Source organism: Nicotiana tabacum, chromosome 7 (genome assembly GCF_000715075.1).
Source record: "Nicotiana tabacum cultivar K326 chromosome 7, ASM71507v2, whole genome shotgun sequence".
Taxonomy (NCBI): Eukaryota; Viridiplantae; Streptophyta; class Magnoliopsida; order Solanales; family Solanaceae; genus Nicotiana; species Nicotiana tabacum.
The window spans coordinates 178498284-178570372 of record NC_134086.1 but is presented as its reverse complement, the minus strand read 5'-3'; the positions used below and the strand labels follow the sequence as shown (position 1 = coordinate 178570372).

At 36.9% G+C, this 72089-nt stretch overlaps 3 protein-coding genes, 1 long non-coding RNA gene and 1 pseudogene across 6 annotated transcripts in view; 3 read left to right on the top strand and 2 right to left on the bottom strand.

The window, feature by feature from the left end:
- LOC107767368 (uncharacterized) overlaps positions 1-14963 on the top strand; it is a 19034-nt gene extending 4071 nt beyond the window's left edge. The window contains exons 5-10 of one of the 2 annotated variants that reach the window (XR_012693714.1): positions 456-512; positions 11731-11799; positions 13274-13342; positions 13448-14475; positions 14571-14634; positions 14799-14963. Coding sequence is in view for 1 of the 2 variants with exons in the window: in XM_075218216.1 (XP_075074317.1) it covers positions 456-512; positions 11731-11799; positions 13274-13342; positions 13448-14425 (1173 nt within the window). In the remaining variant the exon portion in view is untranslated. Of the gene's footprint in view, positions 1-455; positions 513-11730; positions 11800-13273; positions 13343-13447 lie in introns of both variants that reach the window. The other variant, XM_075218216.1, reaches the window with a different exon arrangement.
- A 6111-nt stretch (positions 14964-21074) lies between these two features.
- Positions 21075-25829, top strand: LOC142161586 (putative 26S proteasome non-ATPase regulatory subunit 3; annotated as a pseudogene).
- An 8516-nt stretch (positions 25830-34345) lies between these two features.
- LOC107767362 (putative 26S proteasome non-ATPase regulatory subunit 3) lies at positions 34346-38083 on the top strand. 2 transcript variants are annotated; one of them, XM_075218208.1, is made up of 8 exons: positions 34346-34542; positions 34861-35051; positions 35667-35801; positions 35905-36041; positions 36115-36169; positions 36253-36363; positions 36566-36805; positions 36908-38083. In XM_075218208.1, the coding sequence occupies exons 1-8, from the start codon at positions 34389-34391 to the stop codon at positions 37346-37348; spliced, it is 1464 nt and encodes a 487-aa protein (XP_075074309.1). In that variant the 5' UTR covers positions 34346-34388; the 3' UTR covers positions 37349-38083. The 2 variants fall into 2 exon arrangements, with proteins under 2 accessions (XP_075074309.1, XP_016441824.1); XM_016586338.2 differs by having other exon boundaries at positions 35664-35801.
- LOC107767365 (uncharacterized) lies at positions 37611-41006 on the bottom strand. Its single transcript, XM_075218209.1, has 5 exons — positions 40847-41006; positions 40630-40726; positions 39716-39794; positions 39374-39455; positions 37611-38083 (listed from the first exon to the last, which is right to left on the bottom strand). Exons 1-5 carry the CDS (start codon positions 40877-40879, stop codon positions 37943-37945), a joined length of 432 nt encoding a protein of 143 aa, XP_075074310.1. The 5' UTR covers positions 40880-41006; the 3' UTR covers positions 37611-37942.
- Positions 41007-57735: 16729 nt separating this feature from the next.
- Positions 57736-60507, bottom strand: LOC142182607 (uncharacterized). Its single transcript, XR_012711424.1, has 3 exons — positions 60409-60507; positions 57934-57999; positions 57736-57814 (listed from the first exon to the last, which is right to left on the bottom strand). It is a non-coding gene; the product is annotated as an uncharacterized LOC142182607 (long non-coding RNA).
- Between the last annotated feature and the right edge of the window lie 11582 nt (positions 60508-72089).

Below are 72089 nucleotides of genomic sequence, written 5' to 3'. Positions count from 1 at the left end.
GCTTCCATGATGTTGAAAATTGGATATGCATGATTAAAACTGTAATAAATGATCACAACAGATAATAGTAGTTCTCCTTGTAAAAAACGCAGGTAATAGTAGTTCTTATCCTCTGGATGTAAAAGACCCATGTCCAACTGTCACGCAAAATCTTGCTTTTTTTTTGGGGGGGGGGGGGCAACCGTGACCTTTTATAGAGTAACCTCGTCGCATGCATGCATAAATGATGGTGGACCCCTATTTTTCCTTTTCAATATTGTGGTAGTTTTTTTGTTTGCCTTTGAGAGAATAAGCAAGAATCAGATAAAATTGGCATGCCCTTCTTAGAAAAGATATAATTGGCATGCAAAAAGTTCAGATGTAAAGGGGCAGTGTACAATTATTAGTCAATTTTTTTTGGCTCTGCTTTAGTTAATTGCCTTCAGTACTTGATTTTTACTTGTAATATTTTGCAGTCTGAGTTAACTTTGAAGAAGGGAGATTGTAAAGAAGTCCGATTTGTTGGAAAAATCGTAAGTCTATTGCTTGTTTTTCTCCGTTATAGCATTCCCATGACATATCAAATCCGGTGCCTTACTTATGATCACAGTACAATAGAACTAAGCCTTTCCTGAAGCTCTGCACAAAATTTGGTATTTTGATGTCAGTGGAGTTCTTATTTTTTTTTTTTTTTGAGAAGGTAACATATTTATATATTAATAAAAAGACTTCACTAAAAAAGTGAAGTCACCCATATTTACAAAGAAAGTGCCCATAAAACCTTGGTCATCTCACAAGGAATCTAGAACATCAAAATGCATTCATGATCCTCCATAAACTTTCCTTTACACCAAAAATAGAAAAGAGCCAAACATTTCATTTTTATCTTCTGGATGTTACTGGACTTGTCTTCAAAACATCTTTGGTTTCTCTCTTCCCAGATTGTCCCCCATATGCATGCTGAAACTATTCTCCATCTCTCTTTATAGCTAGAAATGTTGCCATCTTTATTTCAGCAAGTTACAACAACAACAACAACCTAGTATAATCCCACAAGTGGGGTCTGGGGAGGGTAATATGTACGCAGACCTTACCTCTACCCTGAGGGGCAGAGAGGTTGTTTCCAGGAGACCCTCGGCTCAAGAAAGCAACAAGAGACGCTATATTAGTACTATCAATAGACTCATAATAAAATAACATAAAATTCATAACATAACATAAAATACCATAAAATAACAAAATAACAGCAATATAAGAAATATAGGAAATACGAGAAAGATGTAAAGTATACTAATAACCAACAGATAAAGCCCATCATCAGTAGCTGGTCAGTAGCATCCTAAGACTAACTCCTACTGGCTAGTCTCACTCTAGTGCGCTGCAGAAATATTCACAATTTCTCCCTAACCTACAACCTTAATACTCGACCTCCACAATTCCCTGTTAAGGGCCATGTCCTCAGTAACCCTAAGTCGCGCCATGCCCTGCCTGAGCACCTCTCCCCAATACTTCTTAGGCCTCCCTCTACCTCTCCTCGTATCCACCACAGCCAGTCGCTCACACCTCCTCACCGGTGCATCAGTGTTCCTCCTCTGAATGTGCCCGAACCATCTGAGGCTTGCTTCCCCCATCTTGTCCTCCATGGGGGCCACACCCACCTTCTCTCGAATATCTTCATTCCTAATCTTATCCCTCCTTGTATGCCCGCACATCCACCTCAACATCCTCATCTCTGCAACTTTTATCTTCTGGATGTGTGAGTTCTTAACCGGCCAACACTCGGTCTCATACAACATGACAGGCCTAACCACTGCTCTATAAAATTTACCTTTCAGTAACGGTGACACTTTCTTGTCACATAGGACTCCCGTCGCTAACCTCCACTTCATCCACCCCACCCCTATACGGTGTGTGACATCCTCGTCGATCTCCCCGGTCCCCTGAATAACTGACCCAAGGTACTTGAAACTACCCCTCTTAGGGATGACTTGAGAATCAAGCCTCACTTCCACTCCCGCTTCCGTCGGCTCGGCCCCAAATTTGCACTCGAGGTATTCCATCTTCGTCCTGCTCAACCTGAAACCTTTTGACTCAAGGATATGCCTCCAAACCTCTAGCCTCTCGCTGACGCCGCGTCTTGTCTCGTCAATTAGGACTATGTCATCAACAAATAGCATGCACCATGGCACCTCCCCTTGAATATTATGCATTATGGCATCCATCACCAGGGCAAATAGGAAAGGGCTGAACGCAGACCCTTGGTGCAACCCCGTAAACAACCGGAAAATAATCGGAATCGCCTCCTGCTGTCCTAACCCGAGTCTTAGCTCCATCATACATGTCCTTAATCGCCCTAATGTAGGCAACCGGGACCCCTTTAGCCTCTAAGCATCTCCATAAGACCTCCCTAGGAACCCTGTCGTACGCTTTCTCTAGATCGATAAACACCATGTGGAGATCCTTCTTCTTATCCCTGTATTGTTCCACCATCCTCCTAATAAGGTGGATAGCTTCTGTGGTAGATCGCCCCGGCATGAACCCGAACTGGTTGTCTGAAATAGACACCGTCCTTCGCACTCTCATTTCTACCACTCTCTCCCAGACTTTCATGGTATGACTTAGTAATTTAATACCCCTATAGTTGTTACAGCTCTGGATATCGCCTTTGTTCTTATACAACGGAACCATTGTACTCCACCTCCACTTTTCAGGCATCCTATTAGTCTTGAATATAACATTAAACAACCTAGTAAGCCATTCTAAGCCTGCTCTACCCACACACCTCCAAAGTTCAACCAGAATTTCATCTGGCCCGGTAGCTCTGCCCCTTTTCATCTTACGCATTGCCTCCATGACCTCATCGACCTCAATGTCCCTACAATCACTTAATTCATGGGGGTTGTCGGTATTCCTCAATTCACTTAGTACAATATCCTGATCCCCTTCCTCATTTAGAAGTTTATGAAAGTAGGTCTGTCATCTCCTCTTAATCTGGTCATCCCCCATCAAAACTTTGCCGTCATCATCTTTTATGCACCTCACTGGGTCCAGATCCCGAGCCGTCCTCTCTCTCACCTTAGCGAGTCGGAGTAACTTCTTCTCCCCGCCTTTGTTCCCTAATTCCTCATACAAACGACCAAAAGCTGTCGTCTTAGCCTCCGTCACTGCCATCTTCGCCTCCTTCCTAGCTACCTTATATCTCGCAATGTTCGCTCTCTTCTCCTCCTCGCCAGTGCTCCCTACTAACCGCAGGTAAGCCACCTTCTTCGCTTCCACTTTACCTTGGACAACTGCATTCCACCACCAGTCTCCTTTGTGGCCACCGGCGTGGCCCGAAGATATCCCTAACACCTCTCTTGCCGCCTTATATAGTCCGCCGTCGTCGACCACATAGTGTTTGTGTCCCCACTACTTCTCCAAGCTCCCATTGCCGACAACCTTCCTTCCAACTCCTGAGCTTTATCCTTAGTCAAGGCGCCCCACCTAATCCTCGGGCGGCCTCGTACTGACCTCTGCTTCCTCCTTATCATAATACTAATGTCCATCACCAAAAGCCTATGTTGCGTTGCAAGGGTCTCACCTGGGATAACTTTGCAATCCTCGTACAACCTTCTGTCGCATCTCCTGAGGAGGAGATAGTCAATCTGAGTCTTCGCCACCGAACTTTGGTAAGTAACCAAATGCTCCTCCCGCTTCGGAAAACCTGAGTTCGCAATCACTAGATCAAATACCTTGGCAAAATCCAGCAGCGAAGTGCCCCCTCCGTTCCGTGCCCCGAAACCAAAGCTCGCCATGCACCTCAGTATAACCACCTGCAGACGACCCAATATGACCATTGAAATCCCCCCCTATGAATAACCTCTCGGAAGGCAGAATACTACGAATGATGTCATCCAACCCCTCCCAAAAGTGCCTTTTAATCTCCTCATCCAAGCCTACTTGCGGCGCGTACACGCTAACGACATTTAAAGTACACTCACACACCACCAATTTAATAGTCATTAGTCTATCATTCACACGCCTGACCTCTACCACCGACTCTCTAAAATGGCTATCTACAAGGATACCCACTCCATTCTTACCCCTCACGACTCCAGAGTACCACAACTTATACCCATCCGTGTTTTTCGCCCTCGATCCGACCCACCTAGTCTCCTGGACACACGCTATATTAATCTTCCTTTTCTGAAGGATCTTCGCCTATAGGCTCCCTTGCCCCCTATAGACTTACTCGTTAGCGAACCTATGTTCCATGATCCGATTCTCAACCTATAGGCTCCCTTGCCCCCTCTACCTCCCCTGCCTCCCGACCCACACCCTGACCCCGGCCACATTCTTTGCCCCACACTCTGACCCACCCGAGGACATGCCTTTAATCTATCATCCCAGACTGCAGCCACTACACCTACGACAAATCTAAAGAAGACTCGCTAGAGTACAACGAACAACGAATCAAACTAGAAGGAAACAAGTGACTACCAGTACACTAGTTGAATGATTTAACTATTGTGAACTAAAGTAACATCAATTTAGCTAACACCAAAAGGGAAACAGTAGAACGGGAGGTACCAATTCCCGAGAACCAAACCTGTGTTGATTTGCAGTACTCGATGTACTTGCAAGCTCATACACCGCTTCCCACCGCCCTTTGCTGACGCTCGTCCAGATTGCTCTCCTTTGCTAGTGCTCGTGCGCCTAACTTGTCTCCAACAACTTCGAGAATTTCCCTGAAAACACAGAAAAATACCGTGACCCAAAAACCAAAAAGGGCCGTCACCGCTACCACTGGTGTAGCCCCGAAAGTAACTAATAGATAATGGGTTAGTATTCTTCGGACCAATAATGGTCAGATCTGGCTTTTATCGTGGAGACCAAGCATGAGAAGGAAACGATGGACCTAGATCAGCGAGCTCCACAGGTCACTTGAAAACGAGATCTAATTGAGCAAAGCTTTTCAGCAAATTTAAACCCAGAAGATGAAAAACCAAGGGCGTAGCTCAATTGAGTGGTGTCTGGAAAATAGATCAACAGTAGCAAGAGCCAAGAATAATAGTTTTATGTGGAAAATGCCAAAATAGATTAGCTAAGTGGAAGTACAACAAGTTACTGAGACTTAAGCTTAAATATTTTGAAACCCAACAAAAGCATAGGATAAACGACAAAGAATTTACGAAACTGTTGTAGCCAAAAGCACGGAGATTTTGCTTATTATTCTCCGGCGAGGTTTTCGGCAATATCTGGTAACGACGACTAAACTCTTGAAAACGCCAAATCAAAGAATGAGTCATTACACATTTCTTAAAACAATTAGAGTAAGTGTTAGGTTGATTCACGAAGCAGTATGAAGGAGAAAATAAGAAATGGATGAAAAGGAAAAAGACTAAAAATAAATAGGAAAGATTAGGAGAAGAAGCAAACCGATTTCTGACGGAAGCTCGTCGGCGGCGAGATTTGAGAAGTCGGCGAATCCTCAAGTTAGAACATCATTAATTCTTCCCGGCATTGCCCATGAAATTCCCCTTAAGGTGATGAAGATTCTCCATAGTTGTACAGTGAGTTTGCAATGCAAAAAAAGATGGCTAATTGTCTCTGCCTCATCTCCACATAAGTAACATCTAGAACACAAGTGGAATCCTCTTTTGATTAAGTTGTCATGTGTTAGTACTGCCTCTTTTGCCAGTATCCATGTAAAGCAAGCAACCTTTTATGGAATTTTTACTTTCTATATCATCTTCCATGGCCAACAACCAACCTGGTTGTTAGACAAGTTGAATTTCTTGTAAGCAGACCCAACAGAAAGCCTACCCTGCCTATTTCTTTGCCATACGATAAGATCTTGATTAGAGTTGGTACCACTGAATCGCTCCAAAGTATTGTAAAAGTCAGTTACTCTTTCAATCTCCCAATCATTTAGCAATCTTCTGAATGTAAGATTCCATCCCTGATTAGTCTATGCCTCGTGTAATGTTACTTGTTGCTGATTCAAGGAATATATGTCAGGAAAGAGATCCTTCAATGGTCCTTGTCCTAGCCAATTGTCATCCCACAGTGAAATCTTCCTACCATTTCCTACCTTGAACTTGGATTTGTTAATCAGTTTTGGCCACAGATTCCTAATTGACTTTCACACACTGACACCATACGGAGTTCTCACTGATTTGGTTGTCCATTTTCCTTCCGTTCCGTATTTCTCCGTAACAACCTCCGTCCACAGTGATTGTTCATCTGCTGCAAACTTCCATAGCCACTTCATCATCAAATTCTGATTCTGAATTCTTATGTTTTTTATTCCCAGTCCCCCTGCCTTTTTGCTAGTAGTCACAAAGCTCCAATTAACCAGGTGGAACTTCTTCTTCTCACTGTTGCCTTCCCATAGAAAATTCCTTCTTAAGGCATCAATTATCTTCACTACATTGACTGGGATTGGAAAAAGTGACATAATATAAGTAGGCAAAACATCTAGTACAGAGTTAATCAGAGTTAGTCTGCCCCCCATAGATAGATAATGATTCTTCCAATTTGCTAGCTTCTTTTCACACTTCTGCAACACTCTATTCCAAATTCCTTTTGACTTACTCTTGGCTCCCAATGGCATCCCCAGATATACAGTAGGCAGTTCACCTACATTCCCACCTAGAATATCACCAAGACTTTGTAATTCCATTACCTCATTTACTGGATAAATGAAGCTTTTGTATCAATTTATGCGTAGTCCAGAAGTGGCTTCAAAAAGAATGAATATCACCCTTAGTACTTTCAGTTGTTCTCTATCAGCTTCATAGAACACCAAAGTATCATCAGCATACTGCAAATGTGAAATCCTCATGTTGCTAGCAGCCCTGCAATTCACCTTGAAGCCTCTGATCCAATTGTTTGTCTGTGCTCTTTTTAGCATATCGTTCAAACCTTCCATAGCAATAATGAATAAGAAAGGGGAAAGGGGATCCCCTTGTCTCAGACCCCTTTGGGAAGGGAAGAAACTAGCTGGGGCTCCATTGATGAGTACAGAGAAGCTTATAGTTGAGATGCAGTATTTATCCAGTTAATCCATCTTCCACCAAAGCCCATTTTCCTTGGTGTATCAAGCAGAAACTTCCAATTCAAATGATCATATGCTTTCTCTATATCCAGCTTGCATAGTATCTCCGGTTCCCTGCTTGTTTTCCTTGTGTCAATGCATTCATTAGCTATAAGGACAACGTCCCTGATCTGTCTTCCTCTTATGAAAGCTATTTGTTGAGAATCCACCAGTTTATTGACCACCTTTTTTAGTCTCTAAGTCAGTAACTTGGAGATAATTTTGTATATACTACCTATCAGACTAATAGGCCTGAAATCTCTCAGTTCTTTGGCCCCCAGCTTCTTAGGAATCAGAGCGACAAAAGTGGCATTAAGGCTCTTTTCAAAGATTCCTTGTTCATAAAAAAACTGAACAGCAGCTACCACGTCCTTTTTAACCACTTCCCAGCAGGTAGTGAAAAAGGCCATTGTGAAACCATCTGGACCTGGTGCTTTGTCACCTGCACATGCCTTAACACTGTTCCATATTTCCTGCTCTCCAAATGGACTCTCCAGCATTGAGTTATCCTCTGTTGTGATCATCTGGTTGTTTCTGATGCAACCTATTGGCCTCCACTCCTCTTCTTCTGTGTATAGGTTTTGATAGAATCTAATCACCTCCCTCCTAATGTCTTCCGGGTTTTGGAGAGATTCTCTTTCTACTATCAACTGAGCTATATTATTAAATCTCCTGTGAGCATTGGCTCTTCTGTGGAAGAACTTGGTGTTCTTGTCTCCCTCTTTTAACCAAAGGGCCCTGGATCTCTGTCTCCATGCTACTTCTTCATGATTTGCAATCTCCTCAAACTCCATGGTCAATGTGGTTTTTGTGAATATTTCCTCCTCTGTCAAGCTTCTCCGGTCATGTAACTCCTCCAGCACTGCAAGTTGGTTGAGGATACTTGCTTTCTGTAATGCTAAGTTGCCTTGTAGAGTTTTGCTCCATTCCTTAACTTTGTCTTCAAATATTTAAGCTTCAAAGTTAGAATGAAATCTGGCCTTCCTTCACAGGTGAAAGAATTTCACCATTCTTCAATTCTGTCTTTGAATCCTTCAGTGTGCAACCACCAGTTCTCAAATTTAAAGTATGATTTAACTGGATCCCAACTACCACATTGCAGCATCAATGAGAAATGATCTGAGGTAACTCTCTGAAGCATTGATTGCTTTATGTTTCTAAAATCTTCATTCTAGTCAGCAGAAATCAAGAATCTATCCAATCTGGCTGCTATTATATGTCTGTCCCCTTTTCTCCATGTGTACTCTCCTCTTGATAATTGGATGTCTACCAGTTCCATGTCTTCAATGAAGTTTGAAAAGTCAGTCATAGCTCTTGTGAATCTGGAACAATTTTTCTCTGATGGGTACCTTACAGTATTGAAGTCCCCACATACCACCCAAGGTCCATTAAAGAGACCTCTTGCACCTGCTAGCTCCCACCATACTTCCTCCCTCTTTTATCTATCATTAGGAGCATACATAGCTGAAAGATGCCATGTATATTCCTGAGTCTTGCCGGAAAATTTACATGTAATTGTATGTGATCCAACACAACATACCTCCCCCTTCCATATTCTACCATCCCACATTACTACAATACCCCCTCTAGTCCCACTTGCTTCCAACTGAGCAAATTTCACCCATCTATGACCCCATAATTCTTTTACAATCTCCCTAATATCCCCTTCTATTTTAGATTCTTGGAAGCAAAAGATTTCTGCCTTCCAGCTGAGTATCAAGCTTTTAATCAATCTCCTTTTTCTGACTCTATTAAGTCCTCTAACATTCCATGATATGATATTCACTGACATTGGCTATGGCTGATGATGCTTCCTCCCTGCTTCTAGTTCCATTGCTCTTGAAATTACTTCCAATATCTAGACCTTTCAGCTCTTTGAATCCCTTCTTCTTTGTAGTCTGGACAACCTGAGTAACTTCTTTCCCTTTGTTCGCTTGTCTTCTGCTGTCAATTTTCATGTAAAGTTCCAATGCTTCTCTCTCACATCCACTAAAATCCACCCCAAATTCTTTGCTCAATCTGATGATATTCTGATGCACCCAAATTGATGCTTCAAATTCCAGGTCTTTTTCTGCCTCTAAGTTTTGATGGTTTAGAGGCACAACTTCTTCAATTGCCCAGTCCACAAACATATCCGATTTTTTTGACTGCATGTGCATGTTGTTGTATTCCTCTGAATTTTGTCCCTTCCATTCGTGCTCAGCAAGAATCAACATTGCATTATCTTCAGGAATAGCTTCTTGTTGATTTTCTTTATCTCCATCATCCTCCCTCTCGTTTTCCTCTTTTTCTGAGCTGGCGATGTTGTTGCTTTCCTTTGGTTCCTCCAAAACAATGGTTATTTGATTTACCACAGAAGGTTCAAACTGAATAGCTGTTATCTCTTCATTAAAGGGATCTAGCATGTGTTTTGTGAATGGTGTTTTAAAAGGTTTCTCTTCAGATATAATTTGAGCCAATGAATCTGGGCCCAAATCCTTTTTGTTGTAGTGTTGCGAAGCCCTATTAGTATTCATCAAAGAGTCACATGACTGGTCAGTTGCTCTTTTAGGGATAGGCTGAACCTGCTTTGAGCTACCCACATGTCCCATCAAAACACATGTAGCTACTCCCCCTACTGGCCGCTTGACTGCAGCACCGCCGTACGTACTCACCGAAGCTTCACACCAAATCTGAATCTCAAAGACTACCCCTTCACATTCTATTTTCATTATTTTTGGTACTGCAGATCCATCTCCTCTCACCTTTATTCTTGCCCATTTCAAATGATTTTTTAGTTCTGTTTCCTCCTTAGTTTCAATCCAGCCACCACAAAATTCCCCAACTTCTGTGAAAACTTTTTGAGACCATAGATGTAGTGGAAGTCCTACTAGTCTAATCCATACATGGTTCATCATTTTATTTCTTGGAACAGACCCCACCATCGGATTCCACCATTGGAGCTTAACTTTGTGTTTCTTCCAATACCATTTGCTTATCAGTACATGGTTAGCGATTAGCTTCGAAGGAAATTCGAAGAGAAACCTATTTTGGTGCATCTCGTAAATGTTGATACCATGTGCTTGCTTCCAAGAATTTGCTGCCCATTTACGAACTTCTGATAAGGTTGCAATTTCGGAGCTTTCTTCTGTAATGAATCCCACCAGGCACCTACCTAGCAGATCGTTGTGTGTTAAATCTCCAGAAATGTGCATAATGTCTCCTTCTTGTTGGACCTCCGCTTCCTTCATTTCTCTGCTTGCCCACTTATGATTTCTGACTATGTTTGAATACAGAAGTCCTTCAATGACTTTTGGAGCGATAATTGTATTCCGCCGTACCCCGCGATTCATGAACCTTTCTATTTTTGCTGCAACATCTGACCAACCTGAATTGAATGCCACCTCCGGAACAATAACAATTGACCTTCCCCTGTCTTGGACTTTAATGATGGTTATATAACGATCATGTTTGTTGTAGTTCTTCGCACAAAATATTTCTGAGAAATGATCCTTGATTTTCTATCTTTTCACATGATTTCCTTTCACCTTCGAAGCTTCCTTCAGATTTTCACACAACCATACCATCGTCTTCCTGCTGAACGTCGATCTTCTGATTAGGCTTCTCCCTCTCTCTGTCCATTCTTCAGCATTTGTTGAGCATCTCCCTATTTCATATGACTTGAAGCCCATTGCAAAATAGATGATGTTGTTCTCCCTCATTGTAGGATTTTCCCGTTGGATAGGATGAGCAATTGATTTGTCAGCAATAAATGCTGTTAGAAAGTCCCCGGAATCTTGTGTTCTATCGCCGGAAAATAGAAAAGTGTTCAAAATTTGGTGAAACTGGAATGGGTCTGGTCGGACACGCCTAGTGATTAGGCTGAGTGGAGAATTTTTTTTGAAAAGAGGCCCGGAAGCTGGTATTTTGTCGCCGGAAAATAGAAAAGTATTCAGATTTTGATGAAAAGGTGATGGGTTGGGTCGGAAAAGGCTATTGAGCAGGCTGGTTGAAGAAAAAAATTTGAAAAGTGGTCGGGATTAGCCACACGCGCCGGCGCGTGGCTCAGATCTCGCCAGAAAAAGGCTGGACTGTTTTGCCCGTGACGGCGCGTGGAGATCTGGTTACCGGAAATAAGTGCTGGGGTTTGGTCGTTTTGGGGTTGGTTCTCACTAAGGGAGATGAGGTCGTCGGAAAAAGTATGTAGCAAAGCATCTCCGATAGCTTTACATATCACTGTTCTTGAGAGAGTTTGGTATCACTGTTCTCTTTTCTCTTCAACGTTTCTTTTTTGGAATTATATTTTCAAGAAAAAAATGATTGCTTTCGTGCCAGTGGAGTTCTTATGACTACTATGGATGGTGCTTTTTCTTATAAATGAGATACCAGATCCTTAAAGGAGCATATGATAATCATCTGCTAGATAGGTTTGAGTGTCGGTTTCTTATCAGGTTTCAGATTGAATCAGTTGCCTTCATTTTTTGCTTTTGCACTGACTATTTGCCAATGACTAGTGATTCGTTCTGATAGTTGTTTATTATACTTGAAAAGAAGAAACTTTAAAATGATATCCACCTTTAACCATGGAAGCGAACCATATAATTGACAATTGTTTGAAATTTTACAGTTCTTAGTTTTATGATGCCTTGAAATCAATTGTGGGGTTGAATCTCTCTCTCTCTTCCCTCATGCAGGAAAAAAAAGATTTGAAAATTAAAGCAGATACAGTAAAACGAATGATGGAGCGTGGCTATCGGGTGAAGGTACTTAATGTATTTTTTAACCCCCCCCCCCCCCCCAAAAAAAAAAAAAAAAAAAGCATCTGAGTGTTGTGTTTGCTTGTTTTTAATGCAGCTACTCTCACTTTGTTTTTCGTTGCATCGTGCCATCTTCTGTTTTAAGAAAAACTTGCAAATAAAATGTTCTTTCTATTGGCCCGCTGGGCCTCAGTCTAATGGTAAGAGCTCTACGCTTGATGTGTGAGTTAGGCTCACATCACGAGTTTGAAAACTGCCAGACAAAAGCATGATATTTAAGTGGAGAAGGGTAGGAGGACGGGCCTATTATTCGCCGAGCTTCTATGCACTACCGGCCTCGGGGATTTTCCGGTTATCAAAAAACTTAAAATGGTCTCTTTTTGAATGATCAATTTTAACAAGCGTGGAAAATTAGCACCTCATTTTCTCTCATGTGCTTCGAGGTGTCCTTAGTGGCTCAAAAAGCTAGAACACTAATTTTGTTGATTAGGTAAAAGTTTGAAATCAATTGCTTAAAATTTTCAGACTTAGAGGTTGAAATTTAAAGACCATTACGTGCTGTAAGATGTCCTTGTCGGTGCATCACTTTTAACCCCATTGGTTTGATTATGTCATAAAGCATATAAAACATTTTTTAAGGTTGACAGGCTGGTTTTTTAATACATGCATTTGAATTTTCCCGGCCGAGGGTCTATCGGAAACAGCCTCTCTGTCCTACCGGGGCAGGGGTAAGGTTTGCGTACACATTACCCTCCCCAGACCCCACCATGTGGGATTTTACTGGGTAGTTGTTGTTGTTGCATTTGAATTTACCCGAGTTCAATTCAATCTGCTTGCAGATGTTTCTTGGATTTTTTTGATATACAGTAAAGCCGCTTTTAGTATATGTTGATCCTTTTGCTTCGATTATTCTATCACCCTGTCACCTTATCTTGTTGTTGTCACTATAACCTCTCTACCTTCACAAGGTAGGGGTAAGGTCTGCCGTCTACCCCTCCCAGACCCCACTTTGTTGGATTACACTGGGTTTGTTGCTGTTGTATGCTAAAGCCACTTTTAGGGAGATGCTGGTTTTCACTACTTTTTTCTATTTGATATCTTCTGTGACACTTGATTATTATGGAGTTGAGCCAGTCCGCTGTCACATGCATGTTTGGAAAACTAGGGTGCATAATAAGCAACTTGAATGGGTCTTCTATTGTTTACCTGAAGCTTGGCTTCAAGAAAGATCGATAAAATTGCCTTTGTTACTTTGTGAGAAGTCTAAACCAGCTTTGGGCAGGTTTTTTTCTTTTATGGAGCTTTGGACAGGGTATTTTGGTAGCAACTTCATGTTTTTTTAAAATGCGACGTTGATTTCTTGAGGATTTATTGTCTGCAATGTTTTTGGTAAAGCAGATAATGTTGGTTGCATGAGAATGTATGTTTGGTTATCTTTTTATCAAATATAATCAGTTATGATCTTTGTGTTCCTGAACAGTGTACAGCCATGTCCATGGGCAATGAAGGAGAGGATTTGGGAGCAGTGTTATCACGTTTCTCTCCTCTGGTAAGATATGATGCTATACTGTTGGTAGCATCCTGTTTGAAGCTATTGTTAATTGTTATTTTATTATTTAAGTTCTGTGCCTTGGTTGGTTGTTGTTTTCTTTAGATTGAAGATGTTGCCTATATTGAAAGTGGGCCAAGAGTGGAGAAGAAGCAGGCATATATTGTTGTCAGGCATGTTAAGTTCGGTCCATCAAAGAAGGGTTCAGGAAAGAAAGTGTTAAAAGAATGCAAAACTGCCAGTTCTGAAGAAGATGCAGCATCTCAAAGTTCTTTACAATTGGATGAAAACTGTGATGCTGCTGAATCTAGTGTTGAAAGTGACGATGATAGCTGTCAAGAAGAAATGACTGATGAAGATGTGGATGACAAAAGATCAGATTGGAGAGTATCTGGTGCAAAAGGTGATTCCAGAAAGGTTTTTGATTTTGTGGAGGGCGAAAATGTAGGTGCTAGAACTCCAAGTTTTACAAATGTTTCTTCAGATTTTGGACGTGCGAGATCTGTACATGATTCTTCTCGAACTGAAGCAGCTGGGCCTTCATTTGGAGGGCAAAGTAGTTTCAGAAGAGAATTAGGGAACACAGTGCAGGCTCCGTCAGGGGAAGAAAATAGGTATCAAAGAGACCCTAGAAACTCATCCGTACCTACCAAATCAGCTCCTAGTAGCACCCCAAGTTCAAGGAGCACAATGACAGTGGACAACCTATCTGATATAGGAAGGCAACTGCCACTGGATAGGAGTGGCTCGTCACATACTAGAGACCTTGGATCTCAGTTGCTGAGGAAGTCTCCTCTTAATGGGTCTCCGGAGCAACATCCTTCTCATTCTGGTGTTCGAAGTTCTCCATCCTCTGGTTTTGGTATTTTTAGCTCTGCACCAGCAGACAGGACTCCTAGCAAGGAGAGCAATGTTGCTACAGAAAATAGGTACAAGAAAAGTGAGCAGTTTAATTCTGGAAGGAACTCTAGTGCTTCAGATCCTAGAGGTTTACATATGGTTAATCCCCCAGGTAGAAGACCTGATCTTGGTAAGAGGGATGGTCCAGGGAAATACCCGATCTTTAGTGAGAGCTCGAAGTGATCCCAAACCAGAACTCTGGAAACTCAACACTAAGTTGCAGAAATTATATGGTGTGCTTCCAAATTTAGTTTCTACATTTTGAGCAGAGCAAGTAATCTGTTTTACACCTTTTTTATTTTATTGATGAGATGCATCTGACGTGCAGTACGTCTTAGGCTGATTTGTTCTTTTACCGTGTCAGCCGTGCCTCAGAATACCAGAAATGTCTGGTAAGCCTTTCATTCTTTTGAATATTTGGGATTTCTTCGAGATATACTGGGGGAGGGGGAGGGGTAGGAGAGGGGAGGGTATAGGGGTTGTAATAAAAAGTTTATGAGATCTTTTTTGTCCTGCTGTTGCAAAATATTGCATTTTGGAGTTGGTTTGCGTACAGTGGACCTGAGGCCTTCAGATCCGGTGGTGCATACTGGAGTCTCCTCATCAATTTGTTTGTAATTCGATACATTAACATTTAGTCTAATATCTTGATATCTTTATTAGATGAAATGTTATTCTTAGTTCCTCCAGAACAATGAAAATATACTTCCTCTGTTTCAAATTAGCAGTCTTACTTTTCTTTGTAATGCTGTCCACCTTCGCAACAGAGTTAAAAGTGTTTTTCTCCGATTATATTATTTAAGGTTAATCTCTATTGATAGTGTAGAAGTGTTTACGACCGTAAAAGTTAGACCCATTAGTTATTCATTTTCCAAATGGATATTATGGTTCTTATCCATATTTGATCCGTTTTTAAAAAGTTCATTATTTAACTTATTTTTTAGTGGATAATAGGGGTGGTTACTGTTTTCTTTTAATCATTTGCCACACCTATGTAGAACTGTAGATACTTTTATTCTTATTCATGTGTGTGTATTTTAAGGTTTTGGGGATTATTTTTTCAGCAAATAAAAAAGCTGACAGAGTGCAGCAATCTTTCAGCAGTGGGACGTGCTTAGTCATTACGAGAAATTATGTTCGCTTGATTTTATTTCTCAAATTAATTAATTAATTAAAAAAATTAAATTACTTCTTACAAATTTTTTCATAGTACTCTTGTTCAAATACTTTAAAATTATAGTAAATGCATACACCGAATGTAGAAAAGAAAGGAAAGAAAGAATATACCTTGGTTTTCAAAATTTTAGCATTTTAAGAAAATAAGAAATATTGATTACCTTTATTCCAACTTCGCTCTTCAGTGATCTAATTAGTGTTAATTAAATAAGATGTTGCTGGAAAAAATTTAATTAAGATATTTAAGCGATGGATAAAGAATAAATTAAACAAATATTCTTATTTTGTTTTACTCTACAAATTTCTTTATAATTAAAGGTACTGATATCTTTTTAAAGAATAATGTTGAAATATTTTCGTATTTAGCCATTCTAACTCCTATGAGCATCTCGGGGACTCGACCGATTCAGATTTGCCGAAAAGTTTCACTTGTATTTTCTTTTATTTTACACTAGTATCAGTACCCGCGCGATGCGCGGACAAATCATTTCAAATTGCGATGTAGGTTGTTTGAATCATGTACAAATAACCTTAAAATATAAACCTCTCAGATAAAAATTATATAACATGAGAATTTAATTATGAAATATGATATGAAATTATTGTTCAAATCTCGTAGTGAACAACCAATCTTTTTAATATATATTTGTAGCAACCTAACCCCTTGATTTTGGTACTTGTATTTCGTTCCGCTGTCGATATTAAAGAATACTAAACATGTCATATTGTGATATATCTTGTTCGAGCACATTAGATAATATTATCTTAACAAAATTCTTATCATCACTTTATTTTTATCTGGAAGTCAAATATATCTTATTCATCACATCACTTTTACATAAATCTTTTTTTTGTTCTTTTCTTATAGTTATTGTATTATTTAATATTTAATCATAATATTTTAATTATTTAAATTTATCAATAATATTTTAAAATATAATTTAATTATTTTATTTTATATATTTTAAAATTAATTTAAAATATAAGTATCCTCACACAACCTCTATTTTTTTTATGTACATTTTCTTCCCTACTACAAATGTTAATTAGTTTTTATATTAATGTTTTACCTAGAGCCAAAATAATGTCATATTTTGTTTTAAATTGTAACTTTTAATTAGTCTAAAATATTAATACATAAGTTATTTGATTATCATGTTCCAAATGTATTGAGTTCTCTTATAATTAATTTTGTATTAGATGCAGTTAAATTTTCTTTCTTTTTTAGCTATAAGATACAATTTAATTTTTAATTTTCATTAGTAAGATTACCAATATTAGAAATTTATTTTGTATTTTTAAAATTTTATTTAATCATAGAAAAAAATTTCTTAATTGTTTGAACACATTACTTCTAAATATTGGAGTAATATTTTTACTGTCATTTTAGTTCTTTACGTAATATTTTTTTTAAAAAATAATCTTATCTCAAATTCAAATAATTCTTATCATTCTATTTTCTAAAATGGATTGCATTTTAAAAAAATTATGCTATGCATTCAAACTCAAACTAACTGCACTCGATTCAGATATTAATCAATAAAAAATATTTTCTTAATTGTTTGAACATATTATATCTAAATGTTGTAATAATATTTTCACTGTCATTTTATTTCTTTACATAAATTTTCTTTCTTTTTTAGTTTTAAGATACAAATTAATTTTTGTAAAATTACCTATATTAGAAATTTATTTTGTAATTTAAAATTTTGATTTTTTATTATTATTTTATTTTTCATAAGTAAGACTTCAATTTCGTGGTATTATCCATAATTTGAGCATTCACATCATAGTTTTAAGAACTTTCTAATCTCAAATTCAAATAGTTTTTTCTTTTAATTTCTAATAATTTAACATAATTTTGCTATTTTTTTAATCTAATATATAATCTTACTACATTTTATGTGGCTTTTCGTTAACTTGTAAATTTACTTAATATCATTATCGACTACTTTTCTTTAATAATATAAGATAAATATATAATTTTTTTAATTATGAAATAAATATTTATTTTGTTTTAAAAACATTACTCAAGAATTTAAAATTATTTAAAATTTAATAATATTTTTAAGTATTGTATATTTATTTTATTTTATTTTCTAAACTTATGATTTATAAATGTCCTTACATTATCTCTAATTTATTTTTGTTGTTCAATTTTTTTAGTTTTTGATTTTAACTATTAGACTTGAGTTATGTGGACTTATATTATGACTTTTTTCTTATAATATAAAAACTTTCTCATCTCAAATTTAAATAAGTTTTGCCCTTTTTCTATGATAAAAAATCTGAATTTTATTTTTTTCTCTATTTATTCTTTATTTTTTATTTTATATTATTCAATACCTAATATTATTACATTGTCACGTGAATTTTTATTAGCCTGTTTGAATTTAGTATCTATTTTTACCACACTCATTCTAATATAATATAGATAAAACTTTAAAAACTTTTTCATCTCAAATTCAAATAATTTTTATCATTCTATTTTCTTAATTGGACTATATTTTCAAAAAATTATGTTATGCTTTCAAATTTAAACTAGCTGAACTTAATTCAAATATAATCATAGAAAAATATTTTCTTAATTGTTGAAACACATTATATCTAAATGTTTTAGTAATATTTACGTATAAAATATTCGTTTGCACGATTTATCAGTATTAATATGAATTTATTATTCTTGTTATTAAAATATCTTTTGTTAATTATTTAATTTTTCTCTTACCTTATAAATAATTTGTATACTTTATGTAAGATCTTATTTTGCTGCTTGAAATTATTTAATTTTTAAACTCAATAAATCCTTAATATCTTAAGTAAATTTTAGTTTTATTTTATATTTTAACTTACTCCAAAGTATAAATAGTTATAGGTTATCTCAATTTACGTCTTTATATATTTTTATTTTTTTCTATTATAGATTTAATTAATTTTTTACCTCCATATTTCTAGCTAATATAGAAAAAAATCTATGAGTAGATCAATATATAATTATAAATATAGATATAATAGATATAGATATAAATATAGATATAGATATAGATACAAATATACATATAAATTTAATTAAAGATATATAGATTAGATTTGTCTAAGATCTATTTAGATTAGTATAAGATTCATTAAACTACTTTCCATTAATTATGTTTCTATATATAATTTCTAGTTATTAATGTTGTCCTAAAATTGCCAAGTGGTTTCATTTTAGCTTGCCACTTGGCTTAACCACAATGCATACTACTCTCCTTTTAATATAACTAGTATTAGTACACGCGGGATGTCTATGAGTAGATCAATATATAAATATAAATATATAATTATAGATATAGATATAGATATAGATATAGATATAGATACAAATATACATATAAATTTAATTAAAGATATATAGATTAGATTTGTCTAAGATCTATTTAGATTAGTATAAGATTCATTAAACTACTTCCATTAATTATGTTTCTATATATAATTTCTAGTTATTAATGTTGTCCTAAAATTGCCAAGTGGTTTCATTTTAGCTTGCCACTTGACTTAACCACAATGCATACTACTCTCCTTTTAATATAACTAGTATTATTACCCGCGCGATGCGCGGATACAAACCTGTGATTTGAGTTATTTGATTCATGTGCAAATAACTTTAAAATATTAATCTTTCAGATAAAATTTATATATATTCATTAAACAAATGTTAATAAAAAATAGAAATTTCTCAAATCTCTTAAAATTACTCATAATTTCTTGTCCATAATGCATTACCCATAACTTAAAATTATCATAGTCTTGTCCGTTACTTCCATTATAATACATTATAAATAAAAATATGTTTTTTTTCTTGTAGTAAAATGTTTTATTTACTTTTATTCTTTTGATCTATTGTTCATATTAATTTTTAAATTTATCATATTTTTTATAATACCTATATTCTTATCTTTATAATTAATTAAGATAAAGGCGTTATTTTTATCTTTCAATTTATTTATTTTTTAGATTTTATTAATTAAGATAGGGCAAGACAATATTTTTACAAAAATATTCACTTTCTTTTCATTCAGATTAAAAAAAAAATTAAATTTAAACTAAGTATTAGTATTAATATTATCTAAATTGCCAAGTGATTTTATAGTAGTTTGTCACGTGGCTTAACCACAATGCAAATTTTATTCATTATTGTTTAAAATACTTTCTTTTCTCAAAATTCAAATGAGTCTTATTCTTCCAAATATTTCTACGTTAAAATTATTTATTTATATATATTTTTCTCTTTTTCTTTTAATTTTTTAAATTATGTTGTCCATATTAATGTTTAAATTTATCATATTTTTTATAATACCTATATTTTTATCTTTATAATTAATTAAGATAGAGGCGTTTTTTTAATCTTCCAATGTAATTTTTTTTAAAATTTTATTAATTAAGATACGTCAGACAATATCTTTACAAAAATATTTACTTTCTTTTCATTGAGATTCGAAAAAATATGTTTTAATTTAAATTAAGTATTAGTATTAATACTATCCTAAATTGCCAAGTGGCTCTATAATAGTTTGTCACTTGGCTTAATATAATATATATAAACACTCACACACACACTTTCTCTTTTCAAAAATCAAATAAGTCTTATCCTTCCATATATTTCTACATTAAAATTATATATATATATATATATATATATATATATATATATTCTCTTTTCTTTTAATTTTTTGTAATAATTTATACACACATATATTCTCTTGGAATTTGGTTTATAAATTTTTTGATTTTCCCAGAAGTTAGCAATATTACAAAAACTCAATGTCAAATTAGGAAAAAGAATGTAGTCTTCAAAAAACAATTCTTTCGATGTTACCCTTTCAAATATATATATTTCTTGCAAATAACTCTTTTAAAAAGCGACAAAGTAGTTTTAATAGGATTTGCAATATCCCATAACTTTAGACATTTATTAGTCCAATTAAAAATAAAGATTTTTCAAATCTTCGAATGTGATACAAAATTAATACATTATATTTTCTTCTTATCCTTTTAACTTTATCCTAAGTCTTTCCTAAATTATTATTTATTTTGTCTTACTTTGCTATGTGTCTTATTCTTAAGACACCACTTTATTTTATATTTTAACACACTCCAAAGTATAAATAGTCATAAATTATCTCAATTACGTCTTTTTATATTTTTTATTTAGTTTCTATTATAGCTTTTCAATTAATTTTTCACCTCCATATTTCCAGCTAATAAAGAAAATCTATGTGTGGATCAATATATAGATACAAAATATAGATATAGATGTAGATATCAATATACATATAAATATAAATATAGATATATAAATAAAATTTGTCTAAGATCTATTTATATTATGTATAAGATTAATTCAATTACTTCCATTAATTATGTTTTCATCTATAATTTTTAATTATTAATGTTGTCTTAAAATTGCCAAATGGCTTCATTTTAGCTTGCCACTTGGCTTAACCACAATGCATACTACTCTCCTTTTAATATAATATAGATATATAACATAAATTTTCACTAGATAAAAGAAAATCAAACGTTACCAGCAAGAAAAACACACACTTAAAACGAAAAGAAAAAAGAAAAAAGAAAAAGAACCAAGGACAAAATGGTCAAAAAGAGCGTTTGTAGTGTATGAGGTTTATCAGAGAGCATCGACTCTTGAAAAGCTGAATCACTCACACTGTTAGACTCGTTTCTGTTTCTTTCTGGAATTGATCTTTTCAGACAAGATGACTCAAGACGTGGAGATGAAGGAGCAAGCAGCTCCTCCTTCTAATTCTCTTTCATCCACTGCCCCCTCAATCTTCCATCGTAAGTTCAATCTTTGTGCCATTTATGTTCATGGGTTTATTACTTTATTGTCCTAAAGATCTGAAGTTGTTAGTTTTATTTTATGGGTATTGTTATTTTTACTGGGAATTTCTGTGTTCTCAAATTTGATAGATCAGTTTTAGGGTTTTTAGGAAATGGTCACATTTAGGGTTTTTTCTATCTTGGGTGTGGGGTTTTTGAGTGGAAATTGATCTGGGTTTCAATTGATAGATCAGAGTTTAGGATTTTGGAGTAAAGGTTATATTTTGACTGAAGAATTTTTGGGGTTTATTTAGTTTTATAATTTGGGTGTTTTCTTAGATTTGAAAGAGATAGCATCGTTGATTGAGACTGGGGCATATGCTCGTGAGGTTCGGAGGATTTCAAGAGCCGTGAGGCTGACTATGGCACTGAGGAAGAAGCTAAAGGCTTCTTCACTATCTGCTTTCCTCAATTATGTTCTAGTGCCTGGATCTGAGGTGCATTCCCGGCTATCTTCTTTCCTACCAAAGGTAAGGCTTTTTGGATAAGCAAGCAAATATTTACTGTATGATGAGGCACCAAGAAAGTGCATTGATAACAGCTTGTTTGGATTGTTGTTGCATATCGTTTCAATATGTATCGTATTGTGTTGTATTGTACTATATTGTTTGATTAATACAACGTTTGGATAGATTGTATCATTTGTCGTCGTTTTATGATGTCACTCACCAACAATATGAATAATAAACTTGCAATATTGCTAAGAAAAAATAGGACGCGGAGTAGAATTATTATATAAAAGAATAGAATAAATGATAAAATATGATTATTTAATATTAAGGAAGGGAGAGAAAAAAACAAGGTAACGACACCACCACACCGAATCCATCGTTCCATAAAGTGACACTTTTCGTCGTTATGGACGTAACAACTGATTGAACGATATGATACAATAATATTTAAGTAACAATCAAAACAAACATTGTATTTAAAATAACAATACGATACAATACAATAGGTAACAACCACCAAGCAAGCTGTAATTGCATTCATGTACAAAAGTATCATTGGGCTTATCTCTTTCATATCCAGCATATCCCACATATTGCAATTATGTAGGTACACGCAGATTTGGTTCTTCAGGCCATGTTTTGTTGTCTCAGATATTTTGACCTTTTTTAAACAACAACAACATACCCAGTATCTCTGATGTTCTTACGCAAGATATCTAGGTGAAAATGCAGAGAACCTCTAGAGTTACCAAGTTATTGAATGTATCACAAAAGAAAGAAGAAAAAAAAGAACCCCAAATTATTAGGTATTGGAGTGAAACTGGTCCATTGTGAGCAAAATGGATAATGGATTTCATATAGCAGAACTAGCTAGTTTGAGATTTTGGCCTACTAGTCGTAGTAGTTGTTGTTTTCTTATGCAGCACAGAATCACTGTTGGATTTGTGGAACTTAACTTGAAAATTGTCTGGAGGTTGGTGGAATAATTGTATGCGCTTAACTTTTGTTGGGGTTCATGGAGTTTAGAGTACTCTTGATTTTCCCCCCTTAGTAGCAGGTGCAATAGTACAGGAGCTTTTAGTGATAAAATCTTCCGGATAGGATTTAATGGTGTATGTGCTGTTGGTTATTGGTTTTTTACTATACAAATGTTTCTTTCTTGCAGGAAGACGAGCAGGATATGGAAGTTGATACTGCAACATCTGGAGCTCAGGCACCGATTAAGAATCCTTTGCCAGAGCTTGAGATCTATTGCTACTTGCTTGTATTGATATTTCTAATTGACCAGAAGAAATACAATGAGGTAGGATAAAGTAATGTGTTCTATTTCATATTGCCTTTTTCATGTTAAGTTTGTGTTTTCAGGGAACTACAAATTATTCCTGGTTTACTTTCAGGCTAAGGCGTGCTCCTCAGCAAGTATTGCTCGTTTGAAAACTGTCAACAGGAGGACTGTTGATGTACTAGCTTCTAGGCTTTACTTCTACTACTCTCTGTGTTATGAACTTACTGGTGATCTTGCTGAAATTCGAGGGTGAGTCTAAGTTCTAAATTTTACAAGCTCGCATGTAACATCAATGCCATGCTTTCATAGAACAGGCTTTCCAAATGAGATTAGGGAAGAGAGAGTATTGAGTTAACTCCATCTCCTTTAAGCCTATCTTTTGGCTCCATTTTGGCTTTTCTATTTCTGTTTCTTATTGAACTTCTAATTTACCGACAGTAATCTCCTTGCATTGCACCGGATTGCAACATTACGCCATGATGAGTTGGGTCAGGTTTGTCAGTGTTTTGGAGCTTTGGGTGCCCTTTGTATTCTGAATATGATGTTTTGTACTTATTCGATGGTTATGGGTGCAGGAAACACTCCTTAATCTGCTGCTGCGGAATTATCTTCACTACAACTTGTACGATCAAGCAGAGAAATTGAGGTCAAAGGCCCCCCGGTTTGAAGCTCATTCAAATCAGCAGGCAATTCTCTACTCAATTCCTGTCCTCTCTGTGCTCATCTGTTTTTAAGTTCCATGATAGGTTTTTCTAAAATATTCCTCTCACTGTTGTTGATGCTTGATCCACCGTGATGTGCTAGGTTTAGAATTTAATATTAACTTCAGTGCTCTTGGGTTTTGTAAGGTTTTCTATGTTTTTGGCGTACTTGATCCAAAAAAACTTCAGTGTTCTTAGGAATGCATGTTACTTGTTTGTTTCGTTAAAGCTTTACACTTAGTTTAGATAGTGCTGATTGTATTTCAGATTGATATCGGTATCTCTCATCTTTGGATCAGTGCAAGGATCTATAGTAACTTCTGAACTTTTGGGGTGGCTTGATTTTGGTGGTAGCTCAACTGATTTTAGCAGTTCTATCGATTAGTTCACTTGCTCTTTTAAATTTGTATTGCTGTAATTTGCTCAAAGAATTTATCTAGGATGTTTGTTCTTGCAATTTGATCCTCCTTTATTAATGTCCCTTTTTTCTCGTATCCTTCAGTTCAGCCGATACCTCTTTTACCTTGGAAAGATCAGGACAATCCAGCTGGAGTACACTGATGCTAAAGAATCTCTTCTTCAAGCTGCTCGTAAAGCTCCTCAGGCTGCTCTTGGTTTCCGAGTTCAATGTAATAAATGGGCTATTATTGTCCGGTTATTGCTTGGAGAGATTCCAGAAAGGACTGTTTTTATGCAGAAAGGCATGGAGAAAGCATTAAGGCCATACTTTGAGCTGACAAATGTACGTATTACACTATTAAGCTTAGAAAATCCATTTTTTTGGAGGTCATATTTTGAGATCTTAAGTATCAAAGTTGACTTTCTTGGAGTTCATTTTTTGAAAAGGAATAGCTCGAGATTTTTTTGCATTCTTTTTGGTTTATTTCATCAAACATATGGAGAGAGATCCATTTTGCCTCTCTATGTAGAAGCACACCAGGTGTACATGTGACTAGATATGTATCTTTAACATTATGTAGCATGTTACCGTGTAGTATCATTTGATGCATTGTTTGTAGCATGAGTCAGGTCCAAGTAAAAGCATTTTCTTATGAGAGATCTCATTTGCTTGCCCAATATTCTAGAGACGTGTTTGTGAACTGTTGTGACACCTGTCTGGTGTGGGGAAGATTGACCGACCTTTTTCTTGTTTGGTTTTTCTTTGAAGAAGCTATGTTTTGTGTGTCATGGAGGGGGGCTTTAGTAACGGGTGATTCGTAGTGGTCCTGCTTAGGAGGACAGTCCCCCTTCCTGTGGCTCTTTTTGCCTGGGTCTCCTATCAAATCCTGAATTATATGGGTTGTAATTTTTGGTTTTCAGGCTGTTCGCATAGGAGATCTGGAGTTATTTAGGAAAGTTGCTGAGAAGTTCTCCAGCACTTTTAGTTCAGATGGAACAAACAATTTGATTGTGAGACTCCGACATAATGTCATTAGGAAATAACACTGAAGCATCCTTACCGCAGACAGAAATAATACCTATGGTTGATGTTGCAAAAAAGCTGAGGTTGGATTCTCCAAACCCTGTTGCTGATGCTGAGAGTATCGTGTCCAAAGCAATTCGAGATGGTGCAATTGATGCGACGTTGGATCATGCGAATGGATGGATGGTATCAAAGGAGACTGGTGACATCTACTCTACAAATGAGCCTCAAATTGCTTTTAACTCGAGAATTGCCTTCTGTCTGAATATGCATAATGAGGCTGTGCGCGCTCTTCGATTTCCTCCAAATTCCCACAAGGAGAAAGAAAGTGCCGAGAAGAGGAGAGAGAGACAACAGCAAGAACAAGAGCTTGCTAAGCACATAGCTGAAGAGGATGATGATGATTTCTGATGAGGTCTATGATCATGAGATGAACAAGGAAGATGCTGTGTTTAAGATTTCCCTGCCATTTGAGATTGGATATTAAGCTTATTCCTTGGATTAAACAAATATGCTTCATCTGCAATTTCTTTTGGCCTTCTATTTCTCCTATTATGAAGTACTAGGTTTCATGATTAATGTTTTTACTGTTAGCAAAAATTTATTGTGGAATTCTCTCATGTTTTTCTCCAACTATTTCTTTTTGGAGCCAAACACTTCCTTTTGCCAAAAATTGCTGTGCTTTTATATTTAGGTCTTTTATTTCTTCTGCTGTTACATCTACTATGCAGATATCCGGGAAAAGAAGTAAATGGCAGCCCGGTGCATTAAGCTCTGCAATGCGCGGAGTCTAGGTAAGGGCTGGATTGTTGAAGTACTAGTAAGAAATTGTTGTCCATGATTGTTGAATCAAGTTTTCAAGTGCTAATACGAGCTTAGCTTGCCTTTTATCTTATCCTTCTATTCTAGTTGAGGGAAATTTATAGCCCCTACAAACTAGTCAAATGACAGCCTGCCACATATTAGTGAGCCTAAATTGAGAATATGTATTAATGATTTGAACCTAAATTGGTTCTTCTGGAGTAAATTAAATAAAAGAGTATAATACAACATGTTGACTCAAGTTTCAACCCCTATATTGAGCTAAAAGATTAGTTAATTGACTGGCTAAAACATAAAAAATTCAATAAAAGGGATAAAGAGAAATATTTTTAGCCTATAGTATGTTTGAGAAGTTATTAAGTTGGGTGATTTCAATTTTGAACTGTTAATCGAGTCATATTGATCTAAGCAAATGTAAGATAACTACTTGTTTTTGAGCATCATTCTAGAATTGAGACGAAGTGTTTAAAATGCAATCAAAAGGAGAAGGGAGACTAATTTGATTTGTTTGCCCAGAGGTAGTACAAGCTACTTCGTTTAAAAAAGAATAGTGAATGCGGCTGAGGACAATTAAAATTGTCAAATTTAAATCCATAAGAAATTTGGATTTTACCACAAATTAAATATATATTGGTCCAATTAAGTAACATGGACTGGTATAATTGGGTTTGTTATTTAAATCTAATTAAATTGATTTAAATAAAGGTCCAATATATTATTGGGCTAGCCCGTCAATTGGTCTTCTACCAAATGAGTCGGCCCATAAGCCTCAAGCCCAATGAACCACTAGGATTTTCTTGAAGATTACTCCACCCCACATCTATATAAAGAGGTCAAAGGAGAAGCCTAAGGGACAAGCAAGTAAGCAGAAGGAAAGGCTAAAGAAGCTCTGAAGAATAGCATCAAGGTCTCCATCCATATCTGCCATCGTCGTCTGTGGTCAAATTCTAAAGGCGAACTCAAGTCATGGGCGGACGGCTTCAAATCTTCCGTTCGTGATAACTCAACACCAAATCCTGGTTCTGACGACCTTCAAATTGTTCGTGACGTACTACAAATCTGAAATCCGTCAAGTTCAAGATCAAGCTCTCAAGATCTCGAATCATCATCCGTGAGGAGAAGAATCAGAGGACTACATCTCTTTAGATTTAGAGATATTTTAGAGATTGTAACCCCATCACTTGAAATTGAATATAATATTTGTCGCTATATTTCTTGTCTTGATTATTATTTTTCAGGAACGAAATTTAGTTGTTACAAATTTTGGCACGCCCAGTGAGACCATCTCTACCTCTCATCTCTTCTCTTCGAAGTTCAAGAACACCAAGATGGACATAACGAAGGCCAATCCCAAATTCAACGTTACTGAGGATGCTGACTCCAAAACCGGATTGGAAGTTGCCATGGAGATTGTTGGCCAAATCAAAAGAAGCAAAGCTGAAATACTAGGACAACAAGTGTTGGAAGTGTCGTCCATAACTCATGTTTTTGGTTCATCTTCTCCAAAAGAAGTGAGATCATCTTCGTACATGCTAGAAGAAGGGAACAACATCGCTGAGGTGGTCGAACGAACTTTGGCGCGATTTAGCCTTTCAAAAGAATATCATCATCGGTCCCATAATCCTTTCATACAGAAAGATGATGATGATGTGTTGAGCAGCGAATTTGCTCTAATCTCCCCTCTTGTCACTCCACAATCTGCTCTCTATACAAGTGATGATCCATATCATTCTTCGTCATCTGCGGTGGTCATGCAAACAATGATGATTGAAGCTTCTACCATAGAAGAACAACTTGCAAATTTGATAAAAGCAGTTGAAGGCCTGACAAAGTACATAAAAGATCAAGATGACAAACTTTCCAAGTTGATGAATAAGGTAGAGAGTATGACAGAGGAAGAATCAAGCCAAGCACCTATTAAGCTTCCAGAAATTCAAGAGAATGTAGAGTCCTCTACAAAGCTAACAACAATGACCAAAGAGCTCCAAGTCTCTTCTGATGGGCAGATTCATGTTGAGCAATTGAAGGACTTCATCATAGGGGCCATCAAGGATAAAACTGAGACTTTGCCTAAATCTTTCCTTACATTCGCATAGCTGTACACACCAAGGATTGATAACTTGAGGATGTCAAGCGGATATCAACCACCTAAGTTTCAACAGTTTGATGGTAAAGGAAATCCCAAGCAACATGTTGCACACTTTGTCGAGACATGCAATAATGTTGGAACTTATGGCGATCACCTTTTTCAAGCAGTTTGTTTGATCTCTTAAAGAAATTGCTTTTGATTGGTACACAGATCTTGAACCTGGTTCAATCGATAGTTGGGAGCAACTGGAGCAAAAATTTCTTATTCGCTTCTACAACACAAGGCGCATTGTGAGCATGATTGAACTTACAAATGCTCGCAACGGGAATGAAGAGCCAGTTATTGACTTTATCAATTGCTGGAGGAGCTTAAGCCTCAACTGCAAAGACCGTCTTAGCGAAATTGCTGGCATCGAAATGTGCATCCAAGGTATGCATTGGGGCCTTCGCTACATCTTACAAGGAATAAAGCCTAAAACTTTGAAGATTTGTCCACACGTGCTCATGATATGGAATTGAGTATGGCCATAAGTGGAGACCAAAGGTTTCCTGCATTTGAGCCTCGTGATGAAATAGAAGCAGACGATGCTGAGAATGGGGGCAAATATTCATCTGAAGATGAAACTGAAGAATCCATGCATGTTGCTACACTCCTTGACGTATGAGCCTAAACTGCAAGTCTCAACGCTCTTTGACTCCTGAGCCTAAACTTCAAGTCACCACACTCCTTGACGCATGAGTCTAAACTGCATGTTGAAAAATACTCCTTGATGCATGAGCCTAAACTGCATGTTGCAATGCTCTTTGATACACGAGCCTAAACTGTATGTCACAAAGTTCCTCAAATTCGAGCCAAATCTTTAAGTTATAAAGCTCCACAAATTCAAGAAAAAGTCTTCAAGTTGCAAAGCTCTTCAAATTCAAGCAAAAGTCTTCAAGTTGCAAAGCTCTTCAAATTTGAGCAAAGACCATAAGTTGCAAAGCTCTTCAGATACGAGCCAAGACTTCAAGTCGCAAAGCTCTTCAAATTCGAGCAAAAGTCTTCAAGTCGCAAAGCTCTTCAAATCGAGCAAAGACTTCAAGTTGCAAACTCTTCAAATTTGAGTAAGTCTTCAAGATGTATAGCTCTTCAAATTTGAGAAATGTCTTCAAGTTCCTATACTCCTTGTCCGAACGAATATAAACTGCATACAAAAAAGAAAAAAAGAAAAAAAAACTTATACTTTATATGAACTACGTAATGACTTGATCCTCTTTGGTGGGGTACGTAGGCAACTTAGAGTTCATTCTAAATTCAGTCACTTAAGCAACAAAAAAAAATCAATTCCTTTTCGCGATAGCCAAAAAGGATTCTAGCTCCATGTATGTACCATGCGCTTCTTTGGCAAATTAAAGAAGAAGTTACTCCACGTCAAAGCTTAAAGGATGATGCGCCATGTTTGCTTTCATCAAGCCAGTTGAAAAAAAAATACTTCATGTGCTTCTTCGATAAGGGCTGAAGGACGAGATGCTTTGCTGGCTCCATAACTCTAAATATGGAGCACTACATGTATCTTTTCATCAAGTCATGAGAAGGACGTTCTAGGCACTTCTTCACCAAGTTGCAAGAGGACGTGGTTTTATGCCAAAGATTGAAGGTTAGGATACTTCGCAAACTTCCTCACCAAATTGCAAAAAGATGTGGTTTTCCGCGCAAAAGCTTGAAGGATTAGATACTCCATGAATTTCTCCGACAAATTGCAAGAAAAGGTGGTTTCATGCCAAAGATTGCAGGATGGCTGCTTCCCACACTTGCTCGCAAAGGATAAAAGAGTAGTACTCCAAGTGTCGATCTTGCCAAGCCGCAAAGGATGGGATGCATCACATGCTTTCTCGCCAAGGGTGAAAAGGAGTCGCTCCAAATGTCCCCTTATCTAAGCCGCAAAAGTAGGAACGCGCCTTAAAATTCTCTCGCCAAGCTGTAATAAAGAGACGAACAGTTCATCTCCATTCATGTGGACCTCTAGTGAATATTCTTAAGGATATCAAGACTGCTCTTGAAAATCTGCAAAAGAGAAAGATTTTGGAGAACCCCGGTGCCAATGGCACGAAGCTTTTGGTTCTTCTTAGTTGATCGGTGCCAATGACACGAAGCCTTAGCTCAGCAACAAGTACCAGTGTCAGTGACACAACGTTTCAATGTGGATGGAGGACTTGCCATGGACTTCTTCTCCAAATTGCAAGAAGAGGATGCCATGAAACTCCTTTTAAGGCAGGGAAGGAATGCGAGTCGTAATCATGGCGGTGAAAGACGGATAGACTCGAGTGACTGTGTGTTTGCCAAAGCTAGACTGAAAAGGTGGATGCACCAAAGTGTTGTCCGCCAAAGCCTCGGCCGAAAAGGTGGATGCACCAAATTTTCGTCCTCCAATTCTAAGAAGGTGAGGATGCACCAAGCTTTCACTCGCCAAACCTGCAAGAAAAAAAAGTATGCTGCCCAAAAAAAAATAATCCTCCTAATTTCGGCGCCTGATTAAAAAACTTATTGTGGCTGGATCAAAAAGGGTAGAGCTTCGAGTTTTATATATGTTGTAGCTCCCTTATTCTTCTTTTCAACGGTGCAAACGGATCATGATTTGGACCCTCCTACCTCGAGATATGAATTTTCAGCGACAGTGCACAAAGCTGAAAAAGCCGGCACGTCGAATTTCGTCATGTAATTTCTGAATAGTATCTGGAACGATCTAGGAGCAATCTGATTGTGATCTTTACAGAAGTCGAAGTTCGGAGAGTCTAGTTTCTATAGTCGCAAACCGCTCGTGATTTCAAAATTCCTACGATGAGGTATGATTTTTTTCCGATAGACGCGCAAAGCTGAAATATCGAGCGTGACAGAGCTTGAACCAAGTTTAGGAAGATCACCTGGGATGATACGATGCAAATTCAAATCCAAATTTCTGATATGTTGCAGTACTTAGAGTCTAGTTTCTGTACCCGCAAACCGCTCATGATTTCAGAATCCCTACAATGAGGTATGATTTTTTCCGATAGACGCGCAAAGCTGATAACAGTGTTTCAAAAGGCGGAGGCGTGAGGCGAGGCGTTTTATCCAACATGGGGCAAGGAGTAAGCCCCGAGAAACGGGGCGTAAGTACCAAAGATCCTTAATTTATAATTAATAAAATAAAATTAAAATTACTAAAAATTACATAGTTCTTTTAGAAAATCCATAGAAATCACAAAAAATAGATAATTATTATAATTATATGAGCTAACAATAAATAATATACTAATAAATGAGATACATCTTAACAATAAGTCAATAATGTTCTAACCGAAATAACACTTCATATTCCAAACAAGATAAGCAAAATGCGTCATTGATTATTTGTAAGAAAATACAAAAATGAAATAAAATCAAACAAGTTCATGGTAATTATATGCAGTTCTAAACTATAAAGACAAACATTATAGATGCCTTAGAATATAATATTTTAAAATATGAGTGAGGATAACTTTCTAGTAGTTTAATATTAGAGAAAATTTTGTTGCAAACAAATTAATTTGGTCAGAGATATATTGATATCATTGCTAAGAGCACAAATGACACTCATTTACAACAAAAAAGCAGAAATGCATGTTAGTGCCTTTTCACTATCTAACGAGGAGAAAGCTCAAGGTTCTAAGGAGTATGGAGTGTGGACGATTATAACGAGGTTAATGCTTTTTTTTAATGGGGTGGAGACAGATTTGGGGTAAAACCAAAAAAGGTTTTAAAAATATAAGGGCAATTGTCAAAATTATCCTTCAATTGGTTAAGTTCCCTGGGGCGTGAGTCTTAGTTCTGAGGCGAGTCTTGCGCCTAAGCGTGCGCCTCATCTCTTGGGGCGTGCGCCCAAAGGATCTACGCCTCTCATTAATGCCTAGGTGCATTTTACATACGCCCCGCCCCGATTCGTGCCCCGGGACTCGCCCCATAAACGCCCCTAAAAACATTGGCTGATAATTGGAGAATCGAGCGATGGGATTGCGTAATGCTAACTATTGGAGAGTGCCTACTAAAACCAACCAAAAGGTGGTATTGTTGCTTTCATCAAGAGCGGAGAACTGCTGCTATGACAACAATCATAGAAGAAGGCACTGAATTTATAGAAGGGGAATTGATGAAATTTAAGAAAACTCTTAGCACTCAAGTCACAATATGTGTAAACAAGAATATCACGTCCAAATTGGAGTTGGTCAAGTTTAAAAGATGAAAACAGAAAATTAAAGGAAAGAATTTTGGTCCATATATATTCGTACAAGAAAGAGAAAAAAATTCTTACAATTAACGAGGAAAGTGCCATGTTTGGAAATCTCTCCTTCAACGATTTTAATGCAACATCAAAAAGGAAGTTGATTTAAGATCTTGGTTTAAGCTTTCTATAAATCTATTATTTTCAAGATTTACGTAACTTTGTACTTTGAAAATGTTGACTGATTTCCAGTTAATAAGTCCATAAGACTTTGGAAACAAGAAATCATTCCATGGACAAGTAGACACGCATGTAAGTTGCGCTTCCGAAAATGGAAAATTGCGATCAGACTCCAAATCAAAAAAGGAAAGTAAATAGTATAACGTGTTGAACTGTTCTTCTCACATATACTTCAAGTCTTGTCTTTCATTTTCGCAAGCTTACATCCCGTCAAGCCTTGAAGTAGGGGGCATTTGTGGACAATTAAAATTTTTTGTCAAATTTAAATCCATAAGAAATTTGGATTTTACCACAAATTAAATATATATGGGTCCAATTAAGTAACATGGACTGGTATAATTGGGTTTGTTATTTAAATTCAATTAAATTGATTTAAATAAAGGTCCAATATATTATTGGGCTAGCCTGTCAATTGGTCTTCTATCAAATGGGTCGGCCCATATGCCTCAAGCCCAATGATCCACTAAGGTTTTCTTGAAGATTACTCCACCCCACACCTACATAAATGGGTCAAAGGAGAAGGCTAAGGGACAAGCAAGTAAGCAGAAGGAAAGGCTAAAGAATCTCTGAAGAATAGCATCAAGGTCTCCATCCATATCTGCAATCGTCGTCTGTGGTCAAATTCCAAAGGCGAACTCAAGTCATAGGCAGACGACTTCAAATCTTCCGTTCGTGATAACTCAACACCAAATCCTGGTTCTGACAATCTTCAAATTGTTCGTGACGTACTACAAATCTGAAATCCGTCAAGTTCAAGATCAAGCTCTCAAGATCTCGAACCATCGTCCGTGAGGAGAAGAATCAGAGGACTACATCTTTTTAGATTTAGAGATTGTAACCCTATCGCTTGAAATTGAATATAATATTTATCGCTATATTTCTTGTCTTGATTATTATTTTTCAAGATCGAAATTTAGTTGGTACATAAGATTCAACTAATCATTCTATTTCAAGAAGAATAATCTTACAATATGGGATTACCATATAAAATTTACATGTTTATGAAAAGATCACGAATCACATTCTTTGTAGTTAAAAAATAAAAAGTAATTCAGAAAATTCAAATAAAAAATTATTGAACTTCATAAATGATAGGAGTTATAATGTCTTCTTTAGGGGATGAGGGAGTATAATTTTTTTCCTTTTTTTTTAATACAAAAGATCATACAGTTTGCACATACGTCTAAAGTGAGAAGCCATGCACTCTCTCATTGCTTGACCTTTCTTCATTCTCAATCAACGAATTTCAAAACTCAGCTCATCTCCCCCTTTCTCTATTGTTTATGGAACAAATGTTCTCTTAAACTTCTAGCTAAAGCAAGTCATCGAACCATTCCATAAATCTAGTTCTAATTCGTTAGGCAAAAATTAACAAAGTAAACTCTAAAATGATTATAAATCAGACGACAGAAAAAGAAATATTAAAGAGAACGAAAAATTTAATCATAACAGAATACAAAAGAGAGTATAAACGTATCTCTATCATGAAATTCTCTACTCCATTAATTAAAGAAATTCATCAAAGTGAGCTAAAACATGTATTTACATTATGATGATGCCAAATGAAAAGGAAAGAACTTCAATTTATAAGAATTCATTACATTTTCTTCCAGTGCTGAATAAGGAAGATTTATACTTCCCTTTTAGAAAAAAAGCCAAAAATAATTATGGTAAATGTATTGTTATTCCATAGAAAATTAAAGTAGAAGAAAACCCCAAACGTGGTAAGCATCTAGCATAATCACCCTTTCTCTTTTTTCCTTTTTTTTTCCTTTTGTTCTTAATAATTACACGTCAAGTTCAAATCCTTCTTTCTACAACTAGTTCACTTTTCAGTATCTGACAACGTAACATCCTGTACTTCAACCATGGAATTTTTAGCTTTTATCTCTGTTTTCTATCTTGCAATGGTTGTTGTCTTGATTTCTCAAGTATTCTTCAAGACGAATCGAACGGTTAAGATTGAAGATCAATCAGCTCCTTCTGTGTATGACTGCTCAGTTGATCCTTCTGTATTACAAGGTATGTTCCTCTATCTTCACATGTATAAATATTCATGTTACATGGTTCGTTTACGGGTGCCTAACTCATATATCACGTGTTGCACTATTACCACTTGACGTAACTGGTAAAGTTGCTCCCATGTAATTAGGAAGTCACGGGTTCAAGCCGTGGAAACAGCCTCTTGCAGAAATGTAAGGTAAGGCTAAATGCATACGATAGACCCTTGTGGTCCGGCTCTTTCCCGGCCCCGCACATAGCGGGAGCTTAGTGCATCCGGCTGGCTTTTTATTTTTTATTTTTTTTTTGCATTTTTAACTAGTACTATTTTGAAGCTAGATTTGAAGGAGATAGCATCATTGATTGAGAGTGGAGCAAATACAAGTGAAGTAAGGAAGATATACAAGGCTATGAGATTGACCATGAAACTCAGGAGGAAACTAAAGGTTTCAATATTATCTGCTTTCTTGAATTATGCTCTTGGCCCTGTTTCTGAGGTCCATGCACAGCTATCTTCATACCTGCCCCAGGTAAATTAGTAGTAGTAAATAGCTATTTGCATGTTAAACTTGGAAATAAACATAAAATCCACCATTTTCTACTTGTCTTTTATGTACAAAGGCTCTACTTAGTTTCTCATATAACCATTCTTCTATTTGTTAATCTTGCTTAATTGTTTGACATGTACGTGTGCGCGCGCAGGGTCGTACGCAAGAATTTTTATAAGCGGCGTCGAAATTTATAGAAGAACTGGAATATAACTTTGATTATCATACTTTCGGACAAGAAATAGCCTTAGTCTATCGGTTTTGTTGAGTCTTAAGTTAGAAAAAGTCATGAATTCAATTCTACTCATCACAATTTTTAACCACAAAAATTCTCTCAAATATTTGAAAAAGAAAAATGTGCTAGTTGAGGTTTGAATCTTTGACCTCCTAGAGAAAATACATAACCAACACACCAAGACATAATTTATGTCAAGTGGTGTCATTTTTTTCCGTACAATATTAATACATATATTTAGTAAAATTTTCCGACGAAGCGGTTTCGCGTGATACCACTTCGGTAAGCGTGCATCCGCCCCTCTGTGTGTGTATTGATATGTAATATCTTTGCTCTATGAATTCTTATATTGATTATAGCAGGATAAATATGACACCCAAGTTGATGTGGAAATGCCTGCAACAGAAGCCCATTCAAAACATCTGGTGCCTGAGCTTGAGATCTATTGCTACTTGCTTGTTCTAATATTTCTGATTGATCAGAAGAAATACAATGAGGTGAGGCAAAATTGTTGTGTCTTTTACTAGGTTTCCCTTTTATAAGGATATCTGATATCTCTACTCAACTTCATGAATTACTGAGCATTTGTTTTACCTTCAGGCTAAGGCTTGTTCCTCAAAAAGTATTGTTAGTCTAAAGAACATGAACAACAGAACTGCTGATGTTCTTGCATCGAAGCTCTACTTTTACTACTCTTTAAGTTATGAATTTGCTGGTGATTTCGCCGAAATTCGAGGGTAAGTTTGTTTAAATTTTTTCTGGCTATTACTACTGGTGTTCTTTCTAATTGAAACTATTGTTTGCTAACAGTAACCTGCTTGCTTTGTACCAAATTGCAACAGTACGCCATAATAAGTTGAGTCAGGTATGTGAAATTATTTGATTCATGTCTTTGGTGTTTGATATATACTGAAAACTGTTATAGTTTATTGGCTGGTTAAATTGCAGGAAACACTTATCAATCTGTTATTGAGAAATTACCTTCACTACAACTTGTATGATCAAGCAGAAAAATTTCGCTCAAAGGCCCACTGTGTTGATGCTCTTTCAAACCAACAGGTATGTGGTGTTTATCGATTTAAGTTTTTTGCACTAACGGTGTAAAGAAATCACTATTTTAACATGTTGTAGCATGTAACATTCCTTATTTTCGAGGTTACTAATCTCACTTCTTGTGAATAGATCGCGTTTAAATTTCTGTGAACTACTTGGCCTCACAATGGCTTTCTCTCCTTTGCATCGTCTTTTTTTCTTCTTTCAGCTCTGTCGATACCTCCTCTACCAGGGAAAGATCAAGACAATTCAGTTGGATTACACAGATGCCAAAGATTCTCTTCTACAGGCTGTGCAGAAAAGTCCAGTAACTGCAGTTGGTTTCCAAATACAATGCAATAAGTGGGCTATTATTGTCCAGTTATTGCTTGGAGAGATCCCTGAGAGGACTGTTTTTACACAGAAAAGAATGGAGAAATCATTGAGGCCATACTTTGAGCTAACAAATGTAAGTATAGGAGGATCAAAATTCAAAAGCATTAGAGAGCAAATAAATAACTTGACTTAAGCTGAGCAATATAATTGGTTTTTGTAATATCTGTCTTTGCAGGCTGTTCGCGTCGGAGATCTAGAGTTACTTAGAACTGTAGCTGTGAAATTTTCCAGCACATTCAGCCAAGACAGAACAAGTAATTTGATTGTCAGACTCAGGCATAATGTCATTAGGACAGGGCTTAGAAACATCAGCACCGCGTACTCACGTATATCACTGGCTGACATTGCCAAGAAGCTAAACTTGGATTCTGAACATCCAGTTGATGATGCTGAAAACCTTGTAGCCAAAGCAATTCGAGATGGTGCAATTGATGCCACAATAGACCATGCCAATAGATGGTTGGTATCAAAAGCAACTGGAGATGTTTACTCCACAAATGAGCCTCAAATTGCTTTTAACTCAAGAATTGCCTTCTGTCTTAATATGCACAATGAGGCTGTCCATGCTCTTCGATTTCCACAAAATTTGAGCAATAAACAAAGTGTGGCGACGTAGAGAGATGCTTTTTAATAGAACCAACATCTTGTAGGAGTACCATTTCGAATTAAGTCATATATACTGACAATGTGAAGAATTTTTACAGTATCAATGCAATTTAACTTGATATTGCAAGTTGTTATTCTATTTTCTAGGTTATCATATCAGACTTGCTATGAAATATTGGTCGCTATTGTGGATCAGCTTGATCTGATGGTTTTTGAACAATTGATACATGATTGCACAAAACTATTACTTTTATCATTTAAATTTCCAGTAATTATGGGCCACATGTTTTGCATTTTATTTCTTGAAAGAATTCCAAACGAAAAATATCTTTACTTAAAGCAAACACATCTGTCTAGCAAGTAAATATGACCCAACAAAACCAGTAACTACCTACTTCACACGATATCTACTTTGGTTATTGTCACGAGGGAACGAATTTGACAAATATCCTTCAGTACCTCAAGATGTTCAAATAAACTTCGAAGTCCATATGCAATGAAGTAGAGGAGTTTGCACAAATATGCTCTTCATCCTTACTTTCTCCATCGGCTTGGGGAAGAGGTACACTGGAGTGCCTTGCAAAATGACTCTGAGAGCAGTCATTCAACCTGCTGAACTCAAACCAAAAGACTTGACGATAGTGCTAACCCTTTCAGCAAAAGTTCTGGATGTTATCTTCTTGCCAGGAACATGAAATGGATTTGACACAGCATCAACATATGCGGCATGAAATTTCCTGAAAAACTGTAAAAAATTCCCACCAAAAAGATTAAGCAAGCTGCTATGCTAAAGGCTGATTATTACATACATCACACCAAAGAACATCTGAAACTTAATGTGCTTCAACATGAAAGCCATTGTATCGTTCAAACAAAGTATTCCCAATTTCCCTCATCCCAGTTTTCATGTAGACGTACTATTTAACCAAATTGCAGGATTAAATTATCTTGTTTGCAGTAACAGTGCTTTTGTGTTTTACATTGGGAGACTGGATAGCCATTCTTTTCGTAGCATAAAATACATTAATGTAGTTTTACTAACGAGGGACCACCTTACTGTTTTTTAACTATGGAAGACTGACCCTTCGGCAAAATACAAACTGGTATAACTGTTTCTGCAACATATTACGCTAGCAACCAGGGACACTAGAATCTCTTAGCAGTTCATACATGAGTAAACTTTGGTTCTACGTTTTTCTACGTAACTTTTTCCTAAGTGCACTTATTTGTACGGATGTGATAACAGTAATATTCTATCATTGCTTCGCGGTGTTAAACGTAGGAGCTATGTCTTCACTCTTTACATGAAAGTTTTCCAATTTGAGGAGATAGCTAATGTTTATATTTCTCTTAAAAAATTGAAATAGCTAATGTCTAGATGAAGATACGTTAACAGCATATCATCATAAAAGAAACCTATCCTAATGCAGTACAATGGAGACTCCGCAAAATTGTAGTTCCCCTTCTGTTTCAAGATACCGGGTAAAACTGGCTCTGACTTCTTTTGCCACACACAGAGAGACGCACATTTATATACGGATCCACTTGATTTTAGAGAACAAGACTGAACAGCCTCAGACGGACACCGCGAAGAATGATAATATCTGAGAGCTCATCAAAGAGTTACAAGGAACAGGAATGTGAAGGAGACAAGGCATCAAATGTAACAAGATGCACTATTAAAGGATCTGAGACACAAGAGGGTTATATTTGTCAGCGTTATTTAGCTGTAAGTTTTGCAGAATATACCTAAAATGGACTAAGACAAGATTTTCGGATACTTATTTTCTGTCATAAGCAACAAAGAAGAAAAAAACCTTCCAATAACTTGGTATTTCCGAAATACAAATCAACTCAGAAAAGACGAGAGTAATTCCACTTCTTTCAGATTTTTATCAACCTCGGATCACTAAATTTATTATTTTAACACAAGAATGCATTATGCTTCAATAAGAGCAGATATGTTGGTTTGGTACAGAGAAAGAGGAAGTAGTCAACCAATGTAAGAACAAAACAAGGAGAAATCAGCACTTACATTTCTCACATCAGCATCTCGAACATCAAGATCTGTTGTGACCAATATGAGTTTCACCTTTGTATTAGTCAAATAACCATACCTGAAAGTTAAATAATAGCACACGGAGGAAGACAGGCTTAAATGTCAATGATCTTATATATTCCCAAAAGGCTATGTTAAGTGGACTCTGGTACTATGGTTCATATTCAGTGCATCTGCAGTTACTTATATGGTATGGGCTACATCCATTTCTAAGCAAGTTTTTGGTGTATCATAAAAAATAATATGAAGCAGCCACACCACACCATACCCATTTTACGCAGATACATTAAGGCAAATCAAGAGTTAAGTATTACTCACACTTTGTAGTTTTCAGTTGGATATAGCAGGCCAAGAAATGTCTCGTTTAGGGTGGGGCTGGATTTTTTTGGATTGTTCACTGTAATAAGCAACAGATGAGTTGTCAAAAAGAAACCAGATGCTAACCGAGCGTCAAGATATGTTAATTAACTAAGTTTCCACTAAAAGGAATATTTGGCTACAAAATATACAAGCTCATAAAGTACAATCAAGCATAAGAATTCAATAGGTCCAGTAGTAGGTAGTTAAACAGTCCGTTGTTTAGTTGTCCGACTGTCCAATATTCCCTGATAACCCCTAAGACTTTAGTCATGAAGTTGCAATAGGTCATGATCATGATTTTGTTTACGATAAACAGCTCCATTTGCAGCAGCTTCTTTTAGTTTCCACACGATACAATACAAGAACCAAATCTAACAAGTGTATGCCTTGCCAAGAGACTTAAGATACTAAAGTTACTGCTGCCATTCAGTAATGTAAAACCTAATAGTAGTCCACTATGATTAACTTAGATTAATTTAATTGCATTGGTCAGAATAAGTAAAAATTCAAATTAAGAGTAATGAGAGACAGCTTCTTTAGTCTCAGAACAGCAGATACCAGTATCAATCTACCCTTTTTTGACCCAGATCTTACTGAAAATACTTCGCTTTACAATCTAAGGAAGAATCTCCCGAATGAACTAAAACTAATCAGCTATGACTAGTTCTAACTATGCAAATTTTGCCTCAAAAAGCCCTACGAACTTTCCAAATCCATACAAATCATAGCTAAATCAATTTTTCTTTTTATAAAGCTAAATCGAGTATTTTCTCTTGCAGCGAAATCGAGTGATGCGAAATTTTAACGCGTCAAATCAAATGATATACTAAAAAAATAAGCTAGATCGGCAAAAACAGATGATGAATAAGAACCTCTTTCATCGACAACATCAAGGGAGCAATGAACAATGTGATGAAGCTTTAGGGCATCATCTGCTTCAGTGAAGCTCTGTATATAAAGCGGATTGTTCTGTCCATCGGACGAAAATCAATAAAATTGCACGTTATTTGGCTAATTCAGTTCTAAAAAGAAGAAAGATATAGAAAATTGGAAGAAAAGAAACGAGTTGCTGGGGAAAAATGGGAGTACCTGGTGACCGACGACGGCAACGCAAACGATCATCTTCTCAGCTGTGGAAATCTGATAATTCAAGGGACAAAAAATTATGAGTCCTTTTTTTGTTTAACTTAGAAGTTTTGAAAAATATTTAACACTATGTCATTTGAAAAATCAATTACAGTTTTTCTTAAACTACGATTTATTTAATTAGTTATAAGCTTGTTATAATTACTACTTTTATGCAGTTTTAAGTAAGCCCTTAAAATAAAGGATTATGAAATAAATGGCTGAATTCAAATGTTTGACGGTATATTCGGCCCTATTAAATTTTTAGAGTTTAAATTTTATGCATTAAATTTTATGGTGTTTACGTTGAGAAAGTGTACGATAACGTCCCGAGGAGGTCCAGTAGAGGTGTTAGGAGGTTAGCAGCGTTTCGGTAGCGTACATTAGGGTAATGGAGGATATGTATGATGGTGCAAGACTCGGTGAGGACTATGAGTGGTGACTCAGAGCATTTCCCTGTTTTGATGGGACTGCACCAGGGATCGGCGACACATGCAAAGGGAGATGCCTTGGTGCATGCTATTTGTCGATGATATAATGTTGATTGACGAGACGCGAAGCGAAGTTAACGCGAGGTTGGAAGTTTGGAGACAGACCTTAGAGTCTAAAGGTTTCAAGTTGAGCAGAACCAAAACAAAATACTTGGAGTGCAATTTGAGTGATGGGACCCATGAAGCAGACGCAGAGGTAAAGCTTGATGCTCAAGTTATCCCCGAAAAAGCTAGTTTTAAGTATCTCGGATCTATTATCCAAGGTAATGGGGAGATTGACGAAGGTGTCGCCTATCGCATCGGTGCGGGATGGATGAAATGGAAGCTCACTTTCGGTATTTTATGTGATAAGAATGTGCCGCCAAGACTTAAGGGTAAGTTTTATAGAGTGGTGGTTCGACTTACTATGTTGTATGGGATTGAGTGTTGGCTAGTCAAGAACTCCCACGTACAGAAGATGAAAGTAGCAGAGACGAGGATGCTGAGATGGATGTGTGGGTGTACCAGGAGAGATAAGATTCAGAATGAAGTTGTCCAGGATAGAGTGGGAGTAGCCTTCGTGAAGGACAAGATGCGGGAGTCGAGGCTGAAATGGTTCGGACATGTTAAGAGGAGAAGCATTGATGCTCCTGTTAGGAAGTGTGAGAGGTTGGCCATGACGAGTTTGAGAAGATGTCGAGGTAGGCCTAAGAAGTACTGAGGAGAGGTGCAGTGGCAGATTTAGATGGACAGTTTTGGGTGCTCAAGCACCCATTGTCTTTGACTAGATTTAGTAAATTTGCATTAGTAATTACAAAATTTTAGATAAATATTGAGTAAACACCCATTGTTAAATACCTTTTCCCTCTTCTTTAGAAATTTTTATCAAGCGAGCACTCATAACTTTAAAAACCTGAATCTGCCACTAGAGAGGTGATTGGACAGGATATGGCGTTGCTTCAGCTTACTGAGGACATGACCCTTGATAGGAGGGTATGGAGGTCGAGGATTAGGGTAGAAGGTTAGTGGGTAGTTTTTTAGTGGCCCACCGATAGTCTTAATAGCATACATGTCCCTTCATATTCTTAGATTTTTATTACGTGATGTGATTTTTTTCGCCTCATGTATTGCATTCCCTATTGCTATTATTTAATTGATACTACTTATCCTTTATCTCCCTCTTTTTCTTCTCTCTTCCTTTCTTGTTTTTCTTCTTCTTATTCTTCTCACCCTTTCCGAGCTGAGGGTCTATTGGAAATAACCTCTCTACCTACATTAGGTAGGGGTAAGGTTTGCGTATAGGCTACCCTCCCCAGACCCGACCTGTTGGGAACATATTGGGTTTGTTATTGTTGTTGTTATTGTCACATTAATAATATACAAATTTTTCAAGTAATTTCAAAATTTGTAATTTTAAAGGTAACTGCATTAACACTTAGGTAACTAGACTCTTCTTTAAAGGTCTACCTTCTCTCTAAACTCTTCTTTTACAAAATTACTCAAATGGGCAGCCTTTCAAATTCCATTCCACAAACCTCATTAATTCCACCAAAGCCACCTGACATTACCAGTCAAATGAGGGAACTCAACATCCCAATAAACTCTCCTACACAGCCCAGCGCTCACTCCCCACTCTCACATAACACTAACCCCATATTCAAAGATAAATTACTAATTAATTCAAAGGAGACTCATATAATTATGCATCATGATCATGATGAACACCACACTCTTTTCATGTCAGTGGATGCACCAATAGAGGAAGCAGTACTGCCTAAAGCCCATGCACGAGGTCTGGATGCAATCGATGAAGAAATCCAAATCAACCTATCAAATGAAGACCTCAAATATATTTACCAGCCTTGGAAATACTGTCATTATCAAGCTCATGGGTAAAGGTATACTTCATTATTATCTTAAGAGAAAAATCCAAGATCTTTGGAGACCTACTGAAAACTTTACCCTCATGGGCCTAAGCGATTACTTCATTGTGAAGTTTAATAAAGAAGAAAATATGATTAAATCTCTTCATGATGGTCCATGGTTCATTAATAATTTTTTCCTATCTGTGCAAAAATAGGAACCACATTTTGTGGCAGGCGAGGCTAAACAATTATTTTCAGCAATATGGATACGCTTATCACAACTCCCAACTGAGTTCTACGACAATATTATCCTCCAAATAATTAGAAACAAAATAGGAAAATTACTCCGTATTGATGCATGCACTTCATCGACTTTAAGAGGGAGATACGCGAGGTTGTGCGTCGAGGTTCCAATAGACACACTTGTTAAGCCTTTCATTTTTAGTGATTCTTATAAACAACAAATTTTTATATGAAGGAGAAAATTTCTTCTGTAAAAAATGTGGTAGACTGGGTCACAACATACAAAAATGTTAATATTCAAGTTCACAACCTTCCATGACAAATCCACAAGAGTCACAAGTCAGAAAGGCCAGAGGAAGGAGAGTGGAAAATAGTTTCCTTTGCAAAAAAGAGGTCACGGACAACACTGTCAACGTCTCCAACAATTGGTAACACGCTTGCAATATGTATTAAAGTCAGAATCTTTGATGCAGATACAGGTAATTATCTCAACACTCAAAAGCTTAAGTACTTTGAAAAAGAGTCTCATAAATTCTCTGACATGGACAAAAAGAATAACCAAAGATCTTGGAATACCACAGGCACCCACAAAACAATTCTGCCTACCACCAACCATTTCTCTCAATTAGAGAACTTGCCCATTATTTAGATGCAACCATTAAACTACTAAAGGAAAATAATGTGAACAACCAATGCATGCACACTACAATGGACACCTCTAAATAGACTAAATTATACGTGGAAGACACTGGAAAAACTTGGTTAATGGAGGCCATCACCATTTGACCATTTCTTTTCCTAAATACACCCTCAATGCCTGCTTTGCCTGCGTTTGCGCTGAAACTTCCGACTGTGTTTATTTTCCATTGATTACTGTCAGGGGGTTCCTAAAGAACCATAATACTCTTCAGTCTAATCTTGTAATCCTCTGCCATCTTGCATACATTGTTCCACGTCCAATTCCAGTCCATCTGGCTGTATTTTTGGCCCATGGAAACTTTTACCAGAAAAAGAACCTGTTGACATATTCTAAAAATAAAAATAGTCTTCTCCATATTTTTTCCACACCTGGCCTTCCATATCTCCCAGCATATTATGGTTGGAGTGATTTGCAGTAGAAACTTATGCACATTGTTTTTTGGATGTCTGCTCCACCATTGAATTATGATGCATAGAATATTCCTTCCCGTGGTCCGAAATCCTAGTGAAGTGGACATAATATTCCATACCTTCTTTGTTGTGTTGCTAGTTGCAAAGACATGGTTCATGGTCTTCTGGCACCCTACAACAACAACAGCTAGATACTGTTAGTACCGAATTTTAGCACAATATTATCAAGTGGTAGCATGCCTTTCAATATTCTCCATGTAGCAATCTTGTATATGATTGTAACCAATCTTGATTTAGGGGTTGGGGGTCCATACAACTTGATTTTGTATATGATTGTAACCAATCTTGATTTGCTCAATTTCATCAACGACTCTCTGAGGCACAATTTTTTGAAGAAGCTCCATATTCCATCCTTGGTTATTGAAGAATTCCTTGACATTGGTGTTTCCTGGTTTTGAAGAGGGAGGGGGGGGTTGGATATTGTTTTGATGTTCCCTGATGTTAGCCACATATCCCACCAAAATAGACTATTACCCTTGTTGATCTTCCAATAAATGTTAGCTTCCACTTTGTCTCTGGTCTCTATTAGGCTCCTCCATGAGTTAGAGTCTTTAGGATCCAGCCTTTTAGAGATTGGGTTGGATCTTTGACAGTATTTAGCTCGAAGAAATTTTATCCATGAGTTATTTTTCACCCTGAATCTCCACCATCTTTTTGCTGCAAATGAGTTGCATATATCTTGGAGTTTTTTAAGCCCAACTCCTCCCTCATCAGTAAGATAGCCCATATTATCCCAAGAGCACCAGTGATAACTCCTTTTACCTTCTTCCTCACCCCAGAGAAATCTGCTAGGTACATTTCAATCTACTTGATAATGGACTTAGGAGGTACCATAACTGTCAGCAGATATAAAGTTTGGGACTGAATGATGTGTTTGATGATAATAGCTTTACCACCGAATGATAGGAGTCTCCCTTGCCAACCTCCCACTTTGTTGAGCACTTTTGTGGCCAGGTCGGCGAAGTAGCAAATCTTCTTTCTACCTATATAGATAGGGCACCCAAGATATGTAAATGGGAATTGCATGTGCTTAAAGCCTATTCATTTTCGTAGTCTTCTAATGGTTCTTTTATTATTTCTGCCAACTCCATGGTTGTATTTTAGGAAAAACTTTTTTCTTTGTTGATTTCTTGGCCAGATGCATCCTGTTAGTCTTCAAGGATTTCCATTAGCAGCTTCATTGATTTCCTATCACCAGAAGAGAAAAGAATTAGATCGTCATCATAACTTGGGTAGTTTATCTTGGGTCCTTTGGGATTCATAGAGAAAGCAATGAATTGGTTGTTCTCATTGAGTCTGTTAAGGGCCCTAGATAAAGCCTCAACCGCTATAATAAATAGAGAAGGGGAAAGAGGGTCTCTCTGTTTCAGTCCTCTTGTTGACTTGAAGAATCCATGTCTTGTTCCATTAATTAAAATGGAATACTAGTTCTCCGAAATCAGTCCATGGATGGAATCTATGATAATTTCAGAGAAGTTCATTTTTCTTAGCACAACCGTGAGGAAACTCCAAGAGAATTTGTCGTATGCTTTTGACATGTCAAGCTTAATGACAATGTTTCCACCTTGATTGGTCTTCTTGATACCATGAACAAGTTTCTGGGCAAGAAGAATGTTTTCAGTGATTAATCTACCTTTAACAAAACCAGATTGATTATCGGCTATTAATTTAGAAAGGATGTTAGCTATCCTAGCACTGATAATTTTGGAGATAATCTTATTTGACACATTACAAAGACTGTAAGCACGTGATTTTTGCCCTATGAAAGAATTACTCCCAAAAATTCAAAATAAAATGATTTTTCTTGGTGTGCAATTTTGAGAATTTTTGTGACATTTTTGGATAATTATTTATATTTGTCTGTGCATGTTTATTTGTTAAATTAATAAAAAATACAAAAATGTGTCGCATTTTGCATGTAGGATTTAATTCTACAATTGTTAGTAATTAAGTTTGTTTTACAAAAATTTAAAATTACAAAAATAGGCATCTTTTGCATTTTTAGCATTTAATGTCCAAATATACAATTTTATGCTTAATTGTTAGTTAAATGTGTGATAATTGTTATTTGAAGTTAATTAGTATTTTTTATAAGTTAATTTAGTTTATGACTTAATTTAGAATTTTTTTTAAATTTTATTAATTAGGAAGTAAAAGAAAAAAGAAAAAAAATACAAAGAAAATCGGATTGGGTCACTTCTTCAATTGTAAACCACAAGCCCAAAAATGCCCAACCTTCCCCTACGACCCGGTTCATTTCAAACCGGGTCGACCCGGTCCATAACCCAAATACCCAACACCCCATATCTTACATTTTGACAAAAAATAAACAAAAAAAAAAAGAAAACAAAACCCTAAAACCTAAGAAAACCCATCCGCCCCCCTCTCTTCTTCTCCAAAATCCAAAACCACCCACCTCCCATGGCTGCCCCTTGCAGCTTCGTCCAAACGACCATGGCTGCCCCCTCCATCATCTTCAACCACACACAACTTCTCCAAGCTCATCCATGGCTGCCCTCCGCGTCTTCTTCGTCGACACACACACAAGCTCCACCACCCTCGCGTCCAAACGACCACCCCCTTTGCTGCGTTTTCTTCTTCTTCTACTCCTCCAAACCTTGGCTTCAAATGAAACCTCCATGACTGCCCTCCTTCAAGCTTCGCCATCGCGGCTGCTTCACCTTCAAAAATGAGCTCCACCAAGCAGTCCGCCATTGCTACTGCTTCTTCTGCTTCCCGCTGCCTCCAAGCTCTAGCTTCGAACAGAACCTCGCCATGAACGACCCCTCCTTCCAGCTCCTCCGTGCTGCTGCTGCTGCGTTCATCGTCCATGGCTGCTACTATTCTTCTCCATTGATGCCGCTGCTGCTCCGTTCTTTTCTCCATAGCTGCTGCTCCGTCATGCTACTACTGCTTCAGCTTTCTTCATCGCACATCACCCTCACCCCTCGTCCTCATTACAAGAGACGAGATCGTCCAATGGATCGTCCGTTCGAGCTCATGTCCAGTCGCCAGTTTGAGTTCGGATCCGACGAAATCGCTCGTTCGTTAGTTCCATTCGTGATTCAAAAATCGAGCTTTTTCAATGAAGTTTCTTTGATGTTGAAAATGAAGAAGTTTTTATTAAGAAGGTCATATTCTAACTTTGCTCATCTTTCGATTTTCAGATCTTGCATCATGGGTATATGAGTTGTTTGGTTCGATTCCCTTCGTTCCAGTTTTATGACTCACGTGATACTGATATCTTGGCCCTTTCATTTGTGATATTTGTTTGTTTAATTGCTGAATCACATAAGAAGTTTTACATAGTCGTTTGTCTCCATTAAATTGTCATATTATCTCGTTTCCGTTAGTTGGTTTGTATATTTGTATTGTTGTAGTTTGCTATTTGTTGAAATGGTGCCAGTTTGCTCTTTGTTGTTGATCACGTGGTTTGGTTCCCTGTTCGTTCAGGTTTTGTCTAAGTTAAATCACGATTTTATTCCCAATGCAGTCAGTTTAGTCCCTTGCATCTGCGTGTCAATCGTAGTCTGAAATCTACCCGTAGTAGTTCAACATATTTTAGTTCGAATCATTTATCTTCATTATAATGTTGTTTGATTCAGTTTGAGTTCAATTAATTTTTGAGTTTAGTGATTTGAATCTACTTGTTTGTTATTGTTGTTGAATCTGAAAGTAGGATTATTGTTAAAATTTGTTCAGTCAAAATAATTCCTGCTTTTTGTTGTTCATGGTATGATTTTCAGTTTGCATCATTTCCGTTAATCATGATTCATGTTGTTTCAGATTATTGTGTTGTTAATATTGTTGTTTCCTTGCTCATCCATTTTTGGTCTAAGTTAACCAGGATTGGTTCCCAATATGGTTAATTTATCCACATTAATTTGATGTTGTTCAATTTGTGTTCATGTGATTTGTTGTTTGAATTTGTTTAGAAATTGGTCATATTGGCTATATTTTGGTTGAGATTGATTATGTGATTGGTTATAGCTGATGGGGGTAGTTTGGTAAATTGCAGTACATTCAGGGGTAAAATGGTAATTGCAATAAGGTCGGAGGGGTAGTTTTGGAATTAAACATTATGAATAATTCTTTATGTTAAGCATGGGGGACAAAATGTAATGGGATGGGGGTTGATAATAATTGTTTAATATAATGGGGGACAAGACATAATGTAGTGGATGAGAATATTGTACTTGTTTATGTTAGGCATGGGGGACAAGATGTAATGGGTTGGGGTTGATATATTTATTTAATGTAGTGGGGGACAAAGCATGTAGGCATGGGGGACAAGACACAAAATAGTGGGGAATAATTCATTTGTTTAAGAAAGTGGGAAACAAAGAATGCAATTGAGGGAATATTTGGGGTTGGGGATTCAAGACTAGAGTCTTGTTATAAATAGAGTTCATTTTGACACATTTTGGAGGGGCTTCAAGACTTGAGAGGAGAGAAAAGACTTGAACTAGAAAGTCTTACTTAGAAAGAGAGGAAGACATTCTGAAAATCCTAAGAGAGTGTTGGAGAGTTTAAAAAGAGAAAACAAAAAAACAAAGTGAGAAACGTGTTTTAGTTTTCAAGTTTAATACACACGTGGGTTGTCGCTGTTTAGTTTGTTTACAAACTTTCGGGTTTGTTCTATTGAGTTGTTCGGTTTTTCTTCAAAGTTTTCTGGGCCTTGAATCTGGTTCGAATTTGTTGATGTTGGGTTGCTGTTGTTGTTGTGTATTTGCACTACTACTGCTTCTACTGATCTTCATCTTCTTTCCTTGCTTTCCAAATACCAGGTACACAAACTGATACACTAGTTCATCTTGTAAGCCACTCGAAGCATGAATGCAAAAATGAGAAAGATTTGAAGTTATAATTTAATGTATCTTTTCTTTCTTTTACTGTCTGTATATATAATGTTCCATGCGTTACCATGTAAACTCTTTAAACAACTCACTTTCGAAACTTAACTATAATAACTCGAAAGTATGCAAATAAAGTAGGACCTTATCTTCATTTATTTTAGAAAACAAAAAATAGAAAATATAGTCATGCTAAGATTATCCTTTTAAAAAATAATGAGACGAGTCTCGCCAAATAAAAATGCAAATTGCGGGGCCCTCAATAATTGGTCATAATAAATACTTAGAATTTGGGATGGACTGTTTAATGAATTTCACTGTCTTCCCCAAAGACAATAACGCGTTAGACTCTTTAGGCGCGATTTAATTAATCTTACCTTCTTAAACTCGAGTGCGCATTTCATGCGACCCAAATCCAAATCCCAAAACATTGAATAAAACTGTGTTCCGGCTTGCGGTTGCATTTCATGTGACGCAATCCAAAGACATATTTTTAAACGATGTTCACATTCTTTTAAAAATATAATAATAAAAGCGGTAAAGAGTTAAAACTTGCATAAGAGCGCATAATTGTATAAAATCAGATAAACAAGCCGAATATGACAGTTGAGCGACCGTGCTAGAACCACGGAATTCGGGAATGCCTAACACCTTCTCCCGGGTTAACAGAATTCCTTATCCGGATTTCTGGTTCGCAGACTGTAATATGGAGTCATTCTTTTCCTCGATTCGGGATTAAATTGGTGACTTGGGACACCTTAAATCTCTCAAGTGGCGATTCTGAAATAAATAAACAAATCCCGTTTCGATAGTCCTTTAATTGGAAAAACTCCTTCACCCCTTGCGGGGGCGGAAAAAGGAGGTGTGACTGCTTTGGCGACTCCGCTGAGGATCGAACCCAGAATCTCTGGTTCTGGGTTAGAAATTCGAGCTTAGATGAATTGTTATATTTGGTTTTATCTGATTTTGTTACATAATACATGCCTAATGTGCTAATTGATTGGCTTTACCGCTTTGATATTATGTGAACTGTATATAAACTGTGCCAAAACCCTTCTCTTCTTACGTCCGGGGAGAAGCTCGCTGGTCGAGACTCCCTATTTTGTTAGTGTCAATACCTGAAATAAAAAAGAGGCCGGATAAGTTACAAAGTCGGACGACCCCGCGGGTCCCCGGTACGTAGCCCCCTCCTCGACTCGAGTTGTCCGCTCGGGTACACAGTCTAGAACAAATGCCCAGGTTATGAACTTAGAATAACTCAGCTTCATGCCGGATCCCTAGTAGGAATGTTTGTTTGCATCACGTGCATCTGACTTTGGAGGCTCAACAAGGGGTTGGGTCTATCTAGGACAGGTGTACCAAAAATGAAAATGACCATCCTGATGCATCTTACCTGCTACTTGCGCATTTATTTGATTCAGACTTGTGTGTTGTCCGATTTTTGAATATCAGGAATATTGTGAAATTGAAATAAAAGAAATAGCGGTTAGGGAATTGATTGTTTATTTTTGAAAAAAAACTCAATGCCCAAATACTGTCAAAACTCTGCCGAAATTTTGAGAAAATGAGAAAAAAAATGTCTTATTAGTTTGTTTTATTAAAAGCAAAGGAAAAATAGAAAAAAAAAGTCGTTGTTCTGTCTTGTTTTGTAACAAAAAAATAGAAAAGGAAAATAGTTTGTCTTGCCATGAAAATGAAAATGAAAAAGAGTCTTGTTTTTAAAATGGTTTTTTTATTTATTTATTTGTTTATGAAAATGCCAAAAATAAAAATAAAAAGAGTCGTGCGTTGAACGTGGTTTTATTATTTGTTCCAATATATATATATATATATATATATATATATATATAATCCAAAAAGTATTTTTCTTTATTTCCAAAATATATATATATATATATATATCTTTATTTGTTGCAAAGAGTATTTGTCTTGCCGAGAAAATTCAAAATAAAATTCCAAAAAAATATGTCTTGCAAAATATATATATATATATTTTCCATTATTGATTTCTTTAGAAAGTCTTTTCAATTGTTTTTTTTAAAAAAAAATATAAATTGTTTTTTAAAAATATATATAAAAAAAATAAAAATAAAAATATTTTCTTTTAAAAAATCCGAAAATATTTTGATTCTTCTTTCAAAGTTGAAAAGAAAATTCAAAATTCAAAAAATATTTTTTTAGAAGCATTTCTTTTATTAAAGGTAAAATTCCAAAAACTATTTTCTTTCTTCTTTAGAATAAGAGAAAACAAATGAAAATTCACACAAAAAACATCTTCCTTTTACTTTTGAAATTCTCAAAGTTCAAATCAAAAGAAAAGGAATTCTTAGAAGTCTTTCTTTCAAAAAAGAAAATCAATCAAAAATCCAAAAAAATAAAAATACTTCCTTTCTTCTTTTAAAGCAGTTCTTTCACAAATTCCAAAAAAAATAAAAAAAAATAGTTTATTTACTTTATTCATGACCTGCCCGAACTACGCGAGTTTGATTCTCACCGGATGTGAGATACGTAGGCAACCCTCATCGGGTCCAACCCCACCTTTTGCTAAAATAGCCAAAAATAAATAAATAATAATAAAAAGAAAAAAAAAACATGTCAAAATTTTAATTTTGTCATAAAGAAGTCGGGTGATGCTGTTTTGTCAAAACATAGCCGAATGTTCCCGAAAGGGACGCCGGAAGGCTGACTTTGCATAAACATCCACCTTTTGGGTCATTGTTTTAGATTTGGTCCAGTTGACCCACACAGCCTTAAAATCTTCGTCCCCGAGGCGCCAAAGGGCCGTGTTTGCAACACCAGGTTTTTATTGTAATTTGAAAAAAAAAACAAAGAGTCAGCGGTCAGGTGAATACTGTTTGGATTTTTAGTCAAAATAAGCCGAGCCAGCTTCGGCTGCGTCTTAAACCGTTCTTGCCGAAATAGCCTTAGAGTATCTTTCAGTTGTCGAAAGGCTATTTTCGTAAAAGAACGAACAAGGTTGTAAAGTGTCATAAAATAATCCTCCCAGGCCTCAAAATTCATGTGAAATTTGGAAGGGGCCACATTTGCAAAAAATAACCGTTCGATTGCATTTGTCAAATGGAGAAAGGAAGCTGGCCATTTGTTTTGGAGTTTGTAAATCTTTTGATTAGAATATATGGGTGGTTTGATTTTCGAGTTTGTATGTCATCTTCAAACCTTTGAAACTCAGTTTGTTTTAATATGAAAATTGAAAAAAAATATTTATTATTGTTTATCTTTTATGGGTCCGAACTACGCAAGGTCTGATTCATGCGGGGTCATGATACGTAGGCAATCTCCATAAGATTCGACCATAACAAAAAAAAGAAAAAAAATGAAAAAGAAAGAGAAAAGAAAAAAATTTAAAAATGGAAAAAAAAAATCGAAAAAAAAGAAAACTGAAAAAAGGGGGAAAAAGATGTTGTTAATAATGAGGACCGACTGAGTCCATTCTAACCTGTTTCGTTTTGAATCGCAAAGAAAGTTAAGGTGGTTGGTTTGTGGTAATCCAAGACAATGACACCCAGAATATCGCGCAGAATCCTTTACCTGCACATCATGATGCACACTTTGCGGGGATGAGGCCTGATGACAGAAGCACTCGAATCCTATTGGGAACCTGTTGACGGAGGTTGATGATATTGAAGCTGGTAATGGTCTTGGCAGAATTGATGCGAAGCTCAGTGGCTAAGATGCCGGTTTTGATAAAGTGGGAGGACGCTCTGTTCCTTGGTTAGCGAGAGAGAAGCTGGTGGTGGCTTATTTTATTGTCATTTCTGTTGACCGGATTATTCTTAGGGTTGTAGTCCGGATATTGTCTTGTGTCAAACTTTCTTATCTTTCCATTTGTCATAGCAGTTTGTTTAAGTTTTGTCCAGTTTGTTTTAGGATTTTATTCTAGTTTGTTTTGTTCAAACCATTCCACCGGTAGTCTAAAGCAAATCTGGTCTTTTATTATTTCCAGTCATCTTTTTTGTTTAGTCCTTTTATCATTTTGTTCAGCGCCAATTCTAGTGACATGACATGCGCACACAGTTTGGGCCTAAATCTTAAAAGCTAATCATAAAACCCCGAAAAATAAGGACGGTTTGAGAATATTCGGAGCTCGAGTCATGTGGAACTAGGGCAAGTAAAACACAAAGAAAACCGTTAAAAGCAAGTTTCGCCAAATTGGCATGAGGGTCGTTCATGATAATGAGAGTGAGAGTGTCGCCCAACGGTGCTTTAGAAATAACAAATGAAAAGCAAATGTTAAATATAATTGTCAAGTCCAGCACCATTAGAAGAGACTATAAATCTTCTATGTTCAATTGTGTTGTTTTCACTTGGCATGTTTTGAAGACTAGAATGACGAAGACATTTTGTTCTGCTACCTAAACACTTTATCCTTCGTTACCCCTTTTGAGCCTTATTTATTTTCTTTCATACCCCTCGTTCGGAATCAGTAGCAACGACTAGAAAACGCAAGCATGACAGGTAAAGAAAAAGAAAAAAAGAAGAAAGAAAAGAAAACAACAAAACGAAAAAAGAGAAAAGAGAAAAAAGAGAAAAGAAAAGAAAAATGCTAAAAAAAACAAAAAAAAAACAAAAGAAAGTCAGAAGAAAACAGAGGAATTGGGAACTACGTTTGACCTGATTCCTCAAAGAGGATACGCAGGCGCTTCACGGCTCGGTCATAGGGTGCATAGGGCGCATAATGTGCGTAATATGCATAGTGTAACATAGTATAACAAAAAATAAAAATCCCCAAGCAAGAAACTGGGGCAAGGGTTGCGCTTGTTGTAAACAAATATGATTTCGAAGGTTGTAATTTTGAACCCCAAATTTTATTTTGTTTTTTGAGCCTTTAATACCCTTTCTTTCTAGCCCTATCCAAAAAACCCACATTACGGTCCAAAGAAAGACCTTCTGATCAGTCTTCAAAAGATGCCAAGTCAGACAAATGAAAGTCTTACCGGTGAACATAACACTCTGTTCCACAATAGAAAGGACTCTAATCTCCAGCAGAAAGAATCATGCCGGCAACACTCCAAATTCCCAGCTGGAAAGTGATACAAATGAGAGAGTCTTACCGATGAAAATCTTCACGGACACCATAAGACGATGAAAGATGAGAGAAGAAAAAAAAACCCAACCAAAATGAAAGAGGCTTGATAGTGAAAACCCTTTGGGCACTACAAGCTGAATAAGATTAAGAATCAGATGGGGAATCTCCAAGTGAAGATCTGGAAAGACGATTGACGGCGGAGGATAGGCCACATGTGCATGTCATGACCATTAGAGTCGGTATCGGCATTTGATAGGTTTTTATTTATAGTTTCTTTTGTTAAAGAGTCATCTTTTTCCTTTGTCTTTTACTCTGTTCCTTTTTATCTTTCTCCTTTCATGGAAAAATTCCCCAGTAGAGTCTGTTTGGTCAGAACCAGTGTGAAATGACTTCAAAATAGGCCATCAACTTTCCAATCATGCAAGATGAGATCTGACTAGTACATCCAAGTGGTATAGTCAGCAAGGAACAAGCGCGAGGCCAGTGTCAAAAGATATCCCCGGCAAAAGGGAATTGACAAAAGGATTGACGAGTATCAAGAGGGATACCCTTGCTGAAATCAAAGGTTATAAACCTCAAGGCCGAGGCCCGTGGACAAAGCAAGGAGAGCAATGAGCATGGTGTGGGAAATTCATACGCGACTAAAAGGTCGGGGAAATGCCAGTTTTCGAGCTATGCCACAAAAGAAGAGGGATATCCCCAGCAGAAAGGGATTATCCCCAGCAAATAATATCACCCCCAACAAGTTGTTGAACGCAGAGCAAGGAAGGAGAAAGGGAAAACCATCCCAGTAGGAGTATCACAACCAACCACCGCGTTTTAAACTAACAAATTTTGTTTGATTTGAAACAGGTAAAGGGATATTATCAAACTGGGGCAGAAAATTTTCCTTTCATTTAGAAAATTTTCTGAAAGTCAGATACCCATTTGGGGAAGAATAAAGATAGCACCAGTCCCAAGAGAAGTGGTCTTTGAACCAGTTTTACCCCTAGCATAACAAGTTTTAATAAAGGAAGTTGTTCCTCAGCGGACAGAACAAAGGGATGAAACTTGAGCTCAGAAAAAGCAAAAGGCCAGTATCATTCCCAACAGCCTTCCGAAGAGTGAAGCACTAGTTCTGAAGGAATCAGAATCCCCCAGCAGTGTTATCCTCGACAGCGTTATCCCCAGCTGATAACATTTTATCCCCTAACAGGTAAGTAAATAATTCTCCAACAGTGTTATCCCCAGCAGTTTCGAGGAGTCCAACACAAGTTTGGTGAAAATCGGTATCCTCAGCGGTTCCTTTCGGGGAAAGACAAAACGAGTCTTAAGGGAGGTAGTCTTCGAAGGAAGAAGCTAGCAAGCAGAGGAATGAAACATCCTACTTAAAAGGAAGTTGTTTTGGAAGGAGTAAGATAACATATTTTTACTCAGCAGAGTTATCCTCAGCAGTAGTTATCCCCAGCAGGGTTACTCAGCAGTTCGCAGTGTTATCCCCAGCGGATCATCAAGACGGAGAAGCATCCTCGACAGAGTTTCGACCAAGTTTCAAGAGGGTCGGACAACCCAGAGTGGGTAAGGAAGAAAAGGAAAATTCACCCCCAGCAAAATAATCCCCAGCAAGTTTTGAGGTAAGACATTTTTAAGTTTTGAGGATATTTTGGGTTCATCCGCCCTCGAATAGGATAATTTGGGTTCATCCGCCCTCGAATAGGATATTTTTGGGTTCATCCGCCCTCGAATAGGATATTTTGGGTTCATCCGCCCTCGAATAGGATATTTTGGGTTCATCCTCCCTCGAATAGGATATTTTGGGTTCATCCGCCCTCGAATAGGATATTTTGGGTTCATCCGCCATCGAATAGGATATTTTGGGTTCATCTGCATCCATAGGAGATGCATTTCCTCCTAAGTTTGTTTTTATCCATAGGAGATGCATTTCCTCCTAAGTTTATTTTTACCCATAGGAGATGCATTTCCTCCTAAGTTTATGTCTTTACCATTAGGCGCCCACCTGTATAACAAGGGAATACATTTCATGTCTTTACCATTAGGCGCCCACCTGTATAACAAGGGAATACATTTCATGTCTTTACCATTAGGCGCCCACCTGTATAACAAGGGAATACATTTCATGTCTTTACCATTAGGCGCCCACCTGTATAACAAGGGAATACATTTCATGTCTTTACCATTAGGCGCCCACCTGTATAACAAGGGAATACATTTCATGTCTTTACCATTAGGCGCCCACCTGTATAACAAGGGAATACATTTCATGTCTTTACCATTAGGCGCCCACCTGTATAACAAGGGAATACATTTCATGTCTTTACCATTAGGCGCCCACCTGTATAACAAGGGAATACATTTCATGTCTTTACCATTAGGCGCCCACCTGTATAACAAGGGAATACATTTCATGTCTTTACCATTAGGCGCCCACCTGTATAACAAGGGAATACATTTCATGTCTTTACCATTAGGCGCCCACCTGTATAACAAGTGTGTATACCAAATACCGTACCAAATTATTTCGGTACGGTTCGGTATTTCTTATTTTGGTTTGGTACGGTATCGGTACGGTTTCGGTTTTTAACAATCAATGCTAAGTGCTAACTGCTAAGTGCTAAGTGAAGTGCTAACAAACAGTGAACATGCACATCACAATTGAAATTCACTCTAAAAGAATGTTTTTCAATATATAACACTATAATAAGTTAACAAGAACGTGCACATGGCTGAAACACCATCACTGTAATTTTCACTCTAATTTGACACTATAATTTTCACTCTAAAACCGTAAAATAACTGCACAAGTGCACAACCACAAGTCCACAACGTGAACGTGCACAACTGCACATGGCTGAAACCTGAAAGCCTGAAACTGTGAAACAAGAATAACATCTGGTCATCTGCAGTTGCACAACTATATTACTGCACAAGAATAACATCTGCAGTTGCAGAATAACATCTGCAGTTGCAGAATAACATCTGCAGTTGCACAACTGCCAACTGCACAATGCACATTACTGATTACACAGTTAAACACTTAACATAGTCCAACAACTTAAACACAGTTAAACACAGTCTAACAAAAACAGTCTTAACTCTTAAGTATTAACACTTAAACACAGTGCAACACTGCAACTGGCCAACTGCAAGTCTGCACAGTCTTAACACTTAAACAGTTAAACATAGTGCAACAAAAACAGAGAGGGCATCCCTCAACAAACAGTCATGACTCTTGAGCAGTAGCACGGGGCGTTGAGCAGTAGCACGGGGCATGATTGCACTTGAACCTAAAAAAAATATAAATCATAAGTTAGAATATTATAGTTTGATGATAATAAAACAAAACTACACAATATTAAGTATATCATTATCAGTTATCACCAAACAAATAGAGTATTAAACTTACCACTCAAGATGCAAGTTGCAACTATACATCAAACAATGCTAGTAGTGCTTCCATTATTTTCCATATCTAAAGATAATACAACCAAATATGTCATACAAAAGAAAAAGCATGATATATTATTTTGAATTAAAATACACACAAAATATTAAAGCTTACCAAGCTCGATTTCCTCAAGATACTTCAAGTCTTCTTCAACATTAATAGGATTCTTCTCTTCTCTAAGCCAATCTTGAAGACAAATAAGAGCTTGCACACATTTAGGAGTCAATGAACTCCTAAATGAATCAAGAATACGGCCACCAGTGCTAAACGCGCATTCCGACGCCACACTAGAAATTGGAATTGCCGACACATCACGAGCCAACTCCGAAAGAATAGGAAATCTGGGAGCATGTGTTTTCCACCAACTTAAGATATCAAATTCTTCACTATAAGGCTCTTGTTCTTCACTAATGTATTTATCCAACTCCGATTTAGCACCCCCATTTCCATTGTCTTCCTTTTGTTTCTTCAAGCTAAGCTTAGTCCTTATTTTTGATGCACTTATAACACTCCCACTAGGTGTATTAGATGTGTTGTTAGATGAAGTAGAACTAGATGGAGATTGAGGACAAGATTCGGTTGAATACTTTTTTAGATACTCTCCAAACAAAGAATTCATATAAGCATACACCTCACCATTTATTTTCTTCCCCTTTTCCTCCCCAAAAAGTTCTTCAAGTGCTCCCTCAACATATTCAAATTTGTTACGTGGATCCAAGACAGAAGCAATAAAAATCATTTTATTCATCTTTTCAGGCTCACCCCAATACTTCTTGAACTTTTCTTGCATTTACTGAGCCATTTTTCTCAAATGCTCATCCTCACTAGCTAAACACATTTTCAAATGACAATAAAGTTCAGATACATCCTCAAAATGAGAATTACAAGTGACATAACGTGAACCTGAAACTTTTTTAGTTAGCTCGTGAAATCGTGCAAGAAACTCTATCACATTCCTCACATTCACCCAATCATCAGATTCAAGAGGACCTGCATTACCACCATCTTCACAAAGATGAGAACATTGATATGCAGAAAATCCATCATAAAAAAGATGCAACTTGTCAAAGGCTTTTTCAAAGTGTTGAGTTGTATCCAACATCAAATAGGTGAAATTCCACCTGGTAGGAACATCCAAACACAATGTTTTGGTACATTCTACCTTTGCATGTGCACAACACTGTTTAAACTTTAAGGTCCTTGCAGGCGAAGATCTCACATACCTCACAATATTTCTAACACGTGTCACAGAAGCATCAAGTTCTTTCAAACCATCTTGCACAATTAGATTTACTATATGAGCCATGCATCTCACATGAAGATGTTTACCACTCATCATATTAGTTTTCCACATATCTAACTGTTTAGACAATTCTTTGACAGTGACATCATTTGAAGAAGTATTGTCCACAGTAATAGTGAAAACCTTGTCTAGTTTCCATTCAAGCAAACAATCCCTAATAGCTTTAGCCATCTCTTCACCCTTATGACTAGTGATAGGGCAAAAATTAAGTATTCTTTTATGCAACTTCCAATCCCTATCAATGAAGTGGGCTGTCAAACACATATAATTTATTCTTTGTAATGAAGTCCAAGTGTCTGTTGTTAGGCAAATTTTTGGTTGTGCTTCTCTAAAAGAACTTTTTAGATTTTGCCTCAATTCACCGTAAACTTCATAACAATTCCTTGTTATTGTTCTACGAGAAGGAATACGAAATAGTGGTTGAGTTTTTCTCATAAACTTCATAAAGCCTTCATTTTCTACAAAGCTAAATGGTAGTTCATCAGTAACTATCATCTCAATTAAGGCCCTCCTAACTACTTTTTGATCAAATTTCCAAATTGATCCTTCATCATTTTGGCAAAATTGAAAATTTAGCTTTGTTTGACTATTATCTTCTTGCAATTTTAAGTGGGTATTCTTTGCATCTAAGCAAATGATTCTTCAATCCTGTTGTTCCATTCTTAGATGAATTAGCAGCATAAGCTTGTTTACAATATCGACACCGTGCTTTCCCAACCCCATTAACCTCAAATTTATCAAAATGGTTCCAAACGTCAGGCCTAGGTTGCATTGCTTTCCTTTTCTTGGAATCTTGAGTATCAATGGTGTTGGTGTTACTATCTACCGTAATAGGTAAACTTTCACTAGAACCAACATCACTTACTTTACTTGTATCTTCCATCTATACAAAATTAAACAAATATAAATATAAATGAACAATCAACAAATTAACTACCTTGCTAGTTGCTACCCTACAAAATTAAACAAATATAAACATAAATTCCCAGTAGCAGTTATTTTGAAACCAAAATCTACAAATGAATTAAACAGCATGAACGTGATACAGATGATATTTTCCTACTAAAGGAAAAAGCTCGGAACAACAGTTCATTCAATCAGCAGTACAACCAAAATAAAGCGAAACATACCTTTGAAATTGAAATTGAATCGAGCTCGGAACACTGGAACAGGACAGCAGCGTCTTCGACACTTCGTTTTGCCCGGAATTTGTGAGGAGTGAGGAATCGAATCGAGCTGGAAATCACCGCCTATGATATTTTCCTACACTGGAACAGTATACTTCGTTTGATGCAGAAAATCAGACCATTATAATTTAAAGGCCCATGCGGAAACTCAAAAGTCAAAACTTAAGCAGTCGTAGACCGGTGAAGATGAGATGAAAGTGAGACTTACAAAACGTAGACTGATATCCTAAGCAAGTACGCAGTCGATTCTCGTCTAGACTCGCAGACTGATAAGTGATATCCTAGACTCGCAGAGTCGCAGACTCGCAGTCGTCCAGTCGATGACTCGATTCTCGTCTTCTTCTTCTCGATGATATCTCCAGTCGAAGAATGAAGTCTGAAGCAGTAAGCATTAACCAAGCCCTAATGGCTAATGAGTAATGCCTTATGCGGTTATGCCCTACTTTGAGGAATTGAGAATGCCTAATTTGATTGAGTCTGACTTGGGTAATTGTCTAATTGATTGGGCTTGGGTTGGGAGTTGAGGGAGCTGGGCCATAGTTAGTGGGAGTGGCCGAGTGGGACGCTGGGGAATGGGGATGCATGGGCTGGGCGCATGCCGCATGGGCCTATAATTGGGCTTAGTAGTATTAATTTTTGGTATTTCGGTTTACCAAAATTGTAGAAGTATAAAGCCGAAAACCGAACCGAAATACCAAAATACCAAAAATTCATAACCGAATTAGACCAAAAAACCGAAAAAACCGAAACCGAAATACCAAATTAATTTGGTTCGGTTCAGAATTCGGTTTTTCGGATTTTATGCCCACCCCTAATAACAAGGGAATACATTTCATGTCTTTACCATTAGGCGCCCACCTGCATAACGAGAGAAATACTTTTGAGTCTTATACTGCAGATCTTGAAATCAGTAACCCACCGGAAGGTAGAAGGTTACAACAGGAATCCCCAGCAGGAAACAATAAAAATTCCCAGCACCGGGAAACGGAAGGTTGCAACAAGAGGTCCCAGCACAAATTCAAGCGCATGAGTCAAAAGGAAGAAAAGACGCGTCTTGAAAGAAGCGGCCTGTGAACATTAATTTATGCCCAGCATAACAAATCTGATGAAGAGAGAATCATATCTCCAGGAGAACCGCCGAAAAGCTTAATGAAGAAAGCCATATCCCTAGCGGACCGAACAAGATGATGAACACCGGTATCCAGGAAAGCAAAAGGCCAGTGTCATCCCAAGTTCTCGGAAGAAAAGCACCGGAAGAAACATAAACCGACAAGAAAGCAAGGCAACAAGGACAAGTTGAAGATAGATGAGATCTTATGATCCGTAGTCTAGTCTAGCTTCTTGTTTTCTTTTGAGCATGGTGTAACAAGGAAATCGGTAAACAGAGATAACAGCATGCAACAACAGTAACATTGCAGTCCCATGGTAGTCTCAGCTACCAAAACTTCCTGAACTACATTAACCTGATTCCCCTTTTAGCCAGGGATATGTAGGAAACCTTTGAAGCAAAGGTTCGAGTAAATCTTTTTCAAAAAATGCTTCACACGGAGTACTTGGATGGGCAAAAATCGCTCACTTTATCTTTGTACGAAAACCCTTCGTGTCTTCGGGCAAAGAGGGGCAGCTGTAAGCACGTGATTTTTGCCCTATGAAAGAATTACTCCCAAAAATTCAAAAAAAAAAAAGATTTTTCTTGGTGTGCAATTTTGAGAATTTTTGTGACATTTTTGGATAATTATTTGTATTTGTCTGTGTATGTTTATTTGTTAAATTAATAAAAAATACAAAAATGTGTCGCATTTTGCATGTAGGATTTAATTCTACAATTGTTAGTAATTAAGTTTGTTTTACAAAAATTTAAAATTACAAAAATAGGCATTTTTTGCATTTTTAGCATTTAATGTCGAAATGTACAATTTTATGCTTAATTGTTAGTTAAATGTGTGATAATTTTTATTTGAAGTTAATTAGTATTTTTTATAAGTTAATTTAGTTTATGACTTAATTTAGAATTTTTTTTAAAATTTTATTAATTAGGAAGTAAAAGAAAAAAGAAACAAAAATACAAAGAAAATCGGATTGGGCCACTTCTTCAATTGTAAGCCACAAGCCCAAAAATGCCCAACCTTCCTCTATGACCCGGCCATTTCAAACCGGGTCGACCCGGTCCATAACCCAAATACCCAACACCCCATATCTTACATTTTGACAAAAAACAAACAAAACAAAAAGAAAACAAAACCCTAAAACCTAAGAAAACCCATCCGCCCCCCTCTCTTCTTCTCCAAAATCCAAAACCACCACCTCCCATGGCTGCCCCTTGCAGCTTCGTCCAAACGACCATGGCTGCCCCCTCCATCATCTTCAACCACACACAACTTCTCCAAGCTCATCCATGGCTGCCCTCCGCGTCTTCTTCGTCGACACACACACAAGCTCCACCACCCTCGCGTCCAAACGACCACCCCCTTTGCTGCGTTTTCTTCTTCTTCTACTCCTCCAAACCTTGGCTTCAAATGAAACCTCCATGACTGCCCCCCTTCAAGCTTCGCCATCGCGGCTGCTTCACCTTCAAAAACGAGCTCCACCAAGCAGTCCGCCATTGCTACTGCTTCTTCTGCTTCCCACTGCCTCCAAGCTCTAGCTTCGAACAGAACCTCGCCATGAACGACCCCTCCTTCCAGCTCCTCCGTGCTGCTGCTGCTGCGTTCATCGTCCATGGCTGCTACTATTCTTCTCCATTGATGCCGCTGCTGCTCTGTTCTTTTCTCCATAGTTGCTGCTCCGTCATGCTGCTACTGCTTCAGCTTTCTTCATCGCACATCACCCTCGCCCCTCGTCCTCATTACAAGAGACGAGATCGTCCAATGGATTGTCCGTTCGAGCTCATGTCCAGTAGCCAGTTTGAGTTCGGATCCGACGAGATCGCTCGTTCGTTAGTTCCATTCGTGATTCAAAAATCGAGCTTTTTCAATGGAGTTTCTTTGATGTTGAAAATGAAGAAGTTTCTATTAAGAAGGTCATATTCTAACTTTGCTCATCTTTCGATTTTCAGATCTTGCATCGTGGGTATATGAGTTGTTTGGTTCGATTCCCTTCGTTCCAGTTTTATGACTCACGTGATACTGATATCTTGGCCCTTTCATTTGTGATGTTTGTTTGTTTAATTGCTGAATCACATAAGAAGTTTTACATAGTCGTTTGTCTCCATTAAATTGTCATATTATCTCGTTTTCGTTTGTTGGTTTGTATATTTGTATTGTTGTAGTTTGCTATTTGTAGAAATGGTGCCAGTTTGCTCTTTGTTGTTGATCACGTGGTTTGGTTCCCTGTTCGTTCAGGTTTTGTCTAAGTTAAATCACAATTTTATTCCCAATGCAGTCAGTTTAGTCCCTTGCATCTGCGTGTCAATCGTAGTCTGAAATCTACCCGTAGTAGTTCAACATATTTTAGTTTGAATCATTTATCTTCATTATAATGTTGTTTGATTCAGTTTGAGTTCAATTAATTTTTGAGTTTAGTGATTTGAATCTTCTTGTTTGTTATTGTTGTTGAATCTGAAAGTAGGATTATTGTTAAAATTTGTTCAGTCAAAATAATTCCTGCTTTTTGTTGTTCATGGTATGATTTTCAGTTTGCATCATTTCCGTTAATCATGATTCATGTTGTTTCAGATTATTGTGTTGTTAATATTGTTGTTTCCTTGCTCATCCATTTTTGGTCTAAGTTAACAAGGATTGGTTCCCAATATGGTTAATTTATCCACATTAATTTGATGTTGTTCAATTTGTGTTCATGTGATTTGTTGTTTGAATTTGTTTAGAAATTGGTCATATTGGCTATATTTTGGTTGAGATTGATTATGTGATTGGTTATAGCTGATGGGGGTAGTTTGGTAAATTGCAGTACATTCAGGGGTAAAATGGTAATTGCAATAAGGTCGGAGGGGTAGTTTTGGAATTAAACATTATGAATAATTCTTTATGTTAAGCATGGGGGACAAAATGTAATGGGATGGGGGTTGATAATAATTGTTTAATATAATGGGGGACAAGACATAATGTAGTGGATGAGAATATTGTACTTGTTTATGTTAGGCATGGGGGACAAGATGTAATGGGTTGGGGTTGATATATTTATTTAATGTAGTGGGGGACAAAGCATGTAGGCATGGGGGACAAGACACAAAATAGTGGGGAATAATTCATTTGTTTAAGAAAGTGGGAAACAAAGAATGCAATTGAGGGAATATTTGGGGTTGGGGATTCAAGACTAGAGTCTTGTTATAAATAGAGTTCATTTTGACACATTTTGGAGGGGCTTCAAGACTTGAGAGGAGAGAAAAGACTTGAACTAGAAAGTCTTACTTAGAAAGAGAGGAAGACATTCTGAAAATCCTAAGAGAGTGTTGGAGAGTTTAAAAAGAGAAAACAAAAAAACAAAGTGAGAAACGTGTTTTAGTTTTCAAGTTTAATACACACGTGGGTTGTCGCTGTTTAGTTTGTTTACAAACTTTCGGGTTTGTTCTATTGAGTTGTTCGGTTTTTCTTCAAAGTTTTCTGGGCCTTGAATCTGGTTCGAATTTGTTGATGTTGGGTTGCTGTTGTTGTTGTGTATTTGCACTACTACTGCTTCTACTGATCTTCATCTTCTTTCCTTGCTTTCCAAATACCAGGTACACAAACTGATACACTAGTTCATCTTGTAAGCCACTCGAAGCATGAATGCAAAAATGAGAAAGATTTGAAGTTATAATTTAATGTATCTTTTCTTTCTTTTACTGTCTGTATATATAATGTTCCATGCGTTACCATGTAAACTCTTTAAACAACTCACTTTCGAAACTTAACTATAATAACTCGAAAGTATGCAAATAAAGTAGGACCTTATCTTCATTTATTTTAGAAAACAAAAAATAGAAAATATAGTCATGCTAAGATTATCCTTTTAAAAAATAATGAGACGAGTCTCGCCAAATAAAAATGCAAATTGCAGGGCCCTCAATAATTGGTCATAATAAATACTTAGAATTTGGGATGGACTGCTTAGTGAATTTCACTGCCTTCCCCAAAGATAATAACGCGTTAGACTCTTTAGGCGCGATTTAATTAATCTTACCTTCTTAAACTCGGGTGCGCATTTCATGCGACCCAAATCCAAATCCCAAAACATTGAATAAAACTGTGTTCCGGATTGCGGGTGCATTTCATGTGACGCAATCCAAAGACATGTTTTTAAACGATGTTCACATTCTTTTAAAAATATAATAATAAAAGCGGTAAAGAGTTAAAACTTGCATAAGCTCGCATAATTCTATAAAATCAGATAAACAAGCCGAATATGACAGTTGAGCGACCGTGCTAGAACCACGGAATTCGGGAATGCCTAACACCTTCTCCCAGGTTAACAGAACTCCTTATCCGGATTTCTGGTTCGCAGACTGTAATATGGAGTCATTCTTTTCCTCGATTCGGGATTAAATTGGTGACTTGGGACACCCTAAATCTCTCAAGTGGCGACTCTGAAATAAATAAACAAATCCCGTTTCGATTGTCCTTTAATTGAAAAAACTCCTTCACCCCTTGCGGGGGCGGAAAAAGGAGGTGTGACAAAGACTAATGGGTTTTAGCTGAGATAAAGATGAAGGAGAGGGTACTTTAGTAATGAGGATTGAGGACCATGTTAGTATGAGTGTAATATCTGGAAAGGTTGTAACCATTAAAGAAATTTTGAACAAACTTGCAAACCTCCCTTTTTATAGTGTCCCAAGATGCTTGGTAGAAGTGACCATTGAAGCCATCCGGGCTTGCAGAGCTGTTGGGGTCTATAGAGAATATTGCATGTTTAATCTCTTCTTCTTCAGGTATCTGGTTCATGAGGTGGTTGTCTTACTCTGTGACCATCGGTTCAATGCACTCCAGAATGGACAGATTATTGTCACTTTGGGTGTGAGTGAACAGATTGCTAAAATGATCAATAGCAACATTTGTAGTAGCTTCATTGCCCTCAATCCATGTTCCTTGATTATCTTTAATTCTGTAGATATGTGCTCTCCTTATTTTCTCTTTAATCACATTATGAAAATATTTGGAGTTAGAGTCACCTTCTTCGGCCGATTTGATTCTGGATTTTTGCTTGAGAATGGATTCTTGCATATTTAGCCATCTAGTATATTCTGCTTGGGCTTTGTATAGGTTCTGTCTATTGGCATCGTCGTTATTAGTCTCATATTCCTGCTCTAACCTACACATTTCTAGCTCTGTTTGTTTGACTGAAGTGAATACATCTCCAATAGACTCTTTGGACCATTTGCTAAGGCCCCTGGCTATAGCTTTCAATTTCTATTGAAGGATCCATTTGTCGTTTCCCTGGACCTCTTTGTTCCAGATGCTTTCAATTAAGGAGTTGTAGTCGCTCTGCTTAGTCCAAAAATTAAGGAACCTGAAGTATTTGATAACTTCAGGATTCTCATTACCAAATTTAAAGGTGATGAGACTATGATCCAACCCTGATTTGGTATGGTGGTCGACTCTATTTGTTTGAAAGTTCTCTGCCCAGTCTTCATTAATAAGAACCCTATCCAGTCTTGTGCTGATTTTTTTTTCTCCCCTGCTGCCATTGCACCATGTAAAAGGATTCCCTATAAAGCTAAGATCTGACATTCCACGATCATCCATACATCTAATGAAGTCTGCACTCTTGCTTAGAGTGTGAGGGGTACCACCCTTCTTCTACTCTGGAGCCATAGTAGTGTTGAAGTCACCAAGGATGGTCCATGAGCCATTGATTCTGCTGCTCATGTTCCTTAGTTTGGTCCACAACTTTCTTCTTTTCACAACACTGTTCCTAGCATATACTGCTATGATCCAGTATGTTTGCTCATCTCCCTTTATAGTTTATCCTGAGAGTAATCTGTTGTCTTTTGTAGTCTTCTAACTTTTCAGGAGAGAGGAAAGGTTCCTAGAGAATGACCATGTGAGCCTTATGAATTCTGACTAGTTTGGCTAATCTTTCACTTGCAACCCAGGTAATTAATTTCATAAACCATGGCGATGTCACTTATAACACTCTTATTAATAATTGTAGGTAGTTGATATTGTCACAACCCAAACCGATGGGCCGTGACGGACAACTCGGTACCTTACTTGACTGAGTACCAACATAACGTATCTTTCTTATTGTATCATTATATACACGTGACATACGGACCTAATAGGCCAATATAATCATTTATAAACTCAAACATAGGCCGACAAGGTCGTACAATCTTTCACGTATACGACATATGTCTACAAGTCTCTAAGAATATATAAATGTCATAAAAGTGGGGATAGAGTCCTGCCATACCAAACAATACACGTCTAAATCATACTAACCAAACAAGCAACTCCGAAGCAAATGGAGCGCACCAACATCTTCCGCTGAGCTGATAGCCTACTGGGAGGGCTCTCAACCTGTCTATCGGGACCTGCAGGCATGAAATGTAGCGTCCCCAGGCAAAAGGGACGTCAGTACGAATAATGTACCGAGTATATAAGGCACATAAATACATACATAAGAGACATGGAAGAAATATAGAGTACATGACTCAACCTGTAAGTCTGAATAACTTTGTAAATCATAAATTACTTTCAGCATCATACATATGCGTATGAATGTCATGTCGTGCATAGGTACATGTTTCATAACATCACCAGCCTCTGAGGGCATCCCGTCATATCATATCAGCCACTGTGGGCAAAATCATCATCGTATACCAGCTGATCAGGTGGTGGTGCGTATATAACGTCATAACCTTTCTCATATCCCATATACATATATATACATACATATATACACGTATATAATGTCATCGTTTGAATACATACATATATATGCGTATATAACGCCATTTGAATACATACCCATATACGCGTATATAACGTTGTTTGAATCATATTTCAGCCATTGTGGGCAACATCATCATCATATACCAGTTGATCAGGTGGTGGTGCGTATATAATGCCGTAACCTTTTCCCATATCCCATATACATATATATACATATATACGCGTATATAACGCCGTCTGAGTCATGGGTCAATGTACATGTATAAATGCATGAAATGCATATGAAATACTATAACAAAATCTCTCGGTACGTTATAAGACCATTATACCTCTGATTAACATCATAAAATTATTTTACGTATTTTCTGAGACCCATGAACAAACGATGGAATAATAAGACATATGAAAATTCAAGAACATAGGCACTTCTAATACTTCTATGAGTAGAGTCATATATGGAATTTGTGCATTTGCGCGTTTCGTTCATATCGTATGATCGTGCCAAAAGAAAGAAGGGATAGTCTTAACATACCTGAGCCGGTTCTATATCCCTTTCAATACCTCCATCGCATAGGTCTTGGACAAGGAAACAAAAGAGAACTTCCACCAAAGATGATGATACGATCAGATGAAGCAGAACGCTGGCATGAATTGTTTTGTGTTTCATTTGTTTGAACCATCTTAGGATTGCATGTTTGGTCATTATGTAGTTAAGTTCTTGATGCCCTTGCCCATGAATGTATTTAGTTGAAACTGAATGTTGACATCAATAATTGTTTTGCCTTTTGCCAAATTTTGTAGGTTGTGGGCCCCACTTATGTATGACTTGGCCACCAATAATTCCTCCCATTTTGCCACCTTTCAATGTGACTTAAGAGTCACTTAAATGGCCATGTGTTGTAGCCACATTACTCTTTTGGATAATTAATTAAATTTATCCACTTATTAGTTAACCGGGTAATATTTCGTTACCCGGTAATTAATCTATTACCCGCATAATTGAGAATTATTTCCACTTACTTAAAATACTACTCACTTTTCACATACCTCATACACCTTACTATCATGGTCATGTGGTACCTCGTATGACACTAGTCCATAAATACCGAGTATTTTAGCTCGGGCCGTATTTTATTCCAATATGCCAACTTGGACGAAAATTTATTTTCTTTGACTTGCTTCCCTTATCACCTTCATGAATTTACTTATCACTTGTTTAAAATAGCATAATACTTAAAATCTCAAAATAATCCCATCCCCGAACTTACATCGATTAACTTACGACGAAACATTAACATACGAAAATGTGGGATGTAACAGATATCAAGACTGTCCATGTTAGTGATCAGACACAACTTCCGACAAGGGAATAAAGTAGCACATCTTTTGGCCAAAGAAGCATCAAGGCATCTAAATATTAATAAACTTAGTCGTCTTGCTATCCCACCACCTTTTGTCATGAACAGGATGCTGGCGCACAAAGATGGTGAAGTTTATATGAAGTTTGTTTCTATTTATGTATGTAGACAATTAGATAAGCTTGGTAACCTCAGTGCCATGCAAGGCCAATCGTCAGTATGTAATGATCTATTAGGACCAAACACAGACGCAAGTATACATGGTCGTCAAGTAATAAAGTGACTCGAAAGTCGGATGTCGAATCCAAAGAGACTTAGATTGACGTTAAATAAGCAAACTAAAATCAATTAATTGTCCAAGAAAACAAAAACTATTAATTTCCTATTACAACTACTATTGAGAAATTTAAACACGTAACCAAGGAAGATATAGATTCTAGGGTTGTGGTCGGTTTATCAATCCAATTAAGTTCAATAATCACACTCGTTAATCCAGATTATCTATTGTTGCTAATTAATTGGATTTGTTATATGAATAGCATATTCCCACAATACTATCCGTTTATCCATAATATATCAACCTTATATTTCTATGGTCTTGAATCTATCATGAACGAATATAATGCGGTATTCAACTAAGCAAGACTGTTAGATATATTCCTATACTAACCGCGAAATTTTTCCTCGAGCCACGGGTTCAGAAACAAACTTTCTCTAATTATACTCTAATCTAAACACGGCTTTCCCGAGCATAGTATAGATAGTAAATAGAACTCAACTGCTGGCCAAACAATTAAGCAATTATGCACAAAATTAGAAAAACAACCAAAGATGATAACTCGAATTAACGGTAATATAATTAATAAATTTCAATATTCATGACAACCACAACCCTAGAATGCGAAGTTTAGCTCCACATAGACATGGTAGCAAAACAACAAATCATCAAGAAAAAGTAAAGATTACTAAGTTTGATGGAAGAAATATGGAATGTGATGAATTCCGGCCTCCACGGCGGCTCCGTGCTCTCCCTAGGTCTAATATCAGGTCTCCCTAGGTCTAAGATGTGTCAAAAGTTCTCAAAATAACATTTTTATATGTATTTTTACCGAGTAGGGTCGGGCCCAGACGAAACACTCTTTCCTGCGCGAAATAGGACTCTGGCTCTGTAAAAATTTGTAGAGGCGCGCTGCACCCTGCGATGCGCTTGTGGAGTTTATCAGCAGGCTTCACTTTTCTTGTCAAGCCAGTTTTTACACTGATGCGCCGCGCCTTGCTGCGTGACAGTGTAAATTTCTCAGAGTGAAATTATTTCATCCTTTTTTGTCATCCAGACTTGGTACACGACCTCCGAACACGATCTCGTCTTAATGTATTGGACTTTTACTCAGATTTCAAATCTCCAAATTGATCGATTTCATTCCATAATGCCTACATAGATAAGAATCACTCATACAGGGCATAAAACACATATTTAGTGCAAAATGCTACCGATTAAAGCTCAATTTCAATTAAAGTGCAGTAAATTAAAGTGTAATAAATGGCTAAAATATGTAATTATAGCCTATCATCAATACCTCACACTTAAACCATTGCTCGTTCTACGAGAAACTATACTTTATAAAGACACGACCTTTTAAATAGCTCTCCTAGCTCATCATATCAAGAATATTTATAATAGACTACCTTATCATAACATCTCACCCTCAAGATTCGACTCAAAAGTACCATGCATTAGTCACTCGCCCACTTACTCTAACATAGAGGTCAATGACATTACCTTTTCTTCATGAATCAAGTGCCCTCACACATCAAGAGAGATTAGTTTCACACACAATAAAATTTACAAACAATTAGGAACTCAAGATAAAAGGAATTCACTCACTCTCAGAAATAACATTCATATGCTACAAAAGATACACCATAGACTTGCCCGTAGTATACTACTCTACTAATCAAGCTCATTCAGTCTAGGATCAAGTATGACTTTATTTGGTTGTAATGTAGGTTGCGGATTGGGTATGATACATTTAGATATAATAGTGACTATACCTCCCTAAGCACTTTAATACATACACTTTAACATTTAAAATCCCACACTTATGTTAAACCATAACTCCACTTTCACATCAATATATATTAATCCCACTTCTTTAAGCACAATTACATCAAAAGTCACCACTATCACAGAATATTTTTTCACAACAATACAACTATTTTTTCTTTCTTTTCTTTTTAAGTGGCTCTTACTTTTTTTTTTCAAAACACTGCACCTTTCTCCTTATTTCATTAATTTCACTCAAAAGCTAAACCAACCACCCCACACTTCAACTTTCAAAGTCAATAATAATTCAAGTACTCATGAGAGGTGAAAATGTTCAAATAGATGGTTAATTCAAACAAATGGGTAAGGTTTGTAATGTGGTTGCCAAAGAAA

Coding starts and splice junctions, on each gene's coding strand:
- LOC107767362 (XM_016586338.2), top strand. CDS start 34,389: ATGGAATTTTTAGCTTTTATCTCTGTTTTCTATCTTGCAATGGTTGTT. Junction 35,052..35,663: donor TATCTTCATACCTGCCCCAG/GTAAATTAGTAG, acceptor TATTGATTATAG/CAGGATAAATATGACACCCA. Junction 35,802..35,904: donor ATCAGAAGAAATACAATGAG/GTGAGGCAAAAT, acceptor TTTTACCTTCAG/GCTAAGGCTTGTTCCTCAAA.
- LOC107767365 (XM_075218209.1), bottom strand. CDS start 40,879: ATGATCGTTTGCGTTGCCGTCGTCGGTCACCAG. Junction 40,727..40,846: donor TTGCCGTCGTCGGTCACCAG/GTACTCCCATTT, acceptor TCCGATGGACAG/AACAATCCGCTTTATATACA. Junction 39,456..39,715: donor CCAACTGAAAACTACAAAGT/GTGAGTAATACT, acceptor TTTAACTTTCAG/GTATGGTTATTTGACTAATA.